We start from the raw sequence: 72,089 nt of genomic DNA, 5'->3' as shown, positions 1-72,089 counted from the left end.
GAGCGTGTGTCACTGCTATTTTAATGGGCTATTGATTGCAGTGCAGCAGTTGAGACAAATGGCATCTGGTTTCAGCTGTGATTGACAGTGCGTGGCAGGGTTAAGGGCTTGATGGATGGGTGGAGACACACAGGGAGCGATGGATTACACCACTGCAGGGTGGGAGTGGGGGGTTGCGGCCACTTCCTGGATTTTGCACGGAGGCTTGGTGGTAAAGTATAGCTTAAAACTAATCCCTAGGGATGGGATGATGAAGATGGTTAAACCAACCCCGAACCCCATCATTCCCCCTTCATCTCCCCCTACCCAGATGCCAGCGGTCATGACACTCTCCGCAGTATCCAATAACTGGCGAGCTTAGCATAGTCTTCAAACTGAATGACACCAACCTTCCTAACGTTCTCTAGAGTTGAGCAGCACTGAGGATAGACTCTGCTGCTTGTTTATGTTTGTGTACTCCATTAGGCCAAACTTGTACTGAAGTTTATGACCAGCCTTGTGTAATGAATGGGCTCTGACAGGTTTTCCAACGCAAACAGCAAGGCATCTTACATTGCTTAATTTGAAATATGGCTACATCACTATTTATGATGTGGATCTGGCTGTTGTAAATTTCACGGGAGCAGTGCAATTTATGGATTGTACAATATTTGTGAGAATTATTAATTACCCTGGATGCTGCCAACCAGCATTACATCAAGCAAACATTGTAAAACAGCATGTTAGCAAAGGCATATTGACATTGCTCAAATGTTTTACAACTGATCAGAGAGTGCGTTTACATGCAAACAATAAACAGATAACTGAGTATAATCAGGTAACTGGCAATAATCTGATTTCCGCGTTTACATGCACTTAGTAAATAGCAGGAACTCACCTCAAAGTGCGTCAATGGACATTGACGGTAATGAATAAACCTGATGACTCAGCAGTAACCTAGGTGTGTTTATCGCTTTTCTCATAAACTGATAACGGCCTTTATCTGATAAAGGATGCTGTTTACATGACACTTTAATAATCAGGTAACTCTAGAAATCTGCTAATAAACAGTTTATTTGTGTGCATGTAAACGCACTCAGTGTCGTGCCTGACCCATACTCATTAAATGTCCTTATTTACTCTGATATAGATGAGGGCCTGTGGGATATCCTGATCAAGGACATCCCCAAGGAAGTGACATCACACACATTCAACATGGATATACTAAAGCAAGGGGTCAGTTATGACTTCCGCGTCATTGGCGTGAACGACTACGGCTATGGCACTCCGAGTCTTCCCTCTCCTTCTATATCTGGTGAGCTGTCATGTATTTGTTGAAACATAATGAAATACCAGTACACTCGCTTGGAATTAAATTAGCCAGAATCAATTTAATTAACCAAAGTCATTTAGACACAGCAGAAAATATGACGAAGATATGTTGAGTTTTTCAGACATGATGAATTTGTTGTCCAACCAATGTTCTGTTCCTCCTCCAGCCCAAAAGGTGGCGCCTTTCTATGAGGAGTGGTGGTTCCTGGTGGTGGTGGCTCTGGTGGGCCTCATCTTCATCCTGCTGCTGGTTTTCATCCTCATTATTAGAGGACAGAGTAAGAAGTATGCCAAGAAGTCTGAATCAGGTGGGTGTAAACAAATGGAGCCGTGTAGCTTTTGCAGAAGCCACCCTACCTTGCGTCTAACACAGTGGTGTCCAATCATGTACCGTTCAGGGCCAAATAGTCTGCAGCTTTTCCTTCAACCAAAGCTGATTTCAGGGATTAACACACGAGCACACACAGGGGGCATCTAATTAGTGAAATCACCCGCTGTAGTGATTGTTTGGAAGGAAAAGCAGCATACTCTTGGTCCTCCTTGGCACATGGTGGCCAGCACTGATCTAATACTGTACAGTATGTTAGTATTGCAGGAGAGCAATTGTGCAGCGAGCATGTAAAACAATGGGAACTCTGCTATGCCTATATCTGTAGACTAGAATACTGTAAATACACTAAAGAGGGATTTGAAGGTACAGTAAAGATATACATACATTTCATTCAAAGATGAGACATCCGTTTGAAAAAAAATTATAACTGCCTTTAAGATTCAAGATTCACTTTAATAGCCACAGTAAGTAATCAGATTACAAACAAGGAATTTGACTTAGTGCAAGTATGCAGCGCAGTGGTCACATCAATAGTAGAAGACAAAGCAATACAGAAAAACAATCACAAATTTTAAAGTGCAAAATATAAAGTCCTAGTGACATATGGTGGTGGGGGGGGGGGAGGGATAGGGGGGAATAATGTCAGTTGGGGGACCACAGCCCGTTACTCAGCTGGCTGCGCTCAAGGGACATCGGGGGAGTGATAAAGTCCTTATTTGTGGTGGCTTTTGTGTCAGAAGCTGTCCCTGTGATGAGAGGTTCTGGTACCGCCAGACCTCAGCCTTCTGCCATGGGGGAGAGCCTCAAAGAGTTTATGACCTGGGTGGGAGGAGTCGGGCCATGATTCAGCATCCTGGCAGTGTGTAGGTCCTGAAGGGATGGCAGGCTGCATCCAACCATCTTTTCAGCACGGTGGACAATGTGCTGTAGACTGGAGATGTCCTTGACACCAAGACAATTTCCTAGTATGTGAAAACATACATTGGCAAATAAAAGAATTCTGATTCTGATTCTGATTCTGAGGGCAGCATCGGCATACCAGACGGTGATGGAGGAGGTGAGGATGGACAATATTATCGACGGAGCTGACGAGCGTAACTTTTCGACCTTTGGCTATAAAATAGTGTGATTTAAGCGAATATAATGAATATGCTGACAGTGGCAGTGCCAGAGATGTTTTCTTGCTGGTGCTACAGTGTGACTGAATTATTCAGTGGTGGTGTGTAGGGAGGTACTGTATGGTAATACGTATTCGCAAGGCCAGACGTGTGACATTCAAAACTCAGTTTCAAACATTATGTGCCACTATAAATACCTCTGTTGAATCACAAGCACACGCAATTGATGGTTCTAATATCGAAGTGAACTGTGACAACGTCAACAGCATCAGAAACAACCCGGGCTACACAGAGCATAAACAAACAAACCAACAGAACTTCTGACCCACAGCATACTTAATAGAAATCACCAGGTACGCCCCAATCCCGCAATCAGGGTTGTTTGCTTTTCAACCGAAACGCAACACTAACCTCCAATGTCCTCTGTTATTCACATTGCATAGACAGGCAATGCCAAAATATTGTTGTTATTATTAAAGTCAAATAAGGCAAGCCACTGATGCAAGGCTTTACCAGGAGTTGAACAAATTGTACTCTGACCATGCCTCAATACTTAAATTAAAAACTACTGAATTTACAACCAAAATCAACAGAATCGCCACGTAGGAGTCCAAGCAAAAGCAGCAGATTCAACAGGAAAAAATATATATATTTTTGGATTTGCATGAAACTTTTATCCACCATAAAATCATTATAATCAGCTCTCAGGAGCTTGAAAAGTTGGAATATTATCCTCCGTGTTCTGTAGCCTATAGAAAATAAATATTGCATGAGTGAGAGTGAGTGACATCACTAGCTTAAGTCGCATCACTAGGTTCTACCACTGATCTGAGGACAGAAATGGCAACATGGCGACATTGACAATGAACTGACAGCAAATTGAAAGCAGAAGTGTAGAGTGGATTTTACCTTAGATCAGCACATAGTTAGCAACTTTAGGGTGAGGGTACCATGGGGGCGCTGTCTGACTAGATCAACTGGAGAAACAAGCTGTATTCAAATGTATATAGAAAGAGCAACTGTAATTTCTATGTCAAACGTCAGTTGATTTCTTGGTGGTGCTATGTTGGAGTGAATCAGATTACTGACTGAGCAGCAGAGGCAGGAAGAGAAAGACAGAAGGAGAGAGGAGGGGGCATGGGGGAGTAGGGGGCATACTTGTCCATTCTGCTCAGCTCTGACATCAGCGGGTATTTCCCTCTGCTCAGCACTTCTGCCAGGGCTGTTGTTGCTGCCAGGCAGGGGAGGGGGGGGGGGGGGGGGGCAGGCTGGGGGTCACTGAGGAGAGGGCCAGCCTGGGGGGGTCACTGAGGAGAGGGCCAGCCTGGGGGTCACTGAGGGGAGGGCCAGCATGGGGGTCACTGAGGGGAGGGCAAGCCTGGGGGGGTCACTGAGGAGAGGGCCAGCCTGGGGGTCACTGAGGGGAGGGCCAGCCTGGGGGGGTCACTGAGGAGAGGGCCAGCCTGGGGGTCACTGAGGGGAGGGCCAGCCTGGGGGTCACTGAGGGGAGGGCCTGCCTGGGGGGGTCACTGAGGGGAGGGCCAGCCTGGGGGTGTCACTGCCCATCTTTTTGACGGACAGAGGAAAAACAAGAGGCTCCTTCTCACTCCAACACAAAGACACTCTCATAGCCTCCACATCCCCCCTCCTCTAGGAGTCTGGACTGGGCCAATGGTGCTACCCATTGCTTTCTCTTTTTCTGTCTGTTTGCATAACCACCACTTGACCTCAAATAGCCCTGGCTCGCAATGTTCCTTCATAATTCTTAGGATAGTTGAAAGTGTTCTTAACCTGTAACATAGCAACCAATGGCCCATCCAAACATGAATCTCTTAGAAAGCGGCATGGCAGGGAAAGCCATTTGGGAGTTGAGGTGAAAAGGTTGTGTTATTGTCCATTCAAGTATGATCCACAGTCAGTGTTTACATAGAGGTTCACACAGGGGCGGCTGTGGCTCAGGAGGTAGAGCGCGTCATCCACTAACCAGGTAGAGCGCGTCGTCCACTAACCAGAAGGTTGGTGGTTCGATCCCCGGCTCCTCCAGTCCGCATGTCGAAGTGTCCTTGGGCAAGACACTGAACCCCAAATTGCTCCCGATGGCTGTGCTAGCACCCTGCGTGGCAGCTAGCTGCCTTCGGTGTGTGAATGGGTGAATGTAAGCACATTGTAAAGCGCTTTGGATAAAAGCGCTATATAAATGCAGTCCATTTACCATTTACCACTGTGATGAATGTCACATGGGCCAGTAGGGACTGTGTACACGTAATAGAGATATGGATCTGTACATTTATTCATTAATGTATTAATTCATTCATTCATCCATCAATTATTTTCTTAAAATCCTTAAATTTTTATCCGTCCATGATTTTTTTCATGTATCGGTTTTTGTCTATTAATCAATTCAGTCATTCATTGATAAACCCTCACTCACTCATTCAGTCACTCATTGACTACGGAGATAGTCTGGCAACTGAGACTACTCATGGTTCAATGCCATTCATTCTTCCATCTGCTAATTGGTGTGCCTGTCCCTGTGGCCTGTGGTCACACAGTGTCTCCCTCTCTGTGTGCCCAGGTAACAACTGTAACGCCCTGACTCACGGCGACCTGGTCAGTCTGGACGAGGGCCGTTTCCCCGCCCTGGAGCTCAACAACAGGCGCCTGTCTGTGAAAAACTCCTTCTGCCGCAAGAACGGAGTCTACACCAGGTCAGTGCTCTGCACACACACAAAACAGCTTACGAGCCAAATAATTCATTTTCTCCCCATTGTTTATGCAGGAAACAAAAGCTTTAATATGCTCATGTTGTTTATGCAAGGAATCGCTTCATTTGAAATGTAAATCAAATAACAATCTGGGTAGAGAATTGGGTTTGCAGGGGGAACTTTACCTCCCGTCTGCTCGTCCCGACAGCGTGGACAGCCTTATTAGATCCCGTGTTGCCACTGTAAAAGCACTATATAAAGAGAATGCCTCTTGCCTAATGAGCTTCTGGACTGCAGCCAGCCCCCAGCTGGAAGAGGTGTGGCGCGTTCAGGTCCTGACCCTGTCTGCAGTCAATCACTGTGACTGGCACCTGCTGGGCTGCGCTGGGACTGCGGCTGGCACAGCACTGCAGCCACTGACTCGTATACAGATCCTTTCCAAAAAACTTGAATATCATGGAAATACCATGGATGACCGTGGGCTTCAGCAGATTGTCAAGCAAAGACGATTAAAACATTTGGCGGAGATTCAGAGGGAGTGGACTGAGGCTGGAGTCAGCCGTAACTGAGAAGTAACTGCTGATTTTCTTCACACTATTCTAATTTCTTGAAATACTGTTTTGGGGGTTTTCTGGAGCTGTAGGCCAAAATTATGAAAAATGAAACAAATAAAGGCTAGAAATATTTCACTTTGTGTATAATGAATCTATAATCTATGAAAGTTTCACTTTTTGGAAGGAATTATGGAAAAAAACTAACTTTTCCATGATATTCAATTTTTTTTGGAAAGGATCTGTATATGAAGTCACATTTAGGATCCTATTCCTTCCATTGGATCACCTGCTTATGTAAGAGGTAGGCTTAGAAAGCTGCAGTCATTAAGTGTGGAAAAAGTGTGCCGGGTTGTCATCATCAGCGTAGCATTAATGTATATCATATTGATGTACTCATTGTGCATAGTGGCACTGACTGGGTGATATAAAGGGCCTTTTTCACAGCTGCCATTTTGTGTCTAAAAGGAAGGGTAAACACAGGTGCAACCAACTTATTAATTAGGGCCCCATCACTGGAAATGGACTGGAAGTTGGAAGCCCTAATTTATGTTTTGGTGCACCTGTGTTACTTCCTGTCTTTTAGACACAAATGGCTGCTGTCAGAAAGGGCTATTACAGCAGGCGGAGGCAGGTGCACTCTGGTGCTTTGCACCCTAAATGAATTAGACCCCTCTGTGTGTATTTGTGTGGGTGTGTATAAATATTGTTTGTGACAAGTATTTTATATTCTATTTTATGTGTGTATATGTGTACGTACATGTGGATCTGTGTGTGTGAAATGTAGTTTTATGTGTCCATGCATGCGTTTGTGTGTGTCTGTGTGTGTCTGTGTGAGTGTGTGACCTTGGGGAAGGATCAAAGATGGTCTGGGTCTTTGAGGAGCTTCCAGACAGCTTCTCGTTAGGTCTCTGGCTTGAAGGGGAGGCAGGGAGTGAAAGAATGCACAGATGTAGCTTCTGGATCGGCGCTCTTTGAACTGGGCCCATGTAGAGGTGTAGGGATCCCAACACCTGAGCCTCAGATTATAGATTAATGCCCTATCATGTTCACTGGTCTCAGAATACAAAAGACAGCCTGACAACAGCTTCAGAATAGCTTAATGACATTCTTCTAATTCTATTCAGAGTTTGCTGGTAAGCTGGTGTGCGTCAGATAGCAAATACAACATTTATGGTTGGTTTTAGAGGTCAGATGGACAGGTCTTTGAAATTAATTACCTGCGCCACGGACCCCAACAAAGAGTTGGCTGGAGGTTATGTTTTCGACCCTGTTTGTCAGCAGGATATCTCAAAAAGTTATCAATGGATTTGCATGAAACGTGGCAGAAAGGTTGGTCATGGGCCAACTTAGGAGTGATTAGCTTTCCACGCCCACTGGCCAAAAGGGGGCGTGGTAATGGGCAATCACAACAAGGTGCCTAACTTCCAAACAGATTCACGCTCCGTGGCGAAGGGATGTACTCTACCGAGTGCGCTTGCATTTGGTGATTGAATTGTCAGTATGCAGGAAACTCCACCCCTCTGGTACAAGCAGGTAAAAAAAAAAAAAGTATTTGCCGACAAGTCGAGTAGTAACTAATTACAAACGCTCTTGCTGCAGTACTTGAAGGTTACTTGTTTGGACTCATTTTAAAAGGCTGCAGTTCATTCAAATAGTCGCGCTAACGCTAAAATCAAATGTTCCAGCTCTCCAGCACTGGCTCAGTTGTAAATGTTGAAACAGACAGTCTGGGTATTATGTGCTCCTACTGATGACGTAAGACATGAGCAAGCCAGGGCCAGTGTGACCTTCTGCCTGGAATTACACACAAAGCATCCAAATGAGTTTTGTGGCTGAAGTTCAAGATCCAACAGATCCATGTTTTATTGCTGTTATGGTGAAGAGAGGAGGATTAGCCGTAGCAGCTCCTATTACTTTGGAGCCTTGCTTTGCACTAATGTGCAGTCCACTTTGTTTTCAACCTATTCACCATATGTAGCCCCGCCCACTTGACCCATTGTGTCACGACTTCCTGTTCAAATCGCCGGCTGTTTTACCTGCTCAAACCTAGTCTGACTCACCTGCTCAAACCTAGTCTGACTCACCTGGTCAAACCTAGTTTGACTCACATATGAGTCAGACTAGGTTTATGAGTCACAGGAAGTGTAAACACAATCCGAACTTCCGATTGTGTTTACACTTCCTGTTAGTCTCTCATGCCAGACTGTCTCTTCTACATAAGGTGAATACTGTATTTAGACCAGACATTGGTTTTGGGTTTGTGGATGTCTCAGTGAAGTAGGCTGGGTAAGCCTTCAACGTGACGTCACAGGCTATGCCTGTAGCGTAAGTTTCTTCGTGACTGATAGTACATAGAGGTCACGTGGAGGCTGGGTTTACCCAGGCTATCACTGAAGGACATGCAGTAGATGAACATGGTTTGAAACACTCGGACTGACAAAGCTGTTGAATGCTGCAGACATGTTAATGAGTCCCTACAGGCGATTGTGGGGAGAAGACCAGAGAAAGGGGCAGATATGATTTCACCCCCTGCCTCTCATTACCTACCCCCTGGATTTAGCTATGAGGGGATTAAAATGGACCCCCTCCCCATTCATGCAAGAGAGCTGATAAATTATTTACGCCTTGCTCAACAGTGTATGCGAGTCAAGGAGAAGGGAGAAAGTGGGGGGTTACCGCTGTTGAGCTGGGCTTCCTCTGTATTTTTAAACAGGCAGTTTATCATAATCTCCCAGTGGGCTCACAATAGCATTTCTTCACATTGGCCCCAGCTCTTTGTTTGGCTGTGGTAGAAAGAGGCTTTCTGCAATGGCCGCTAAGGAATGCAACTTATTAGTAAAGGTTACAGTGGTGTGTGGAGCGTGTAGATTTGTTGGACTGTATCTTAGAAAAATTTAATTATTAACATCTCTGGGGGGAAATTCACCTGGCCATTACTTGAAGGCCATATCTACTAAAAATATGTATGCTCAACCATGAATTGTTGGAACATGAATGGTAGAAGGTAGTTGGAAGATGTTGATATTTATCAAAGAGTACTTGTAAGGTGGTATCTGAGTAGTGTTGGTGAAAGCGCTCGCCTACCACCGCGGAGACCCGTGTTCAATTCCCGGCAGTGGTACTTCTGGCATGATCAGATGTTCCTACAGAAACAATTGGCCGTGTCTGTGGGTGGGAAGCCGGTGGGGTATGAGTCCTGATCGCTGCACTAGTGCCTTCTCTGGTCAGTTAAGGGCGCCTGTTCGGGGGGAGGGGAACTGGGGGGAATAGCATTATCCCCCAAAGCGCTAGGTCCTGCCGGGGAAACTCCTCACTGTCAGGTGAAAAGAAGCAGCTGGTGAGTTCACATCTCCCCAGATCGACAGATGAAGTGGAGCAACGACCGGGACAACAGGGGGAATTGGCCAAATACAATTGGGGAGAGAAATGGGAGGAAAAAAGGAAAAACTATAAAAAAAAAAAGTATAAAAGAGTATAGTTGTAAATGCTTTTCATGATCAAAGCAAATAATTCAAACCAATTTTACATAGATTTCTTTGATATATACAACTAACCTTGATGCTACACTACAGTATGTAATTTGTCTCTGATGCATCAAACCCAGCCGTGCTCCATGCATGTTAAAACAAGACATATTGGCAAATACTATTTGATGTGTGGGATGTGTAACAGCAGGAGGTACTGATGGCAAACAGAAAGACTGGAGGCTGCTCAGCATGAGAGCGTGTTTTGCCCTCAGTACTGAGGGAATCAAAGGGCTGCGTCTCTTATCAAAGTCTGCTGTCCTTCATCAGTAATGGAGTGTCCTCATCTTAAATTGGCAACAAGGTCAGATAATACATGTAAGTCCACACAGACAGAGGCACTCAAGCTGCCCTCGGCCTCTATCTATCACACACACACTCATGCAAACACACACACATACACACACACACACACACACACACACACACACACACACACACACACACACACACACACACACACACACACACACACATACACATACACACACACACACACACACACACACACTCCATACAAATGATGCAAATTCAAATACATTGTACATTAATAGCTCTCCATTGTCCACATTTCACTCGTCGACTCAGGTGAAGTGAATTCATGCTAGTCTACTTTAATAGAACTCATCCAACCTAATTGAATTGCAGCTTGCTTCCTGATTTCCCAGTAGGGTTGAGCAGCCAGTAGGGTTGAGGGTTTGCGTTTGGTCGACAACACACTCAAAACACCCCATAGTAAAACTGTTGAAATATACCCACTATACCCCCCATATACCCAATGCTTTCAAAATATATTTATTTGGAAAATACTTATGCAAATGTCTGTTTTTTTTTTTAGCTGTGAAGCGGCTGTCTGTGCAGCAGCTGGAGGCTGAGGCCTGGTATGTCCCAGAGCAATGGGCCAAACCAGCAGCAATCAGCAGAAACACATGGCTGTTTGTGTAGCAGGACTGGGGACAGTATGGAGGGGCTTAGGCACCCAGAGCCTTCTCTCTCTCTCTCTCTCTCACATTGACTTTAAAGAGCCCCTGAATGGAGCTCACCATTATGGGGCATGTTTTGTCCAGTATTTTCCTCTTTCTCTGACCTCATTTTTGCCTCATGTCCCCTTTCTTTCAGCTGGCGTAGGTATACACTCAACACCTCCCCTCCATCCTATTCTGATCCCACACTGCCTTCAAGGATCCGCCCTTCCCTCAGTACCTCATTATTACCTCTTTTATACCCTGGAAACTTACGCCACTGATTGTTGGAGCATGCCAGCGATAGTATAACTCCACACGGTGATTCACGACACGTCGGCTGTGATAAGCTTTGCCAGAGCAAAGCCTAAAGCTGGCACCTGTTTGATGATGCCTCCTTGAGCACCACAAGAGTTAATTTATAATTTAGTCACAAGGGCCCAGTGCTTTGACATTCCACAGCCCACAGCCAGGACTGAATCAGAGAGAATTATTCTATTATTATACTGGCTGTAGGCAGCTCATGGCTGTCCCATGATTCTCATCAGGTCGCCCTCACACAAACACACACACACACACACACACACACACACACACACACACACACACACACACACACACACACACACACACACACACACACACACACACACACACACACATACACAGAGGAATACACATGCACATGTGAACTTGAAAACAAACAGTGTAGTGTACACTGGGAACTGAGCAGTAGTTTTCCCCTGTCTCAAAGTGTTATCGTGCCTGGAATGGAGTGGTTGCTCGACTTAATTTGATTATCAGCATGTTTATCTGCTGAGAGACGGGGATTGGATTTTATTGTGCAAAGTCTTTGAAGCAAGAAGAAGGGTGTTTGAACTTCAAAAGGGTTTTCTGTGGGCAGATCGGCAATGCAACATCAGTGATGTCAGATATAGTTTGTATGACTTTCCCCCAAAATTGCTTAATTTTCGGACAGCTCCAGAGGCAATGAAATAAAGTAAAAGTCTAGACTACATTTACTACATAAATCAGGATTATTGTTGTCAAAACGATGTAACAGGTAGGGAGTAATGTATGTACGCATAATCCATTTATATTGTAGCAGCTTGAATCTGGTATTGATAGTCTGGGTTTGTGCATCATAGCAAACTGTCTCCCAGTCATCTTCAGAAATCTCTACCCCGATGTCAGTGGACTGCGGGCTTTCTGAACTGCAATTTTGCGCGATCTGTGTGTGAAAGAGCCTACTGTTCTTGAATCAGCTGAATGAGTTTGATCCTTGTGTCCCCAGGTCTCCTCCCAGGCCCAGTCCAGGCAGCCTGCACTATTCAGACGAGGACGTCAGCACCACCAAGTACAATGACCTGATCCCCGCCGAGAGCAGCAGCCTGACGGAGAAACCCTCTGAGATCTCAGACTCACAGGTGCAACACCTACACTATTGTCTCATATACTCTGTCGATATATAAATGTTCAGCACCTGTCTGTATAAAATGTCTATTTGTCATCGTACATCATACGTCCTCCGTCCATACGATTTACCCTGTCCACATGGTGTAATCTGTATGCCATTCACATTAACTCATTGAGTGCCAGCCACTTTTGGAGAACGGACGCTCCCAGTGCCAGAGTTTTCAGAGCGTTTTCAGTGATTTCTCGAGGCCCACAGAATATTGTGTGATATTACTATGTAAACACCGAACACGCACAAAGAACGAGCTGGCTCTATTGTATCATCAGCAAAAAAAAGTTTATTGATACCATTTTCCGTTCTTTAGTTATGAGCCGGAGAAGATAGGTCGTTTTGAGCAAATACAGGCGTTTCAAATTATTAGTTGAGATATTCCGCCTTTTGTGAAATGCAGCATTTCAAGCAAATTCACTGAGTCTGAAGATAATATTTTCTGATGTAGTGACGTGGTGTAGTTGTGTGATGCCCTGCGTGCCCCACCCCCTCTCCCCCCCTCCCCCCCTCAGCTGCAAACTCCTCCCCACACTACACAGCCTCACGCACCCACTCTATTTTCGGAGTGCTCCGTTTGTGTGTGCCGGGCGGCTCCCAGCGCGACAGGGAAGAGCCAAACCGGACTGCTGAATGGTTTGGCGTCGGGTGCTGCTTTTCTGGTGGCTAATCGTGTGGAGAAACTATACAGACAGACAGACAGAGACAGAGGGGCTCAGTTGTGGGCGCGGATTGACTCCTGTTCGCAGCCAACGTCAGCTCCAGACAGAGCAATCTATATGGCTCTGGCTGCAGCATGCATCGGTTTCTCTTTGATCACGGCTTTTTCCTCCTGTTTCTCCGGACCTGTCTCTAATCTGGAGAGCACTGTCGCCACCTAATGAGTCCGTAAAATAGGTTATACACCTTCAATAGCTCCCATATTTGTACAGGAGATGCCTGAGGCTTTCATCCACGTCCCACCGTCAAAAAACGCATTTGACGTCGATCGACGTCCGTGGCACTCTACGTCACTATTTACTTTGACGTCGATCGACGTCCGTGGCACTCAATGAGTTAATGCATATGGCCTGCAGCGTTGGTAAGATCTAGCTACAGCAGGGCACAGGGCCGCGGGAAGTACGGGTGCTGCAGGTGCTGCAGCACCCCCTAGTGTTGCAGGTGCTGCAGCACCCCCTAGTGGCGAGATGATTTTTTCATTTTTTTCATTTTACAAATGTAATTACAAATATTTTGCAGTGCAGTATGTTCCTTTCTTGTTTGGGAATGTTTCGGGAAATGATTGCATTATTGATATACTGAGAATGTAGCCTATTCAAATAGAATTATCAACAATAACAATCAAGGAAGTTATGTGCTTGTAGGCTAGAGAAGAAGAAGAAGCACGCATGCGCGCACATGTTGTGTTGAACCAACCAACAACCAATACGAATTGTTTAATCTGGCAATAAAGAAATGTGAACTTGACATGCTACTTTAATAGCCTACTCAAAAATGCACCTCCCACTAAACAGCAAAGAGAGGAGTCAATGTTTCTTGATATAATCATTGCATTCAGATCAGAATAATTAGTCTAGTCATTAAGTTTGCTGATAATATTTCTATCATGTTAACTCTGTGTCATGTTAACTGGTGTATTCAGAGCAAATAGGGAGATATAGAGCATTATCATCATGCTATATATCTCCCTCTTTGCTCTGAATGAGTGAGAAAAGGAGAAAATACTGAATAATTACATCACAACAGTATAATCCTAATGTTAATTTAAAATGAGATATTCCTCTAAATATGGCTAAAAAATGAGAGTCCCTTCCTCCCAGCACCCCCTGCTTAAAGTGACTTCCAGCGGCCCTGGCAGGGCAGGTGGAGAGATGAGAGATTAACATGTTACTGTGCAGGTTAAGATGTTAACATCCTAACATGTTATTGTGCAGGTTAAGATGTTTACATCCTAACATGTTACTGTGCAGGTTAAGATGTTAACATCCTAACATGTTACTGTGCAGGTTAAGATGTTAACATCCTAACATGTTACTGTGCAGGTTAAGATGTTAACATTCTAACATGTTACTGTGCAGGTTAAGATGTTAACATCCTAACATGTTACTGTGCAGGTTAAGATGTTTACATCCTAACATGTTACTGTGCAGGTTAAGATGTTTACATCCTAACATGTTACTGTGCAGGTTAAGATGTTTACATCTTAACATGTTACTGTGCAGGTTAAGATGTTAACATCCTAACATGTTACTGTGCAGGTTATGATGTTAACATCCTAACATGTTACTGTGCAGGTTAAGATGTTTACATCCTAACATGTTACTGTGCAGGTTAAGATGTTTACATCTTAACATGTTACTGTGCAGGTTAAGATGTTAACATCCTAACATGTTACTGTGCAGGTTAAGATATTAAAGGATGGCTTTACCGATAATCAACCCACTTTGTATCATATATAATCTCAGTAATATAAGTACATGGGCAGTGTTTACCTTCTCTCTCTGTTTACCTCACGGAGAAAAATCCTCCTGCAGAAACTCTGGCCGACCAGCTGCAAGTCATTAAGGCTCATTAAGGCTTTTGATGTGATTCTCCGTGGAAGTGCACATACTTAAAAAATAGAAATAAACAATAACAGCCGCCCTCGGAGCAGATTCTGACTCTCCAGCAGAACTTCCGCAGCTCCGTTGTGACGTAAAACGCGTCACAACGGAGCGCTTTGCCAGAGGAGGAAATGAGAGATCTCCGTGAGCAAAACAGAGAGAGAAGGTAAACACTGCTCATGTGCTTATATTACCAAGATTATGAATCATACAAAGTGGGTTGATTATGGGTAAAGCCATCCTTTAATCACTTGTGTCTGTGAAGCGGCGTTTAGGTCAGGCGGTGACCTGTGGAGAGACGGTCATATACTGTATCCACCTCTGATCCTGTGGAGAGAATGTCATATACTGTATCCACCTCTGATCCTGTGGAGAGAAGGTCATATACTGTATCCACCTCTGATCCTGTGGAGAGACGGTCATATACTGTATCCACCTCTGATCCTGTGGAGAGAAGGTCATATACTGTATCCACCTCTGATCCTGTGGAGAGAATGTCATATACTGTATCCACCTCTGATCCAGGCCACTGCATTCACTGAACCACGGCTCTCATTATGTAAGACAGTGAGGGCTGATGCACTCTGCCAGCTTTTATTTTGGGACTATTAAAGTTGGCCTTCCAGCCAAACTTTCAGCAAAAGTCAGCCAAAGTCAGTGGAAACTGTGAGGGAAATGTAGGATCTGGGTGCTCCACCTGCTCTGTTCCTGGGTTGGACAGACTGTTTGCAGCAGTATGTAGTCCAAAATCTAGCTTTGCACGGAAGCTTCAGAAGGTTTAAGGTGTCGTGCTCATTCAAGCCAAGCACACACTGGCATGACTGATAGATGGTGGCCTAAAGGGATCCAGTACCTCCACTATTCCCTTCTCCTTTGACAGCCATTACTCAATGCCTTTGACCAGTGGCCTCTGTCTGCTGTGCTGCATGTGCTGCACCACAAAGATCTGACCCTGTGTGACTGTAATCAATGAGCTGTACCCCCCTCCCCCCTCTCTCTCTCTCCCCCCTCCCCCCCCCCCCCCCCCCCCTCTCACTCTTGCTCCTTCCATTGATCGCCCTGTTGGCCACCCACGTCTCTAATTTCTGAACTTTTTTCTTCCTTTTTCATGTTTTTTTCACCCCCTTTTTTCTTTTATCTGCCATTTCCTTCCCGATGTCTTTGCGTGTTGTTGCTGTTTGTGTTGATGTCGCCTCTTCCTCCCCGGCACTCTGTGGTTTTGCTGCAAAGCAGGCTTATGGTCCGCAGTCTGGTTTTGATCCCAGTCAGATGAAAGAGTCATGGGGGGAAGTGGTCCTGAATTCCCCGGGTTCCAGGCTTCCTTCAGTGTTTTCTTTCATCTTGGAATTCGTTATTCCGGGCCTCCCGAATGATCCGGGAATATCTCTCAGCTAAATGTGTCCCTACTGTGAATTCCACAGCCAGAAATCTCTCCCCACCTGGCCTTATCAGGACCTAAGCCCCTTTCCCAGATCAAATGAAAATCTCCCTACAATGAGTCACTATGGACAGCTTCTTTCCCAGCGTGACAACATCCTCCCAAATGAAGCATTTTGACGTTTCGTCGGCCGCCTGACATATCTAGCGTTCACACTTGCGTATTGTCAAACATGGCCCTGATGCGGCGTCTGCGCCCTCAGCCCGAGATGACACACTGCAGATTTGGGGGGCTGGCGTGGGCTTTGATGGGCTAAAGGACACAGAGCAGTGCCTGTTCCCCCGGGGTTCCACTGCCATGCCCCTGACAGGACACCATATCAACACCCAGTGGTGCCTTTGAAAAACCCAAGAATGTCCTTTGAAGTTTTATTGAGTAGATAACTCTGAGCTATCAGTGTGACTTTGTGCCGGCTGTCTTCTTGAACCCCCGGAGGCTCCACCGGCAGGTAGAAGTTGACTATTGTCCTCCTCCTCAAGAGGGGATTTGGAAGCCAATATGGGCTTGGCAAAGCAATGAGGCCACCGTTAACGCACCGCTGCCTCGCTGCAGGCACAGACTTTACTGCCTTTTATAAACCTTCTCATCTCCCAAGGTTGTGTCTGTAGCACCCCCTTTGTATGATCTCATCTCTGAGTCTGAGTCACATCTCTGAGATATCGACTGTAGATACTGCTCTGTCTGTACACAATGCTATTCTGTGGGAGAGGAAGAAAAATGTCTGCTTTCTCTCTCTCACACACACGCCCTCTCTCTCTCTCTGTCTCTCTCTCTCTCCACCCTCCCTTGTCTTGCTGGCTACTGTAGCTCTTTTGGCTGAGGCTCAACAGAGAACTGTAATGTTTAGATTGTCTCTAGTGACAACGCGCCACTTTGTTTTGACTGGCCCGGTCTGCAGCATGATGTCACAGCCCCGAATAGAAGAAGAAATATGAGACTGTGGATAAACTAGATTATTTTCTTTTTTTATATAATTTGATGGCGTCTGTGTTTTATGAGACAGATGATAGCACTATATTCCTATCGAGAATTAAACTGACAATGGATCGCAGTGATAAGACTGTAAAACCTTTTTTGCTTGAGAATAATGTCTGCCAGACCGGGGACATCAGACAACAGGACAGTGAAACATCTAATGTTGTTCTCATGAAGCGAAAACACACTGGTGCTGGACTGGTGGAAGGGATACATCCCTGTCTGTTATGATGATATACAGCTGGACTCAGACGCAGCAGGCATCTCAGTGTGCTTCCACGTGCATGTTTACATCCCCCTCATTTCCACTTTGTTCTCCTCTCTCCTCTTAGTCTATCCATAATTTAACACAGACACAAACGCATGTACTGTAGTGTAAACATGTCAGGACTTCCTAATCTGCAGTTAGGGGATGTCATCGTGATTAAAGCCTCTAGCACGCACACACACACACACACACACACACACACACACACACACACTCCAAAGCCCCTCCCACCTCTGCATACGTTGTCCTTGTCTTTGTCTCTGGGGACCCCCGCTGTATTCACGACATCAATGAGGGAAATAGCACAGCCCCCCTTTTCTCCCCCTCCCCCCTGTAATAATCCATAACTGAAGGACAAAGGACTGGCCCCACTGTCTGGTATCGGGGTATGCATGTACCACGGTGGGGAGGAGGGGGGGATGGGGATGGGGGGTATGCATGTACCACGGTGGGGAGGAGGGGGGGATGGGGATGGGGGCCCAGCTAGCCATGAGTAGGTTGTCTCTGTCTCACGTCATCTCATATAAAGCCCAGTCAAATCAAAGCCAGATGAAGTCACAAAGCTGAAGTAGACATGCTCATCTCAAGGTGCTTTGCAGAACAACATGAATGCAGTTGCAAGAAAGAGAGAGCACGTTCACACTTGAGAAGATGTGAGGCCATAGCTTGTGTTCCATCACAGATGACAGCTTCTGCCATCTGGGCTCAACTCTCACCACAGAGGTCAAAGGTTGACATTCTTCAAATGAGTTTGCGTCTGACTCACTGTGCCTCCACACCCGTCTTCTCTGCTTCTGTACGCAAGCGCAAATGTATCATCGTAATGAGCAATGTATCTCCGACAAAACAGGTCAAGTAATTGTGACTTGTATTTGACGTACTTCCCTTTGGATGATTTGTTTTTGTTTTCCAGTGTTTTTCCCCCCACATTGTTCTCCCATTCAAGCGGTTAGCACCACTGTAGACAAGAAAAGACAGGAGAACTTTAGCACGCTGCTACAGACACCAACTGCTGCTGTCAACATGAAAGCCTTGCTGCAGACACCCTGAATATCAGCTGGAAACATACTGTCAAGAGGTCTCAGTAATTAATCCCACTGTCTCTGTGTGTAAGTTAAAGTCCTAGTGATGAAAATAAATATTTACTATTTGACCTCAGTTGGCCTGTGTGTGTGTGTGTGTGTGTGTGTGTGTGTGTGTGTGTGTGTGTGTGTGTGTGTGTGTGTGTGTGTGTCTCGCCTTTATCCTCGCTAAGGGCGGGGCTTCCCTTGGGGCTTAGTGCAGAGCTGCATTCATCTCTACTAATTAGCTTGTAATGTCTTGAAGTGTGGAGCTGTTTCACAGGCTGTAAAGGCATTTTTTCCCCTTTACCAGTGTATAGGTCCTCAGTAGGACCCTTTACCAGTGTATAGGTCCTCAGTAGGACCATTTACCAGTGTATAGGTCCTCAGTAGGACCCTTTACCAGTGCATATGTCCTCAGTAGGACCCTTTACCAGTGTATAGGTCCTCAGTAGGACCCTTTACCAGTGTATAGGTCCTCAGTAGGACCCTTTACCAGTGCATATGTCCTCAGTAGGACCCTTTACCAGTGCATATGTCCTCAGTAGGACCCTTTACCAGTGTATAGGTCCTCAGTAGGACCCTTTACCAGTGTATAGGTCCTCAGTAGGACCCTTTACCAGTGTATATGTCCTCAGTAGGACCCTTTACCAGTGTATAGGTCCTCAGTAGGACCCTTTACCAGTGTATAGGTCCTCAGTAGGACCCTTTACCAGTGTATAGGTCCTCAGTACGACCCTTTACCAGTGTATAGGTCCTCAGTAGGACCCTTTACCAGTGTATAGGTCCTCAGTAGGACCCTTTACCAGTGTATAGGTCCTCAGTAGGACCCTTTACCAATGTATAGGTCCTCAGTAGGACCCTGCAGTTCTTTCTGACAAGAACTGGCAGTGGACCAGGAGTAATGTGGGAGGCCGCATTGGAGTGGTGTGTACTTGTCGCTAGAACGTCTCAAGAGACGCAACATGTGTTTGACACACTCCAGTCCACGGCTGAGCTGGTCTGGGCCGGAGTAGCATGCAATCCACTGTGTCAACACTTAGGACTGCATGGTCCGCTCTTTCCCACTGCCACACATGTGCAGCACAGCACACACACACGCGCGCACACACACACACACACACACACACACACACACACACACACACGTGCACACACACACACAGGGCCGCTGGAAGTCACTTTAAGGAGGGGGTGCTGGGAAAATTTGACGTTTTATTTTTTTTTATTTTTGCCATATTTAGAGGAATATCTCATTTTAAATTAAGATTAGGATACTGTTGTGATGTAATTATTCAGTATTTTCTCCTTTTCTCACTCATTCAGAGCAAAGAGGGAGATATATAGCATGATGATAAGTAAGGGATAATGTATATTGAGGCGGTGATTACGGGGGAAATAATGACCGACAGGTGGATTGAGCCCGACGCGCCAGCGGAGGGCTTAATCGTTCACCTGAAGGTCATTATTTCCCAGTAATCACCGCCTCAATATACATTATCCCGCTTAGAACACGGCCTACAACTAAATCATTCAATAATCTGACAAAAATAATTATTCAAATAGATTTTTTAATAGCGTTTTCAACTACAAAGTGGTTTCATTCGTAATTGGCACACAAGACACCACAGCTGCAACTGGTTGGCCTAATTAGTAGTGTCTTGCTGACAAAAAGCTCTTATCAACTGATTAATCCAGGTGTGGCAGAGCAGCGGTCGGTTGTCGAGAAATAATGACCGGTGAATATTGTTGATTGACCAATCAGAATCGAGTATTCAAGAGAGCCGTGTTCTAATGCTCTATATCTCCCTATTTGCTCTGAATACACCAGTTAACATGACACAGACTTAACATGATAGAAATATTATCAGCAAACTTAATGACTAGACTAATTATTCTGATGTGAATGGCAATGATTATATCAAGAAACATTGACTCCTCTCTTTGCTGTATAGTGGGAGGTGCATTTTTGAGTAGGCTATTAAAATAGCATGTCAAGTTCACATTTCTTTATTGCCAGATTAAACAATTCGTATTGGTTGTTGGTTGGTTCAACACAACATGTGCGCGCATGCACGCTTCTTCTTCTTCTCTAGCCTACAAGCACGTAACTTCCTTGATTGTTATTGTTGATAATTCTATTTAAATAGGCTACATTTTCAGTATATCAATAATGCAATCATTTCCCGAAACATTTCCAAACAAGAAAGGAACATAGTGCACTGCAAAATATTTTTAATTACATTTGTTAAAAAAAATATATATATATATATATATATATATATTCTTTTTTTTCTCTCTTTTTTTTTGGGGGGGGGGGGGGTCATCTCGCCACTAGGGGGTGCTGCAGCACCTGCAGCACCCGTACTTCCCGCGGCCCTGCACACACACATGTGCGTGCACAGCACACACACACACACACGCGTGCACACACACAGACACACGTGTGCACAAACACACATGTGCACGCACAGGGCTGGGCTGGTGCGGCATCTCTGGAAGCAGTATCGATGCCTTCAGAGTGAGATAATGCCACTTGAAGTGGCTCAGAATGTCTTGTTGGACCACAGTGAGTGCTTCTTGTTATTCTCTTGTTGTGTTGCTGAATGCATTGGCATGACTGGAATGCCTTTCAACACTGGTAGGTCTCAAGTGCTCACAATGGGGGCAACAATAACGCACGCACACACACACACACACACACACACACACACACACACACACACACACACACACACACACACACACACGCATGCACACACACACACACACACACACACACACACACACACACACCCCCCTCACAGTCTGAAGTGCCTTTGGGAGGAACACTTCAGAGAAACATATCATTTTAAAGAATGATCATCTCCATGACAGTTATTGCCAAGCAACTTAAATCAAGTTCAGAATGTGGAGGGCCAAATTGGCATTGGGATGCCTTTGCACAATGTCTGCTTTTGATTCATTGATGGGGCAGGAAGAGAGAGAGGGGGGGGGGATGCTTTTCCTTTGGTTAGGAATCAGCCAGAATCAAAGAAGCGTGACCTATCTTTCCCATAATTCATCAGGAGCATTGTCTACTTTGACATGTGTTAACTCTCCTGACATATGTTTAAAAAAACAAGCTCATATAGGGGTTTGGCATAGGGAACACAGTGCATGCTCAGAGCTGGGAGGGAGGAGAGAGGGGACTCTGACCCTATAGCCATATGCAGCACATATGTGCTGTGCAATAGCCAGGAAGAGAGTGGCTTTGTGGAGTGTGTCAGTCTACACTACAGGGCAGCACCCATAGCCCCGTGTGAAGAGAAGGGACGTGATCATATATGGGGGGTGAGGGAGAAAAGAACCTTGAAACAGTGAAAATGATCAGCACCATCTCTGTGGTGTACCTGGAAACCAACACTGCCCTGAAAAGAATGGGCCTTTGTGTCTTTGTTAATGCACATTGGAAGCTGCTTCTTTGCATTAGGACTGGCTGTCTTAGTTTGTGGTGGCCAGGTCATTAATCAGAGGCTGTGATTGGTCAATTGGCAGCTTCCTTTCATGGCAATTAGATGGCCATAAGCAATCCCCACTGAGTGTTAAACGATGAAGCTGCTAATTGTGTGACAGCTGGAATGTTGCAGGACATGAGTACAAAGAGAGTATCTAACCCAGCCAGCAGCAAGGTGGAGGGTCAGTATCTAACCCAGCCAGCAGGAAGGTGGAGGGTCAGTATGTAACCCAGCCAGCAGCAAGGTGGAGGGTCAGTATGTAACCCAGCCAGCAGGAAGGTGGAGGGTCAGTATGTAACCCAGCCAGCAGCAAGGTGGAGGGTCAGTATGTAACCCAGCCAGCAGGAAGGTGGAGGGTCAGTATGTAACCCAGCCAGCAGCAAGGTGGAGGGTCAGTACGTAACCCAGCCAGCAGCAAGGTGGAGGGTCAGTATGTAACCCAGCCAGCAGCAAGGTGGAGGGTCAGTATGTAACCCAGCCAGCAGCAAGGTGGAGGGTCAGTATCTAACCCAGCCAGCAGCAAGGTGGAGGGTCAGTACGTAACCCAGCCAGCAGCAAGGTGGAGGGTCAGTATGTAACCCAGCCAGCAGCAAGGTGGAGGGTCAGTATGTAACCCAGCCAGCAGCAAGGTGGAGGGTCAGTATGTAACCCAGCCAGCAGCAAGGTGGAGGGTCAGTATGTAACCCAGCCAGCAGCAAGGTGGAGGGTCAGTATGTAACCCAGCCAGCAGCAAGGTGGAGGGTCAGTATGTAACCCAGCCAGCAGCAAGGTGGAGGGTCAGTATGTAACCCAGCCAGCAGCAAGGTGGAGGGTCAGTATGTAACCCAGCCAGCAGCAAGGTGGAGGGTCAGTATGTAACCCGGCCAGCAGGAAGGTGGAGGGTCAGTATGTAACCCAGCCAGCAGGAAGGTGGAGGGTCAGTATGTAACCCAGCCAGCAGCAAGGTGGAGGGTCAGTATGTAACCCAGCCAGCAGCAAGGTGGAGGGTCAGTATGTAACCCAGCCAGCAGCAAGGTGGAGGGTCAGTATGTAACCCAGCCAGCAGCAAGGTGGAGGGTCAGTATGTAACCCAGCCAGCAGCAAGGTGGAGGGTCAGTATGTAACCCAGCCAGCAGCAAGGTGGAGGGTCAGTATGTAACCCAGCCAGCAGCAAGGTGGAGGGTCAGTATGTAACCCAGCCAGCAGCAAGGTGGAGGGTCAGTATGTAACCCAGCCAGCAGCAAGGTGGAGGGTCAGTATGTAACCCGGCCAGCAGGAAGGTGGAGGGTCAGTATGTAACCCAGCCAGCAGGAAGGTGGAGGGTCAGTATGTAACCCAGCCAGCAGCAAGGTGGAGGGTCAGTATGTAACCCAGCCAGCAGCAAGGTGGAGGGTCAGTATGTAACCCAGCCAGCAGCAAGGTGGAGGGTCAGTATGTAACCCAGCCAGCAACAAGGTGGAGGGTCAGTATGTAACCCAGCCAGCAACAAGGTGGAGGTATGTAACCCAGCCAGCAACAAGGTGGAGGGTCAGTATGTAACCCAGCCAGCAGCAAGGTGGAGGGTCAGTATGTAACCCAGCCAGCAACAAGGTGGAGGGTCAGTATGTAACACGGCCAGCAACAAGGTGGAGGGTCAGTATGTAACCCACCCAGCAACAAGGTGGAGGGTCAGTATGTAACACGGCCAGCAACAAGGTGGAGGCTCACTTACTAGAATGTGCTGAGGAGGATTGTCATTTCTTTCCAGACGGCTTGGAGGGAATTCAAACTTGTGCAATAAGGCATGAAAGGAAATGTGGTCCCCGTTACAGCAGGTCCTTTCAATATCATTGGATCCGATGCAGGATCCAAAAAATATATATGTATACATATATATAAAATATATGTATATATATTTACAGTATCATCATCACTGTGGCTCATTGGGATCATTGCAGTCATATCTCTTTTATGGTGCTTTAAACCGCATTGTTTTGTTCACCCTTAGGAGGCGCTGGTGTTTTCGTATGGGACAGGTGGCCTACGTACACTTCCACTGCATTTGGTGAGGTTCTTGTGGCTGCCTGCTTGAGTGTTTGTAGCCAGATATATCAGGGGCTGGTTCCTACTGCTAGTCCCCCATCCAGTCCTCTCCCCCACAATTCCTATTGTAGGTCCTTGTGGCATACTGCGGCCTACAACACCCTACCCCGTCTTGCTGGTGTGTTGTGTATAGTGGTTACATAGATCCTCCATCCAGAACCTAGAGCTGGATCCACTGACTGATTGGTAGATTAAGTCGAAGACCCGAAGACAAATTGTGTTGTGTTGATGGTCCGTTTACAATGCACGCTCCAGTAACACGTCATTTTATAATCATGCTCTAACCATCTCGTCATGTTTTTTGTTTTGTTTTTGGTGTCCATGTGTGTTCATGTGCTGTGCTGTGAAGGTGTGTGAGTTTGTGTAGGCGCGCGTGCATGTGTGCGCCTGTGTGTGGTGTTCATACAGGGGTGAGGGCGAATTACGTTTTGGTGACTTTGCTCTGAAACCCTACAATAACTCAATAACCTCGTGTCCATTTGCATTTTAAAAAGCCCCTCCGCATCTCTAACCGCCCCACCCAATCGCGCCACAGAATCGAACCCACGCTAACTAACTCTCCGCACACGTGTGTCTCTTCTCTCCGTCTCCACAGGGCAGCGACAGCGAGTACGAGGTGGACCCCAACCGGCAGAAGACCCACTCCTTCGTCAACCACTACATAAGCGACCCCACGTACTACAACTCCTGGCGCCGGCAGCAGAAGGGCATATCCCGGGCGCAGGCCTACAGCTACACCGAGTCCGAGTCAGGCGAGCCAGAGCACTGCGCCCCGCCGCCCCTGCCCCCTCTGCCCCCACTGCCGCCCCAGCTCAGCTCGCCCAGCCCCCAGCCCCAGCAGCCCCAGGGTCAGCCCCAGGGTCAGCCCCTGGGCCAAGGCAGTCTGTTCAGGCCCAAAGGTAGCCGGACTCCCACCCCCTGCCAGCAGAGCTCCAACCCCCCCAGCCAGCACAGCACCCTGTACAGGCCCCCCAGCAGCCTAGCCCCCGGCTCACGAGCCCCCATCGCTGGCTTCTCTTCCTTTGTGTGAAAATGCTGAGAAGGACTTCGAAATTTGTGAAAATATTTACCCAAAACTTGTTGAAGGAGAAAGTGGCATTACATAACATACCGTCAACCCAAACAAGTCAGTTGATTCTTTCTTTCTTTCTTTATTTCTCTTTCTTTCTTTCTTTCTTTCTTTCTTTCTTTCTTTCTTTCTTTCTTTCTTTCCATGTTGTTGTTTTCATTTTTTCTCAAGGTTTTTTCTTTCGTTATTATTGTTGTTGTTTTTTACGTCTGCATGGTTTGTTTTAGGTCACTCTGTGTAAATCCACTATGAAAGTATGATACTTTTTGTTGTGCTTCTTTTCCTGTGTGTATGTGTGCGCGCGCCTGTGTAGACTTTTAACGTCTCTGTTACTGAGATAAGCATCCACGGCATCTTTCACTTTTGTGTTGCCTTCTGATCGATTTGCATGACTTCTTTTTTTATTGTTGATTTCTTCTTCTTTTTTCTTTGTTATACTTACACACATTCAAAATGTTACGAATCTCTTTGATTCTGTACAAAGTCACAAGAATCTTTGAAAACACATTATATATATATCTCTATATATATACCTAGAGGACAAAATGGCGCTGATCCAGACTGGGATCTCCAGTGATTGCATCGATGGAGATTGATATAACTATATGAAGGAGCCATATTGTGGATGTGAAAGGACAAGTGTTGGGCTGATGGATGGCTAGATCAACTGGATGTACAAAGGAAGTCGTGAAGGACGGACATGGCGGCGGCGAAATTCAGGCCAAATCCCGGAGACATTTCGGGGGACATTGGAGAAACAATCATTCTTTTCCATGGAAACGGCTCACTGGCCAATAGCACACAAACAGCGTTTGGGCACAGCGGGGTCAAATGCCTCTGTGCTGGAGGAGACATGAAACAAAGTGTATATCTGTGAAAGTGTTTACGTCCTTGTGAGTGTGGTACAGTGAATCAGAGATGCCTTGAGAGAGGAACATATATTTATCAAACCCGGCGCGGTTTATGACAGAACTGCTGATGCTGTCCGTGACTATGGCATCATAACGCTGGCCTGGCGCTAAGAGAGCCTCCTTTTAATCTTGACAGCTATGGGCTGTCAATTCATTTGCATATACCACCCGTATTTTTTCCACCCTTTGCTGTATCCAATACACACACACACACACACACACGCACGGACGGACGGACACACACATCCCTCTCACTCTGCACTTGCCGACTGCATCGGTGATGTTGCGCTTTGAAATCCAACTCGAGAGTGGAAGTCAAAACAGGCTGCGTCTGAAGTGGTCTGGGGCTGTCGCAAGCGGGCACAGCTTCTGGTTCTGCTCCAACTGTATGGAGGTGCCCCTTTTGATAAGAAACAGAGAAAAGACACCCTCCCCCCCCCCTCCTCCTGGTGGTACAACCCTTCTACCGAGTACCGTCACGGGGCAGCGTTGAGCCAGCGCCAAGAAGAGATGATGTCATGGAATTGCCTCACCTCTCCCCTCGTGTGATGAACCACTCTCTACAACGCAGGTGTAACTTGTGTGATGAACCACTCTCTACAACGCAGGTGTAACTTGTGTGATGAACCACTCTCTACAACGCAGGTGTAACTTGTGTGATGAACCACTCTCTACAACGCAGGCGTAACTGTGCTTTCCCCAAAACAGGACTAGTAGAATGCGAGCGAGCGCGTGCGTGTGTGTGTGTGATTACACGTCCTTCTTTCGTCAGCTTTACAGAGCATTCACTGTGTCTGGATTTGAAGAGACTGTCCTGCCGCTACTGTAAACTGCCTGGAAAAAAACGCTGCAGCAGGTTGGCACTGTGCTGCCCCACTGCAAGGCACAGTCATAATGCTATAGTGAAGACTCTGTGCTGTATTCCCACTTTTCATAGTTGGAAAAAAAAAATCTCATCTGCTTTTTCTCTGTGGGTGATTTCACTGTACGCAAAAAAAAAGCTTATCATGCAGAATCTGAATATATGATCACAGTACATTTCCAAAATAAATTATTTTTCAATGGCGGCGCTGCTGGTACTCAATGGCAAACTGTACAGAAGGGGAAGGGGAGGGGAGGTGGGGAGAGTGGTGGGGGGGTAAGAGGAGCGAGGGAGGTGCTGAGAGGAGAGGAGTGGGGGTTGGGGAGGGGTGTTGAATGCTGAATGTCCTTGAAATTGAATTCATGTGACCATGGTAACCTTTGGTGTTTACAGTAAACAGTAAACAGTGAATGTGTAAGATACACAGGGAATCCCACACGTCAATTGAAAACACATGTGCTTTTTGGACACATGCTGGTTTCCTATGTAAACTTGTGAAATTGGCCAGGTGAACATGACATTTTCACATGTGAATGGTCTCTTTATTTGTGAAAGTAGTATGTTCACCTGTAAAACAAAATAATTCAAATAATAGTACAATTTTATAAATAATAATGGGGGGAGGGGGGGTTGAGAGAAAAGACTTTTCACCCTTGAATTGAAATATTCACATGTGATGTGAAGACCTGTCACCGTGTCACGTGATGTCAGAATAGAACATGGAAAGCTCACATAATATGAGAATCAGAATGTGTCTAAAAGCATGTGCTTTGAACTGATGTGCACATGACGTTTTTCTAAGGGATGTCACATTAAAAATTGTTTTTTTCTGAACCTTCTGGTGAAATTGCACCAGAACCAAATGGGCACAAAAAGCCCTATACTTTTATAAACATAATATGTAATATAAATTATAAGAACAAAACACGAAAAAGGACAAAGTTATTGTGTGACTGTTGCTAAGGAAATTATTTGTTGTTGGTGGCGGTGGTGGTTGTGTGTGTGTGTGTGTGTGTGTGTGTGTGTCTGTGTGTGTGTGTGTGTGTGTGTGTGTGTGTGTGTGTGTGTGTGTGTGTGTGTTGCATGTTCATCCATGCGTGTGTGTGTGTGTGTTTTGATGGCCCATATAGGTGGTGGAGTTCCACCTAACCTGGTGTCCATCAGCTTTCCCATCAGTGTTAATGGGCAACAATAAAGGGCTCAGTGCGGAGCTGTGAAATCCTGTTATCTGGCTGCAGCTGTCCCCTCCTGACCTTTTGATCGTCCTCTCTGCTTCTGGACAGACATCTACTCCATCAAAGTGAAGGCACACGGAACATTGCACCCCCCTTATTTTGCAGCCAAGGTGTTCTCGGTGGTGATGGGGAAAAATAATTATGTCCTTTGTTTCTCGTTTCTTCAGCGCGCACTCTCTCTTCCTGCTCACACATTTTTCTCTTCGTCAACCAAGGCCAAACGAAGAACCACAGACTGCCTACCTACCATAGGCTGGCCTGGGCTCCGCCCCTCCTACAGTTTTGATTGTGTAGAGGAGGGATTATCACGGTGCTCATTGTTAAAAAAAAAATGTTGACACAGACATGAATCATTCAATAGCTCATAATTTGTTTCCGTGGTCTTTTAAAACTCACCATTCTCTTACATGCTATCTGTATGTAAGGGCCAGGGGGGGGTTATATTATTATTTTATATTATTTATAGTTTTGGGCATGATTGACAGGTCGCCTGTCCAGTGATCAAGCCGCTTGCCCATCATGGACCAATAGCAGGCGGTGCTGTGGCTCTGGGAAACCCCTGGTTTCATGCCATCTCGTGTGAACCAAGATGGTGACGGCCACACTAGGCTTCAAAAGGGGAGTCCAAAAACCAGTGGGTGATGTCACACTCACTCTGTCCATCTCTTTTTACAGCCTGTGGTTCTAACATATAGTATTTACACTCAGCCTGTGGTCCTAACATACAGTATTTACACTCAGCCCGTGGTCCTAACATACAGTATTTACACTCAGCCTGTGGTCCTAACATACAGTATTTACACTCAGCCCGTGGTCCTAACATACAGTATTTACACTCAGCCTGTGGTCCTAACATATAATATTTACACTCAGCCCGTGGTCCTAACATACAGTATTTACACTCAGCCTGTGGTCCTAACATATAATATTTACACTCAGCCCGTGGTCCTAACATACAGTATTTACACTCAGCCTGTGGTCCTAGCATATAATATTTACACTCAGCCCGTGGTCCTAATATACAGTATTTACACTCAGCCTGTGGTCCTAGCATATAATATTTACACTCAGCCCGTGGTCCTAACATACAGTATTTACACTCAGCCTGTGGTCCTAACATATAATATTTACACTCAGCCCGTGGTCCTAACATACAGTATTTACACTCAGCCTGTGGTCCTAACATATAGTATTTACACTCAGCCCGTGGTCCTAACATACAGTATTTACACTCAGCCTGTGGTCCTAACATATAATATTTACACTCAGCCCGTGGTCCTAACATACAGTATTTACGCTCAGCCTGTGGTCCTAACATATAGTATTTACACTCAGCCTGTGGTCCTAACATACAGTATTTACACTCAGCCTGTGGTCCTAACATACAGTATTTACACTCAGCCCGTGGTCCTAACATACAGTATTTACACTCAGCCTGTGGTCCTAACATATAATATTTACACTCAGGCTGTGGTCCTAACATACAGTATTTACACTCAGCCTGTGGTTCTAACATAATATTTACACTCAGCCCGTGGTCCTAACATACAGTATTTACACTCAGCCTGTGGTCCTAACATACAGTATTTACACTCAGCCTGTGGTTCTAACATATAATATTTACACTCGGCCCGTGGTCCTAACATATAGTATTTACACTCAGCCTGTGGTCCTAACATATAGTATTTACACTCAGCCTGTGGTTCTAACATACAGTATTTACACTCAGCCTGTGGTCCTAACATAGAGTATTTACACTCAGCCTGTGGTCCTAACATATAGTATTTACACTCAGGCTGTGGTCCTAACATACAGTATTTACACTCAGCCCGTGGTCCTAACATACAGTATTTACACTCAGCCTGTGGTCCTAACATACAGTATTTACACTCAGCCTGTGGTCCTAACATACAGTATTTACACTCAGCCTGTGGTCCTAACATACAGTATTTACACTCAGCCTGTGGTCCTAACATACAGTATTTACACTCAGCCTGTGGTCCTAACATACAGTATTTACACTCAGCCTGTGGTCCTAACATACAGTATTTACACTCAGCCTGTGGTCCTAACATACAGTATTTACGCTCAGCCTGTGGTCCTTACAGTATTTACACTCAGCCTGTGGTCCTAACATAGAGTATTTACACTCAGCCTGTGGTCCTAACATACAGTATTTACACTCAGGCACAACGTTGTTCAGACACGTACGGTATCAGATGGTGTTAGATGCTAATTGGATCACACTCAACCTGATCCAGGGCTAACCTACTAAACAGACAGGCAGACGTGAGGGGAGGGAAGTGATTGGATTGCATAGGACGGGACAGGGAATTAAAACAAGTCCACCCATTGCGCTAATCGCTTTCTTGAAAACACAGGGGAAATTTCCCTCTGACAATCACAGAAGGCTTTTCAATTGTTCAAATCTCTCTTGTCTCTCTCCCCCTCTCTCTCTCCCTCTCTCTCTGTCTCTCTCTCTCTCTCTGTCTCTCTCTGTCTCTCTCTCTCCCCCTCTCTGTCTCTGTCTCTGTCTCTGTCTCTCTCTCTCTCTCTCTGTCTCTCTCTGTCTCTCTCTCTCCCCCTCTCTGTCTCTGTCTCTGTCTCTCTCTCTCTCTCTCTCTCTCTCTCTGTCTCTCTCTCTCTCTCTCTCTCTCTCTCTGTCTCTCTCTGTCTCTCTCTCTCTCTCTCTCTCTCTCTCTGTCTGTCTGTCTCTCTCTCTCTCTCTCTCTCTCTCTCTCTCTCTCTCTCTCTCTCTCTCTCTCTCTGAGGAAGAAGAGACTGGCAGAGTAAAGAGGGGGCCCAAGGTGCTAAAATGGCCTCAGTGAGCTCTGAGGTTCGAACATAAAAAGATCCCGACAGAAGGTGCAGTTCAAAGGGCTTTGAAAGCCTGCATTTAATTGGCTCATTTGGTTGGTGGTGGGCCTCACTAGGGGCGGTTTGGGGATGTGAAGAGGATGCTGGCAGCTGGAAAAAGGAAACTTTCAAGATAGGGACCGTTCCCTGTGTGCAGTTCATCAATGCATTATGCCATTTAGAGGCGTTTTGGTGGGAGCTCAAACTGGCTTTGTCTGTCTAGCCATGAGTAACCAGTTTGGTAAGGCGTTTTTACCCCAGCCAGCTTTGCCCCTCTCCGCGCCAACGCCATGATGGGGCCTCAGCCCTCTTGGCGGCCGAGTTTGGACGGACACTAGTTTCCAGGGTGTGTGTGGTACAAGCTGCACTATTCAAGTGAGCTGAATCATTGGGGCATACAGTATACCTGTAAGTCACCGAAATAATTGAATGAAGGCATATTTAGTTATATTCAATATGGTCTTTTTGAAGTGGCAGTTGTCCATATAGTCCAATTATGTTGCAATTTGAGAAAGAGTGGCCTCTCCGCCCCCATTCTTTCCATGTCTCTGTATCACGACACAAGCTATGGGCATTATATAACAACTGGTACAAAGGCACACAAGGAAGTCATCATTTAACAAGGGGCCTGCCTGCCTGCAGGCTAATGTGCTGTCAAGGTTTTGTATTCCTATATGGCCTCAATGAAGTTCTGAAGGACCCAAAAATGAGCTGGCCATAAAATCCGGTGCCCCTAATTGATCCATTATATAATGTCTCGGACCCTGATGACATTTTCAGGTGGGCGAGTCAGGCTGTAACAGACAGGTGGGCGAGTCAGGCTGTAACAGACAGGTGGGCGAGTCAGGCTGTAACAGACAGGTGGGCGAGTCAGGCTGTAACAGACAGGTGGGCGAGTCAGGCTGTAACAGACAGGTGGGCGAGTCAGGCTGTAACAGACAGGTGGGCGAGTCAGGCTGTAACAGACAGGTGGGCGAGTCAGGCTGTAACAGACAGGTGGGCGAGTCAGGCTGTAACAGACAGGTGGGCGAGTCAGGCTGTAACAGACAGGTGGGCGTCGGTGACATAACAAGTGTTAAAGTTCACATGTGAGGACCAGGTGATCGTGTTGCACTGTAGCTATATTATACCACCACACATGAGCCCATTTCTGATCTGAATGTGTTACGCATCAGAGGTTGTAAATTTATCCCCGATGTCCCTGAAATGAAAAGCCATTATTTAATGTAATCTGGAGGTTGTCAACAGCCATTTGAGTAAAGGGCAGTAAGATCAGCCTAATTAGATTAAAACATTTCATGGATGGCGTGAGTTAGTGATGGCGGGCCCTTAATTATCATAATGAGGGTAGAGTGCAGTGAAAATTACTTCTGACACGACTTCTGGATTTCATGGTATCTGAAGTTCATTCTCAGACCGTGCACATTCCTGATTTTTTTGCCATGGGGGGCCCAAGACAGAATGTGCTGTATCAGGCCGTATAGTGTCAAAGAACATGACATTAAGTTATACTTTCACAATCACAATCAGCTTTATTGGCCAAGTGTGTAAGGAATGATTTGACTCTGGTTTATCTCAAAGTACTCAAAGTATGCAGCAGTATGCACAAATTAAAACAAACAAGGCACGGGGACATTCAAACATTTACAAAATGTTGCATTAACTACTACGTATAATATGTGTGGTGTAAAGTGTCTATTTTAAATATGTATATATGAAAGAATGTATGTACAGTAAACAAAGGCTTATACTATATGTCCAGATACTGCACCGTTATTTCAATGTGAACGAGGCTTTAAGTCAGATTATTGTAGTTATTCCACAGTAAGCGTATTTCCGAATTGTGTGTGTCTGTGCATGTGTGTGTGAGTGTGTATGCGCGCGCGTGCGCGTGTACGTGCGTACGTAGGGGGGTATACATGTACATGGGGGTAGGTGCTACATACTGTCGATGTACAGGTTGCTGCAGTGCACAGGGATATTACTGTTCCTGGTTTCAGCGTGTTTGCACGTGTGTGTGTGTGTGTGTGTGTGTGTGCGTGTGTGTATATATGATTATGATTATGATGGATTATGATTATATGATTATTATGATATTTTCAATAATTAACTTGTATCTTTTTAGCACTAAAATCTAAATTGTAGTCAAATGGAAACCCAAAACTGACCAAAGAAAAACAATTACCATAATAATTTAATGGAAGGAACTTAATATATATTTTTATACAAAATGTGGAAGCATACTGTATTGTAATCAGTTATTCTAGGAAAAATAATGAAAATAAATCTGAGTTTATTGCTTCAAAATATGAAATGGCATCAACAATCCAGTCAAAGTCCAGCAAACTCCATGGTGGTGAAATTCTAAAGAACTCAATTCCTTCTAAATACTGCATATTTTGGACTGATTCATTTGAACATTCATCTTATTCCCCTGCCACCTGTGCTGGGCGATGGCGGACCTACAAAGTGACGCCTTTCTGCTACAGGGCAATAGTGTTTTAGTGCCGTATCGGGTGTATTGTATGTGATCAAAATATCAACATTTTGACCTATATTATTCCTGTCTGTTTCAACCATTCTGCATTTGCACACTGATGAAGGCCGGACGGCCGAAAACGTTTTGTTGCTAAAGAAAATTAAAACGATATTCCTCGAGTGCGGTCCCCATCTTCTCATTTACTTGTGACATTTCTACATTGGACTACGCACCTGTCTGAGCGCAGTGGTTACCTCCTCTACTTTCATTTGACCTATATTATTCACCATATGTGGAGGGGGACACTTGAAGCTGCTCTATCGTGCTTTAGTGGCTCTGGACATGGCATTGAGGCAATCTGATGATGACAAAGATGCTATTTTCAAAAATGAAAATGAATGAAAATGGAAAGAATTGCTCTGTCTTTTCTGTTCTTGTGCCTAAACATAAACCATCTGAACTCGATTCATACACTGTGGAATAGACACACAGCCTGCATCAAGCACTGTCTTTTCCTTTATGGTGGTCAGCGTAGTTGATGCTGATGAGGAGGAGGGTGAAGAAGATGAAGATGAATAGGAGTGAAATGAGCAGTATACTGTATGAAAAGACTAATTTCCTTTTTGTATTTTTGTAATATGTATTTATCCAGAGGAACGTGCATGTTTTTGTTTGGTTGTCATTAGTTAACACAATTAGAGAATCTAGAATGTTTTATAGCTGCTTCACTATACCTACAACAGTGGTTCTAAAACCTTTTCACACCAAGGACCCTAAACTGACACAAATTAGACCACGGACCCCCATTTGATACGATTCTGTCCCAGGGTCCCTCATCTGATAAGATTTTAGCTTTTGTGATGACCCTCCCACTCTCCTGGCCGTGTCTTTCAGGAGCCTGGTGTTGGGGTTGTTAAGCTGATTGGGTGCACTGGTGTACTCACTGGCAGAAGACCTTCAGAATATTCAGTCTCTCTCCCTCCTCACCTACTGTATGCACCTTTTGCTCCATTTGTTTGTTTGTTTGTTTAATTGAGTTTGTGCCTTGACTAGTTATATTCTATAGCAGTCATTTTGTGTCTCAATGCAGGGTAAACACATGGTATAAGTTACCCAATAACCGTTATTGAATAACGGTTTCCAACTTCCATTCCATTTAGGTGTTCCAGTCCCGGGGCCCTCATGTTATTGTTACACTTGTGTTATGGTTGGAATTCTAGTTAAAATAAAGTATTACCCTTTTTGCTGGGGACCCTCTGGAACCCCCTCAAGCCTCAAGGACCCCTGGGGGTCCCCGGACCCCACTTTGAGAACCACTGACCTAGGCTACAATACAAATAAGCCAAAGGAGCCTTTTCACAGCAGCAATTTTGTCTCTCAAGGCAGGTGTAAAAAAACACAGATAGACAGATGTAACCAATAACATTAATAATAGTGTCATTCAATGTAGGTGTGAATGAGTGCCGGGGCCCTCATTCATGTTATTGGTTACCTGTGTGTTTACCTTGCCTTGCCCTTGAGACACAAAATGAAACGGCTGCTGTGAAAAGGGTCGGCTCTGTCCCTTTAAGCCGCGGCAGGAGGAGGTGGTGATCTCACAGGCAGAGGAGGGGAGGGGAAAGGGGGAGGGCCGCTTTGTGAGCCACCGCGCAGCAAACGGCACGCACGGACGCAGCGCAGGAGGACTGCGCACCAACACGGGACCGTCCCAGGCGAGTCTTCTTCTCCGGACCGAAGTTTACCCAAATGAACTGCTAGTGTCTCCGAAGACGGGCTTCACTTCAGCGGCTTTCTCTGTTTTGTCCTGTTCGGGGAACTCGATTGGAATAATATCCTGAAACTTCCCCATCGCAAGGATTAACGTTAACGTTACAGCAAAACAAGGTAACGTTTCTCCATGAAGGATCATTGTTTTTAGACGTTAGACGTATTTAATTATTCAACTATAGGCAACTTTCAGGTGTTATTGTGCCATTTTGTAAAATATCCTACTGTGTGTGAAGTCAGGAAACGGAGAAAAGGGAGTGAAGCCAAGTGGGTAAAATCTGCATCTCATTTGAATGTCAAATGTGCTTGTGGACAATCAGCGCCTGGCAGTCGAGTGAGAACAGCCCGCACGGCACAACAACGACCCCCCATCACCCGGGGGTCCATAAAGAACCAAAAAGACCCGATCATCACCGAAGTTGCTCTGTTATCGCATCAACTGAACTTTGACTTGGGTGAAATGAAAGTGAACGGTAACATTCAAATACTGTATGTATTCACCAACGCGCGTCTTTGTTAAACTTGTTTGGAAATCCCTGTGTTGCCAGATCTCGAGATATGGCCGTTAAAATGTGGAAATTTAATTAACTCGCGATGATTCCTCGTCTTAGGCCAACATTTGGGGGAACTTTACTGTTTGGCCTGCTATGAAAAAGAAACACCATTTTTGAAGCAGTCATCCAAGCTGTTTTATATGGCCCATGAAATAGTGCAGGGAAGATTTCCATAATATGGACTTTCAAATATTAACGCAAGACAAAGACTCCATTTGGTCAGATTTTGTCCAAAGGGTCAGGGAGAGCACCTGAGAAGAGTTACTTTATCCTGTTAGGTAGGAGAGTTAGTATGGAATTGTTATGAGATGTCTCCCCCATTGTGCTAACTTCTATGGAGTGAAACAATAGCCAAGTGAAATTAAACTCTTCCCTATTTTTACTGGGGCGCCCTGGAAGCCTCATTAAGGGCCCCTGGGGGTCCCCAGACCGCTGGTGCCACTAGCTTTTAGAGCACCAGAATGGGGTTCCAGGTTGCAGTGTCCAAAATAAGTGTCCTGAATAACTGTCCTCAGCTATGGGACAGCCTGATGATGTGTTTTAATCAGAGTGGGCCAGATGGGACTTAGAAGCAGTGCCCCACAGAGTTACGTAATGGGGAACAAAAGCACACGTGGTATTTTATTATGTTTGGACTTTTACCAAAAGCTTAACAAACTAATGCTACCTCCCCCCATCCCCCACATTCACTTCATTAACTCATTGTTCCTGTTTGTGTTTACAAACTTGGCTCTTGCGGTCATCATGGCTGATTGACTGTAGCGTTAGCATCTTAGCTAATAGCTCCCCCTCGGCTTCATTCATCACCGTGCTCTAATTGAAGGCCGGAGTGTGCGTTTCACTCCACTGACCAGAGAGTGAAGGCTGTGTTACCCTCACACTCCTCCAAGTGCAGTCATCATCAACCCTCCCCTTCCTGTAAAAACCGTTACTCAGGACAAAAGTGTGTGGACATTTTGACTAATGGGCTTGGCTTTGTCTTTATCTGACTCTTGCCCTCTGACACCATTGGACACACACACACACACACACACACACACACACACACACACACACACACACACACACACACACACGGTCACAGCCAAAGCCCCAAGGTCAGTATTTTGTCTTTTTGCTAGACAAAACATTTTACCCCATGCAGCACTGGTAGTTCTAATAAGATAAGGAAAAAGGATGCAATGAGAACAGAGTGGTATATTTCAGTCAGTGACTAGAGAACAGAGTGGTATATTTCAGTCAGTGACTAGAGAACAGAGTGGTATATTGCAGTCACAGTGACTAGAGAACAGAGTGGAATATTGCAGTCACTAGAGAACAGAGTGGTATATTGCAGTCACAGTGACTAGAGAACAGAGTGGTATATTGCAGTCACAGTGACTAGAGAACAGAGTGGTATATTGCAGTCACAGTGACTAGAAAACAGAGTGGTATATTGCAGTCACAGTGACTAGAGAACATAGTGGTATATTGCAGTCACAGTGACTAGAGAACAGAGTGGTATATTGCAGTCACATTGACTAGAGAACATAGTGGTATATTGCAGTCACATTGACTAGAGAACAGAGTGGTAGCAGACAGTCACAGTGACTAGAGAACAGAGTGATATATTGCAGTCACAGTGACTAGAGAACAGAGTGGTAGCAGACAGTCACAGTGACTAGAGAACAGAGTGGTATATTGCAGTCAGTGACTAGAGAAAAGAGTGGTATATTGCAGTCACAGTGACTAGAGAACAGAGTGGTAGCAGACAGTCACAGTGACTAGAGAACAGAGTGGTATATTGCAGTAGGTGACTAGAGAACAGAGTGGTATATTGCAGTCACAGTGACTAGAGAACAGAGTGGTAGCAGACAGTCACAGTGACTAGAGAACAGAGTGGTATATTGCAGTCACAGTGACTAGAGAACAGAGTGGTAGCAGACAGTCACAGTGACTAGAGAACAGAGTGGTATATTGCAGTCACTATAGAGAACAGAGTGGTAGCAGACAGTCACAGTGACTAGAGAACAGAGTGGTATATTGCAGTCAGTGACTAGAGAACAGAGTGGTATATTGCAGTCACAGTGACTAGAGAACAGAGTGGTAGCAGACAGTCACAGTGACTAGAGAACAGAGTGGTAGCAGACAGTCACAGTGACTAGAGAACAGAGTGGTATATTGCAGTCAGTGACTAGAGAACAGAGTGGTATATTGCAGTCACAGTGACTAGAGAACAGAGTGGTATATTGCAGTCAGTGACTAGAGAACAGAGTGGTATATTGCAGTCACAGTGACTAGAGAACAGAGTGGTATATTGCAGTCAGTGACTAGAGAACAGAGTGGTATATTGCAGTCACTATAGAGAACAGAGTGGTAGCAGACAGTCACACAGTGACTAGAGAGATTTTGTAGGGCAAGGTCAGATTCTGCCTGACCATTAGTATGCCTACCAGCTGGTCTGATGATGTGGGAGTGCATTGACTCTCTCTCTCTCTCTCTCTCTCTCTCTCTCTCTCTCTCTCTCTCTCTCTCTCTCTCTCTCTCTCTGGGGGGAGGTGGGGGGGGGGGTGGGGCGTGTGTCATTTGGGGGCTCACAGCAGATTCCAGCTGCCTCTGGAGGAGCCTGCTGCAGAGTGAACACGCTGGCTACCTGCCCGACTCTCACTGCTCTGAGGTCACTTCCTCAGTCTGCTTCAGAGAGAGGGGAGTGAGGGGGGGAGAGGGGAGCGTGGGGGGGGGGGGAGAGGGGAGCGCGGTGGCGTGAGGGGGGGGGGATTGTTTCTCATAAAAAGCGCTGACTTCAGGCAATTTAGCATGCAGTGAGTTTTCAGTGGAAGGCAATTAACTCCCCGGGGGACCAACAGTGAATCAACATTTTTCTTTGGAGATGCTTTATAACTGAAAGCATGGAGTTTGTGTTTGTGTACGCATGGTGGACAACTGAATGAGTTAACTAGAGTCAGATGAGTCAGACTATATTATGGCTTTTTGATTTGCTCCCATGCTTCAGGAAATGCCTATGGAAATAGTTTGCGGACTTGGCAGTCCACCCACCTTTATCCCTCGGCTCCAAAGGAGACTGATGGAATGATGGGAGAATGTCTTCTTGGCATTGGTCCTCTGAAGGACCTTGTTACTATTACTTGGACCGCAGAAAAGGTCACAGAATTGAGCAAAAGTAACAGCACATGAGAACTCTGTTTCCACCATTGAATGATAAGCTGTTTAGATTTCCCTGCACAGAAGATCAGCCGTAACATAGATAGAGAGAATTTGGGCTCAAAGAGGGTGACAAAGAGGGTGACAAAGAGGGTGACATTGCCCAAAGCTCAAGGCCAGGGTCATGTTTTGGTTGACAGTTAAGATCAAATCTTGATGACATTGGTCACAGTTCAAAATGACAGACAGTCTTTTGGTCATGTATTGTTCTGTCGCAGGAAGTAGTGAATGAGGGCTATATTATTTGTGTGCATATTAATCACTTCACCGGTTGAAGGATGCCTCACTTTTTTCAGCTGTTGATGTTGGACAGAACTGACTCACGTGAACTCCCAGCGGAGGGAGGCGTGTTTTGCCTCGGACAATGTCAGGATCGGCCCCGCCTGGAAAGAAAGCACAGAGCTTTTTGAACTGAAGGACGATCACGCTGAGGAGCTTTCACTTGATTCTCCAAAACCTCTTTGTGTGGAAAAGCAAAAGGCAGCATACCTCACTGTTGTCAGCCTTTTCACAGAAGAAAATTAACTGTCAACTTCAACAAGTAACTTTAAAGTGTTCAAGTCTAAAATGCTATCTATCCATTTCCAAAACAAAATATTACCTGAAGATCATCAATGAATATCTCCTAAAATGTAGATGATCCAATCTGTAAAAGTGCTATAATTTAGTCAACTGCTCCAACTTCCAAGTTCCCTTAGTGTTCTCAGAAAAGTCTCTTAATTAGTTTTCATTCTGTGATATCATTCATGTTCTAAGAGTAGGGGTTTATTTTTATTTTTTTCAAATGGTGAATATGTCATTTTGGGATGAAACGAAGACTTTAGACTTTGTCAGTTGACTTTGTAGCTAATCCTAATGCAAACCATTGACATTCCATGTCCAGTCGTGACTAGGCTGTAACTCTACCCCAACTCAAAGTGAAACCTTAGTGGAGTCTGCTGCAATGGCCCCGCATGCCCTGAACTGTCCCGTTGACACAACTGTATATCATCATGGCTCTTCCCCGAAAAGAGCCGCTTCCCGTAGTCGTCCTTTTTTGAGCCATGCCCTGCACATACCTGCTGCCGTGTAGACCCTTTTCACAGGGGCCATTTTGTGTCAGAAAGGCAGGGTAGACACAGGTGCAAGCAAAATACTAATGAGGGTTTCCAACTTCCATGATTGGATGTTGGAAACCCCCATTACTGTTTTGCTTGCACCTGTGTTTACCCTGCCTTTTCGACACAAAATGGCCCCCGTGAAAAGGGTCTATTTCTCAGAAATGTGCTTGTTTTTGGTGACTGTCAGTCAACCTAGTGTGACCAGTGTAGTGGTAATAACCGGTTCAGCAGGAACTCTCATCTTTCTGTGTGGTGTAACGATGCTCCACTGAAACCTTCTCATCGCCTGCTTGACCAGACCAGTGGCTATTTGAATGACTGCAACATAATGGTGAACCTAAAAAATCAAATAAAAAAACGTTGCTCAGAACAAATAATCACAATCAAAGAGTTAGTGCACACTTAGAGTAATTTGCATTCTCAGCAGCACCCTCCATTGCGTATGACTGCAGGGTATTGTTTAAAGCTGCGAAACCGGTTAAGATACTCTCTTATTATCATGTGGGAGATGAGCCAGCTGGATGGGGGGCGGGGGGGGCAGCTCCGTGGGTTGGTCTCGCATTCCCAAACATCATCGGCGCTTTTCTGTTGGGCCGAAATCCAGCGGCCGGAGGGAACATTCAGCTGACAGCCTGACACACCTCCACTGCCGATCCTGGGGAATCCTCTCTTGTAACCGGAACACAGAGATATTTTGAAACGTGTTTAATAGCTCCTTTGTGATTTCAACATGCCGGTGAGGACTTGGCAGTGTGAGGACAGTGTGAGGACTTGGCAGTGTGCTGACTGACACTCCCTTCTTATAGCCTCACACTTTTGCTTTTATAAGCAGAATAAATTGTCATCTCCCCTTATAATTAAACCAGAGCAAATGCAGCGCTCACCCCATTTCAAAGGAATTGATAACAACCCAGCGGTAGATGTATAATTATGGCAGATTTATTGTCTCAATAGCCTTAACTGTGTAAGTGAAGCATTAATAGGAGTCAGTGGACCTGCTAGGTTTTATTGTAGATTCCTATTGAAATTCAAGTTCAATAGCTTCTGTGTCATGCAGGCGGCTGTGGAAACCATGGTTACGCATTAACCAAGTATGATTGCATTAAGCTCCTCCCCCTCCACCCACAGCCAATGACACATTATGACTTTGACAGCCGGGCCTTGTGGCTTTGCTGCTGGCTTGTGCAACATGTGAGTGAGGGCTGGACACCGGCTGGGGCGTATGTGTTGAGGACACAGATGACCGGCGGGGCGCGGCTGGCCCGCTCGGCTCCGGTCCGCTCGGCTCTGGGCCGCTCGCCTCTGGGCCGCTCGCCTCCGGGCTTTGGCCCGTTCACAGTTCAGCGAGCCCTCATTGTTTCCGCCGCTCTGTGCGCACACAGAAACAGGTGGTCTCTCTCAAGCGGACTGCCGCCCCAGAGACAAAGAGGAGCGACCGCTCCGCTCCGCTCACCTCCGTGCCCGTCAGAGGACGCACTCAAGCTGGGGGAATCTAGTGGTGTTCATGAGATGGGGAAACAGAAAGAGAAACTGAACCATAGCTTGCTGCTATCTTAGCTCTTTGTTTGTTATGCTGGTCCCGTGAGAATCACTGGTTTCTTAATGAATAAAGGCTGGATTGACAGCATCCTGCTCCAGCCTCTGGAGCAGCACACACAGAGCCAGGCCAGCAGGCTAGTGCTGTGAATGGAATATGGTCAAAGGTGACAATACTTAACTTAGATAAAGATCACAGCCTTTTGTCTCTTTGTATTACGTGAATCAGATTGAATAGCGGGTGTCCTTATACCATGTGGGTCAGGTGTGTGTGTGTGTGTGTGTGTGTGTGTGTGTGTGCGTGCGTGTGTAGCTTACCTGTCTTTGCATGTGGTTTGGGTGTGCCTATGGGTTTGGCTCCTATCTTACTTCACATCAGAAGCACTGCTTTGTTTGTTGTTGTTTCCTCCCACATTGTGCTCGTTGTGACACGCAGGTTGCTCAGTTATGGTGACTTTTTGTGTGTGTGTGTGTGTGTGTGTGTGTGTGTGCGTGCGTGTGCGTGCGTGCGTGTGTGTGTGTGTGGTTCTGAACCACATACTCGGGGGACAGGACTGAATCTCCCTGATGGACCTTGAGCCCAAACACGCCTGTGTGTCGGCAACAGGTTTGAGTGAATAACTGTTGATGGACTTTGAGCTCATTGGTCCCTTCACACACACATTGCGTACAAGTAAACACGACCACAACAGATGAAGGCTACCTGCATGCTGCATGCGCTCCCTTTGCAAACATAAGAAAGAAGAAATCTAAGTCGCTCGCTGCTTCAGTGCGGCTGCCAAATAGTGGACCATGACAGGAAGCTGACTTGAGGGAAAGCAAAGGGACGATGCCTGGATGGTGGTAAGATGACACAGACTTTCCTCCGGTCTAAATCAGGCTGTGATGCAACTCTTTGATCCCCGAAAGCTTTCATACATTGAGCAGGGTTATCATGGTGGGCTTGGATCTGGATTCTGATTGGGCAGGGTTATCATCGTGGGCTTGGATCTGGATTCTGATTGGGCAGGGTTATCATGGTGGGCTTGGATCTGGATTCTGATTGAGCAGGCTTATCATGGTGGGCTTGGATCTGGATTCTGATTGGGCAGGGTTATCATGGTGGGCTTGGATCTGGATTCTGATTGAGCAGGGTTATCATGGTGGGCTTGGATCTGGATTCTGATTGAGCAGGCTTATCATGGTGGGCTTGGATCTGGATTCTGATTGAGCAGGGTTATCATGGTGGGCTTGGATCTGGATTCTGGGCAACAGAGCCACAGCTTGTAAAAGAGCTTATATGGTTTAGTCCAGTGGCTCCCAACCTTTTCCCACTCATGGCCCACTTGAATCTCAAAAATGTTCGTGGCCCACATCCAACCATAAACAAACAGGACAGAGGCCAAATAATGAGTTCTCAGGGCACTTTTTTTTATTTTAACGATAAAAGGAGCTGTCCATCAGCACCACACAGAAATCAGGAACTCAAAGTGAGGGTCTGTCTGCAGTAGGCTAATTAACGACTAATTGATTAGAAATTAAATAACTATCAATGGAGAAATATATTCCCATACAATTGTTTTGTATGAGAATATATATATATGTTTTTACAAATTTGTAAAACATTACAAAGATTGTAATGTTTTACAAATTATTTGGCGGTCCACTTGCAATACCTTCACGGCCCACAGGTTGGGAATGGCTGGTTTAGTCTCATCGTGAGTCTGAGATGATCTGCTTTCCATGCTTTTCTTAATATCAGTTAGAGCTCATTTGCATGCTGCTACCCTGAAGACTTCCATAAAAGTCTGCTCATGCTTATGTTTGGCCTACATTACATTATAGCACATAATACTGATCGACTTGGCTGGGACAATGCTGGGAATCATTTTGAGGTACCACTTATATCCAATTACACACAGGCGCCCCTCCCGCCAAACGTCCCGTGTCCACTCTGTGTCTCTCTGGGCGAGGTGACGTCCCGTGTCCACTCTGTGTCTCTCTGGGCGAGGTGACGTCCCGTGTCCACTCTGTGTCTCTCTGGGCGAGGTGACGTCCCGTGTCCACTCTGTGTCTCTCTGGGCGAGGTGACGTCCCGTGTCCACTCTGTGTCTCTCTGGGCGAGGTGACGTCCCGTCTCCACTCTGTGTCCCTCTGGGCGAGGTGACGTCCCGTGTCCACTCTGTGTCCCTCTGGGCGAGGTGACGTCCCGTGTCCACTCTGTGTCTCTCTGGGCGAGGTGACGTCCCGTGTCCACTCTGTGTCTCTCTGGGCGAGGTGACGTCCCGTGTCCACTCTGTGTCTCTCTGGGCGAGGTGACGTCCCGTGTCCACTCTGTGTCTCTCTGGGCGAGGTGACGTCCCGTCTCCACTCTGTGTCTCTCTGGGCGAGGTGACAGCCTGCTGCTGTGTCTCTCTGGGCGAGGTGCCAGCCTGCTGCCGCCTGTGTCTGTAGGTGAGCTGTACATGTAACTGATCCTTGTCTGCTTAGCTGGACATTCCCCTTGAGTCAGTGCGGAGAGGCCATCACAGTGTCTTCCTCACACCAACCCAGCTCTTAGCAGACCTCTATAGTGGACGCAGGTACATTTAGCGAGGGCACAATGACGTAAACAGTGTGTGTTACGGAGATGGGAGCTGTGTAGCCTACGCCTGTTGGCTTTTATCGCTGCCCTGTTTTCTCAGCGACTAGTGCGAGTTTGGATTATAGGGTTGAAGTGGTCATGTTGCTCTTTGTTAGACGGCGGATCTTTTGTCTGTGAGTGTTTTGTTGACTGCCGTTTGTGTCGTTAACGTTAGCACCATGGGGTTTATGATCTCATCTTGTCAGTGAGGCCTCAGTACCCCGGCCTTTATAGTGACTCTTGAGTGTTGGGCTTCAGTGGAACGACTGATAAGAAGCAGCCAGGGAAGGAGCTGTTGAGACGTTGACACACAGCAGAAACGCTCCACACAGACGCTTAGCCTATCTTCCAGTCGCAGTGAAAAGCCTCCAACTGATTTCACCACAGCGTGCGTGCGTGCGTGTGTGTGTGCGTGCGCGTGTGTGCGTGCGTGCGCGCACGCGTGTGTGTGTGTGTGTGTGTGTGTGTGCATGCGCGTGTGTGCGGTACCTTCAGGTTGCATGTGCGCATGAGTGTTTGAGTGGCATAACGGCTGTGTTAGCTCCTCCCTGTTTTCATATGGCTGTGTCCCCCCCCTCCCCCTCCCCCCCCCCAAGGCCTCATTCTGACCCACTTGTGAGCGTTCTCCACGGGCCCGCCTCTCACTCCCTCTTTTGGAGGGAAAACCAACAAGCATTATGCTAAATGAACTCCTAGGATCAGGCACATTTTCTACACTGTCATCCTATGTGGGCATCTCTCATCCATGTGTTTTGCACCCACTCTCTTATTTCATGCAATCCTCAATAGAAACTGTGCTTTGCTCAACTGTCCAGCAGCTGTTGGAGTGTTGATTGAACTTCTTGGCTCAGAATCTGCTCTTTGATAGCAGGCGAGACGAGAGAGCTGTCTGGTCCTCAGAGGCTGATGGAGAGAGGGCTTCAGCGAGTAATCAGACATGCACTCACGCGTCGCACGCCCCCACACACACACACACACACACACACACACACACACACACACACACACACACACACAGACGTCACGGTACAGTGCCCCCTCTGTCCTTACTCCGTACGCCTGGTGGGACTTTGGGTAAATTTCATGCAGCAGGACTCTGTGAAAGAACTTCTGTCACCGCCTTGGCATGAATAACCAGGGAGCGAGTCCAATGCGGTGCCACCCTCCAGCACTCCTCTGAGGGCGTGTTTCTCTTCAGTACCCCCATCTGTGCTTCTCCTTCTCACAAGTCCCTGTGGTAATGTCGCTCCACAAGCGAAAAGGTTGTGCCTCTCCCTCCCTGGCACGGCTCCAGGTTCCTCTCTATCGCCCTCTAAGGGGAAGGAGGCGCCACAACATTTTCACACAGGATATTATTCATAGATGGAGCGAGGGGAGGGCGAGCTCTCAGGAGGCTTGTCATGTGCCAAGGCAGATTCAACAAGTAAGAGACATGTTCATCATCCGTCTAATTGCTTCTTGGCCAGGATTCCTCTCCTCCCTCCCGGGCTGAAGCGCAGCATGGCAGCCCACCCGGTATCGGACCACACGCTGTTTGTCCAACCATGCAGGAGTAACGTCTTCATGAAGGGCCAGCATGACGACAGGCTGGAAACGGTGTCGGTTGGAAGCCTCTCCTCTGCTGGGGGAGGTTAGGATTTGTAAAGATGAAACAACATGGGTCCACATGATCATGTGGTGAGTTTGTTACGTAGCTGTTACAGGGTCAGCAGTGCTGTTACAGGTCAGCAGCTGTGCTGTTACAGGTCAGCAGCAGTGCTGTTACAGGTCAGCAGTGCTGTTACAGGTCAGCAGCAGTGCTGTTACAGGTCAGCAGTGCTGTTACAGGTTAGCAGTGCTGTTACAGGTCAGCAGCAGTGCTGTTACAGGTCAGCAGTGCTGTTACAGGGTCAGCAGCTGTGCTGTTACAGGTCAGCAGCAGTGCTGTTACAGGTCAGCAGTGCTGTTACAGGGTCAGCAGTGCTGTTACAGCAGTGCTGTTACAGGTCAGCAGTGCTGTTACAGGGTCAGCAGTGCTGTTACAGCAGTGCTGTTACAGGTCAGCAGTGCTGTTACAGGTCAGCAGCAGTGCTGTTACAGGGTCAGCAGCTGTGCTGTTACAGGTCAGCAGTGCTGTTACAGGTCAGCAGCAGTGCTGTTACAGGTCAGCAGTGCTGTTACAGGGTCAGCAGCTGTGCTGTTGCAGGTCAGCAGCAGTGCTGTTACAGGTCAGCAGTGCTGTTACAGGGTCAGCAGTGCTGTTACAGCAGTGCTGTTACAGGTCAGCAGTGCTGTTACAGGTCAGCAGCAGTGCTGTTACAGGGTCAGCAGCTGTGCTGTTACAGGTCAGCAGTGCTGTTACAGGTCAGCAGCAGTGCTGTTACAGGGTCAGCAGTGCTGTTACAGGTCAGCAGTGCTGTTACAGGGTCAGCAATGCTGTTACAGGTCAGCAGCAGTGCTGTTACAGGTCAGCAGTGCTGTTACAGGTCAGCAGTGCTGTTACAGGTCAGCAGTGCTGTTACAGGTCAGCAGCAGTGCTGTTACAGGTCAGCAGTGGCAAAGCTAACAGGCTTGTGCAAGCAAGGCATCAGTGGAATATAAGATGGATTTGACCCATGACAGAGGAGGGATGGATGAGTGGTGGGGGTTAGGGGTTGTTTGTGTTGTTGGGGAGGGGGGGGGGGGTGGTGTTGGCTGTCCTGAGCTCACACAGTGTGTGGAGGCTGGTTCAGGTGGTCCTGAGCTCACACAGTGTGTGGAGGCTGGTTCAGGTGGTCCTGAGCTCACACAGTGTGGAGGCTGGTTCAGGTGGTCCTGAGCTCACACAGTGTGTGGAGGCTGGTTCAGGTGGTCCTGAGCTCACACAGTGTGTGGAGGCTGGTTCAGGTGGTCCTGAGCTCACACAGTGTCTGGAGGCTGGTTCAGGTGGTCCTGAGCTCACACAGTGTGGAGGCTGGTTCAGGTGGTCCTGAGCTCACACAGTGTGGAGGCTGGTTCAGGTGGTCCTGAGCTCACACAGTGTGGAGGCTGGTTCAGGTGGTCCTGAGCTCACAGTGTGGAGGCTGGTTCAGGTGGTCCTGAGCTCACACAGTGTGTGGAGGCTGGTTCAGGTGGTCCTGAGCTCACACAGTGTGGAGGCTGGTTCAGGTGGTCCTGAGCTCACACAGTGTGGAGGCTGGTTCAGGTGGTCCTGATCACACAGTGTCTGGAGGCTGGTTCAGGTGGTCCTGAGCTCACACAGTGTGGAGGCTGGTTCAGGTGGTCCTGAGCTCACACAGTGTGGAGGCTGGTTCAGGTGGTCCTGAGCTCACACAGTGTGGAGGCTGGTTCAGGTGGTCCTGAGCTCACAGTGTGTGGAGGCTGGTTCAGGTGGTCCTGGGCTCACACAGTGTGGAGGCTGGTTCAGGTGGTCCTGAGCTCACACAGTGTGGAGGCTGGTTCAGGTGGTCCTGAGCTCAGTGTGTGGAGGCTGGTTCAGGTGGTCCTGGGCTCACACAGTGTGGAGGCTGGTTCAGGTGGTCCTGAGCTCACACAGTGTGGAGGCTGGTTCAGGTGGTCCTGAGCTCACACAGTGTGGAGGCTGGTTCAGGCACGCCGGCTCTATTTGTTCACGTCAAACACGTTGCCCTTAATCCCCCTGTGGTTTACTTTCTGCCTGTGCGGCATTGGGGCCCTGGAGGTCGGTTCACTCCAGTTTACACACACACACACACACACACACACACACACACACACACACACACACACACACACACACACACACACACACACACACACACACAGACACACAGAGGGCCTACTGTAGTACTCCGGCAGCAGTCCTGCTGAGGTTGGTATATTTTCCCAGCTCAGCTGTCCCAACTTGTCTGCAGATGCCTTTTTAGGTGAACATGATGAGTGTTCACCATGTTGTCAAACTCTTCTGAGGATAACGTACTCACTACACAGACCAGAGTCCTGATAGCTTCTGAGGATAACGTACTCACTACACAGACCAGAGTCCTGATAGCTTCTGAGGATAATGTACTCACTACACAGACCAGAGTCCTGATAGCTTCTGAGGATAACGTACTCACTACACAGACCAGAGTCCTGATGGCTTCTGAGGATAACGTACTCACTACACAGACCAGAGTCCTGATAGCTTCTGAGGATAACGTACTCACTACACAGACCAGAGTCCTGATAGCTTCTGAGGATAACGTACTCACTACACAGACCAGAGTCCTGATGGCTTCTGAGGATAACGTACTCACTACACAGACCAGAGTCCTGATGGCACCCCCTGAGGATGACGTACTCACTACACAGACCAGAGTCCTGATAGCTTCTGAGGATAATGTACTCACTACACAGACCAGAGTCCTGATAGCTTCTGAGGATAACGTACTCACTACACAGACCAGAGTCCTGATAGCTTCTGAGGATAACGTACTCACTACACAGACCAGAGTCCTGATAGCTTCTGAGGATAACGTACTCACTACACAGACCAGAGTCCTGATAGCTTCTGAGGATAATGTACTCACTACACAGACCAGAGTCCTGATAGCTTCTGAGGATAATGTACTCACTACACAGACCAGAGTCCTGATAGCTTCTGAGGATAATGTACTCACTACACAGACCAGAGTCCTGATAGCTTCTGAGGATAATGTACTCACTACACAGACCAGAGTCCTGATAGCTTCTCAGGATAACGTACTCACTACACAGACCAGAGTCCTGATAGCTTCTGAGGATAATGTACTCACTACACAGACCAGAGTCCTGATAGCTTCTGAGGATAACGTACTCACTACATAGACCAGAGTCCTGATAGCTTCTGAGGATAACGTACTCACTACACAGACCAGAGTCCTGATAGCTTCTGAGGATAACGTACTCACTACACAGACCAGAGTCCTGATAGCTTCTGAGGATAACGTACGCACTACACAGACCAGAGTCCTGATAGCTTCTGAGGATAATGTACTCACTACACAGACCAGAGTCCTGATAGCTTCTGAGGATAACGTACTCACTACACAGACCAGAGTCCTGATAGCTTCTGAGGATAACATACTCACTACACAGACCAGAGTCCTGATAGCTTCTGAGGATAATGCACTCACTACACAGACCAGAGTCCTGATAGCTTCTGAGGATAATGTACTCACTACACAGACCAGAGTCCTGATAGCTTCTGAGGATAATGTACTCACTACACAGACCAGAGTCCTGATAGCTTCTGAGGATAATGTACTCACTACACAGACCTGATAGCACCCCCTGAGGATAATGTACTCACTACACAGACCAGAGTCCTGATAGCACCCCCTGAGGATAATGTACTCACTACACAGACCAGAGTCCTGATAGCACCCACTGAGGATAATGTACTCACTACACAGACCAGAGTCCTGATAGCTTCTGAGGATAACGTACTCACTACACAGACCAGAGTCCTGATAGCTTCTGAGGATAATGTACTCACTACACAGACCAGAGTCCTGATAGCACACCCTGAGGATAATGTACTCACTACACAGACCAGAGTCCTGATAGCACACCCTGAGGATAATGTACTCACTACACAGACCAGAGTCCTGATAGCACCCCACTCATGACCTCCGTTCACTTCCCACCCACCATGTGGCGTGACAGTCAGGTAACTTCATGCTGTGACCTCCATCTGTAAACCTCTTGCATATTTGCACATCTGGAGCCATTTCTATCCACATTCTAATGTACACATGATCATGTGAATAGTTAGCACACTTAGTGTAAATCTGTTAACGTCTCTGATGGCGAAACATTGGGTAGCTCCAGTGCCTCTAGTTAATTCATATGTGTGTTCATATGTGTTATTCTGGACATTTTCGATTGAAATGATTGCCTTCAGCACATTCTCTGTCTCATTCTTATCTCAAAGCATTCAAGTTTCATATCATCTGAGCCGATTGTCTTTGGTCGGCCACATCAAGTCAATATAGGAAGTGCTACAGTCCATAGTCCAATCATTGCTAATCTTGACGCTGTGGTGGCAGTGTTGCGTAAGTAACTTTAGAACACGGCTCTCTCGAATACTCGATTCTGATTGGTCAATCAACAATATTCACCGGTCATTATTTCTCGACAACCGACCGCTGCTCTGCCACACCTGGATTAATCAGTTGGTAAGAGCATTTTGTCCGCAGACGCTACTAATTAGGCCAACCAGTTGCAGCTGTGGTGTCTTGTGTGCCAATTACGAATGAAACCGCTTTGTGTTGAAAATGCTATTAAAAAATCTATTTGAATAATTATTTTTGTCAGATTATTGAATGATTTAGTTGTAGGGCGTGTTCTAAGTGGGATAATGTATACTGAGCTGGTGATTACTGGAAATAATGACCTTCAGGTGAATATTAAGCCCTCCGCTGCGCGTCGGGCTAAATCATTCACCTGTCGGTCATTATTTCCACAGTAATCACCGGCTCAGTATACATTATCCCTTACATAACCCCCCCCCCAAAAAAACTGCATGGTGCGCGGGGGGGGGGGGGGGGGGGTCATGCAGCATGGGCCATGCAGCAGTTACTCTTCCCCTCCCTCGGTGTTTACATGCACTGGGTCTGTTTACTGAGGGATCATATTTGCTGATAGCAGAGTAACACCTGTGCCCCAACGGCTGTGTTCCCGGACGCGCGGGCCATGAGGCCATGCACCATGTGCTTCTTTCACCTTCTTTTGTCTGATCTTCAAGATATTTCTGACATTTGTCATGCAAGGGCTAGTCTAGCAGGTATGAAGTTAAACCGGAAAAACTGGTTATATTTGTAGCAGGTAGTAAATCATAGAGAACAATGGAGAGTTTAGAAAATGACAATGACAATGACGGTACACAGTTCCAGGGTATTAATTATGTCATATTACTTTCATTGTCCTACCTGCTACCAGGGCTTTCACAGACTAGTCGATTATCAAAACCACTAGTCGACACTGTGCATCATATTTGACTAATCGTTCATCTGTGGTTTAGGAATAAACATTCTAAATAAATAAATTAAACATAGATTTGTTTGAACAAGGATTTTCTACATGATGCCATGTTAAATCAACAGAATTGAAGGTATTTAGAGACACAAAGACTCTCGTCTGTGTTGTTACTGCAGTCAAACAGTCGCTAGGTAATGTTTCATCTGTCATATCGTTTTCCTTTTCTCTCTCTTGCTACAGTGTATTACTGTATCAAGTGGAGTGTCATTCATTCATTGTAACTTGCATCTTGGTATCTTGTTTTGTATTGTTTTCTAGCTGGACATAATATCAATTCGGGCGTGTTTTATCAGGTTTTCTTCTGCTCTGGCTGGCTACTTTCTTTCATTATGGTTGTCCCGGAGAATAGAAGAGAGCCATCAGTGCATTAACACGTTGAGTGCCATGGACGAGATATCTCGTCTTACATAATCCAACCGTTGAGTGCCAAAGACGAGATATCTCGTCTTACATAAACATTTTTTTTTTTTGACGGTGGGACATCAATCAACCCCTTTTACGTCTTCTATATCAATATTGGAGGAAGAGAATGTGTATAATCTATTTTACCGACCACTAAGTGGCGACAGTTCTCTCCAGACAGAGAGAAAGCCACAGCCACGGGTCCGCTGGAGAAAGCCAGTCTAATTTTCAAGGAAATAGCTGGGCGAAAACTCTTTCGATTTCACACACACACACACGCGCGCGCGCGCGCACACACACACACTCGAGTACCTTTGCGCATAAATAAGACCAGAATCGCAAAAGCTTCTTCAAAGCTCTCAGCCGACACCTCAAGAAACGAACGAGCCAGTTTTACAGTCCAGACTGCCCGAGAGCGGCCGCGGAGCCTCCTCCCTCCGCAGCACAGACGGAGGGAGGAGTTTGGAGACACACACACACACACACACACACACACACACACACACACACACACACACACACACACACACACACACACACACACACACAATACAGTATACAGACTTGCCCAAGGGCACCCATAATCACAGGCACGTGAGGTGGTTCTAAAAATCCATTTATCTCTAAACTCTCTGAAAATCTCTGAAACCATGCTGTACTCAACGGCTAATATCTACATAACTACTAACTCTGCAAACTAACTCTTTTAGACAGAGAAAGCACACATTCTATTAGTTCTTTTTAGATGATTGGTGTTCACGAAGTCTTAACAGAAAAGAATCCTCGGCTCTTGTAAAATGAGCCAGAATCCTCAAAAAAAAACCTGGCACAACTTACCTACAGGATTGAAAAAACGGCTGGCACTCAATGTGTTAATAGCCTACTTATCAGCGTTTTGATTGGCTGCTGCATGAAACTAGTTTCACAAAGCTGAGAGTTTGGCAACTGTTGCAGCTGAGTTTCAGACACGTTTCAAGTGCGTTGCAGAGGGCTTTAAACCATGCAAATCATTTGCAACTTAGTTTCACCTCATGTTTCATCCAACTAAAGTTGCGTGAAAGTTTCACCGTGTAAAGCCAGCCTTACGGGTTTGCCTCCGCAACTCATTTCATAATGATACATCCTAAACAATGGCTCATGCATAACTTGGAGACATGTTGTTGTTTAATTGTGTTTTTCTTCAGGATACTGAGGGACATATTGAGCCGTCTACATTGTTATTTCAATGCTCTTGTGCCTCTCAGCCCGTGGGAAGCAGGTTTTTGGGCTCAGGGTCATGGTCCTCCCAAAGTGGTGGCAAATTAAGTTTGCCGAGTTCCTTTGTCAGACTTGAGAACTTTCCATTCTTGTGCAGCTCCATTGATTAATTGATTAGAAATCATATTGATGCCGTAACTCCTAATTTCATTTGCACCTCAGTGTTGCCAACAATAGATCAGCCCAGGCCTATTGTTGAGGCCGGGGACAATGGAGGGATTGTAGCCTGTTGAAGGTTAAACAAAGCGGAGGTTTTCTTATTGCTCAGACAGAGGAGCCTGTGTGCAACATGATATCTTTGGATAAATGAACTACTGAGGATTTCAAGCTGCACTATAGGCAAGATTTGTATGTAAAAATACAACCATCCTATCAGTGGTTCTCAAAGTGGGGTCCAGGGACCCCCAGGGGTCCTTGAGGGAGTTCCAGGGGTCCCCAGCACAAAGGGGAATAATTTATTTTCACGTATTTTCAAGTATATGAAGCCATCATGAATCTGAACAACTCTCGTACAGCTGGTGTGGACGGAATCTGCAGTAAAATCTTGATTGCCGTAGCTGCTATTATAGCAAAACCACTTGCATATTGCATGAATTTATCTTTACTTTCTGTCGTGGTGCCAAGGATGACCAAAATTGCAAGAGTAATACCAATTTTCAAATCGGGTGATAAAAATAGTATCACCAACTATCGTCCAATATCAGTCTTGCCTGTTATTTCAAAGATTTATGAGAGAGTTGTGTTTAAAAGACTCAGCAAATATCTTGATAAGCTCAATATACTCACTACCTCTCAGTACAGTTTCAGGAAAAAGAATACAACTTGTATGGCAATATTAGACCTAATAGAAAAAATAAATTATGCTGTTGATCAGGGGAACTGTGGAGTGGGTGTATTTCGGGACCTTTCAAAGGCCTTTGATACTATTGATTTTGACATCTTGTTGGGGAAGCTGCACCATTCTGGTGTCAGAGGACTGGCTCTTGAATGGTTTCGCGATTATCTGCATTGTAGATACCAGTATGTTGACTTACATGATTTTCATTCTCAGAAAATGGATGTTAAATATGGGGTCCCCCAAGGTTCACTTTTGGGGCCTTTGCTCTTCATTCTTTACATCAACGATTTTGTCAATTCTTCTAAATTATTGCATAAAGTGATATTTGCTGATGATACAAACGTATTCCTGTCCTATAACAATTCATATGAGCTTCAAGATCTACTCAATGTTGAACTCCAACAAGTGGATTCTTGGTTCAAATGTAATAAATTATCGCTGAACATCAGCAAAACTAACTTCATTGTATTCCACTCTAACAAAAAATCAGTGGATCATATCTACCTCAAAATAGATGGAAGGGAGTTGACAAGAGTAAAGTCAACTAAATTCTTGGGGGTCCTCATAGACGAATCACTCAACTTCAAATGTCACATTGATCATCTGTTAACAAAACTGTCTAAATATGTTGGTCTATTCTTCAAACTCCGTTATTTTTCTTCCTTTATCTGCTCTCCTGATCTTGTACAAAACCTTGTTTGAGCCACACATTAATTACTGTAACATTATATGGTGCAACACCTTCCCCAGTTACTTGAAGAAATTAGAAAGCTTACAAAAGAAAATAATACGAGCCATATCCTGGTCTGATTTTAACGCACCCACACGTTCCCTCTTCCATAGCTTTAATCTCCTGAGGCTTGCTGAGTTCAATATTCATCAAAACGCAATCATGATGTACCAAGTTGTCCATAACTTAAATCCAAGACTCTCCAAGCTCATCCCAGTCAACCGCCCTGTTCATACTTTTAATACCAGAAATACACATCTTATTTATGGTAAGAAAAGACGACTGAAATGCACCAGTCTAAGTATAACCAATAGGGGGCCGCGGATTTGGAATGGGCTTGATGAGAGCCTGAAAACATCTCTATCCAGTATCCATCTCTGTTTTTAAGAAAAAAATGAAAGAACAACTGCTTAATTCGTATGTATAATTTATACTTAATCCATTGATCTGGGATTGTTTTGTTTGTTTTGTTGTCTGCTGACTGTCCTGTTGTGTTTTTATGCTGTATGCAGTAACTTGTATTCAAGTTTTGTACTAAGTCTTCCTGCTCAGGCTCCCGCCATAAGCTTTAAGTAGCTTCTTGGGAGACCTGGCACTCCACACAATTGTGTTCTTGATGTTGATCCACATGTCGACTGTTTGTGTGTGTGGGGGGGGCGAAATAAAAAAATCTGAAATCTAAAAAAAATCTGAACCCTGGGACAAAATCTTAATTTGTCTAATTTGTGTCAATTTAGGGGTCCTTGATGTGAAAAGGTTTGACAGCCACTGACTAAATCACTAAATGTTGCTGCAGTAGAGAACCACAGGAATGAGTCCGGAAGTATACTTCCGGGTTGGTAAGAGGAAAAGTGAATGGGGTTTTAGAATGGGGATTTCACTTAAATGCATAAAATAAGGTCTCAAAAGTTTATGGGAACTCGAATTTGGGTTCAGCAGCATAATCTTCACAAACGTGAATAACTTTTATGACTTTTGGAACGTAAATGCGCTTTTTTTATATGTTTTTAGAAAACGCTTCAAAAGGCATAAAAGAGATTAACGTTCATGAAGATTATCCTGCTGAACCCAAATGTGCGTTCCCATAAACCTTTGTTAACCACAGACCTTATTTTATGCAGAAATCCCCATTTTAAAACCCCATAGACTTTTTTCCTGATGAACCAAAATGGCTGCGATTTCTGGTTAAGCCTACAAAAATACGTCATCCCTGCGCCTACTCTATAGAGAAGAGCATCCCATTCACCCTAATTGGGCCCTAGATGTGCCCTACTTGAGCCCAAACGAAGTTTGAAGTTCTGGTGTTGGCATGGAAACTTCTCTGCCCACAGGAAATGATGAAATCATAACTTAAGAGTAGAATACGCACAAACAGCAGCAAGCCAGCGCTCTGCTGAGAGAAAGCTGAGCTCACCAACATTACATCATTATTTTGCGCCTCACATCTCTTTGGTGTCCTTTGCCTGATCACAGACCAGCCGGGTTGGTAAACATGAGCATAAGTGTGTGCGGTTTACTGACTTACATTACATTATTTCTAGGTGTGGAATTCTTGTTGGAATGACCAATGTGCAAAGTTGCCCAGTGGAGCTTAAATTATTAAAGAGATAGTGCAGTTGGGGTTGTTTTGATGATGAAATAACAGAAACGCTTACAAGGAGCTCTAACTTAAGGCCAAACAGCTTATTAATAGTAAATTAGGAAGTATATTTTTCTTACAAATTAAATTCAAACTAGGTTCTAAAAGGCAGCAATACAACCCACTACACAATTGCTATATATTTTCTTCCAACTGTTGTGTAACTGGCTCCATATTATACGTTGCATGGTAGCTTCTCCCTTTTGAATAAATGATAGTATTCCTCTGTCTTTCTGTTGAAAAATTAAAATTGCATCTAAAATAAAACCTGTGTGTGTGTGTGTGTGTGTGTGTGTGTGTGTGTGTGTGTGTGTGTGTCTGTCTGTCTCCATCTGCTGGAAGGAGAGAGAGAAATTAGCGTGGGATATTGGAGGTTGCGTGGCGACCCGTGGGATTACACGGGTGAGAGTGAGCGTTGGCGAGCTTGGCGCTTGTTGTGATGTCATCTTGTTGTGATGTCATTCTGTGGGAATTGGAGACTAGGGGGCGACATAAGATGCTTTTAATCATTCATGGCCTTGTTGCCACTTGTCTCACTTTGAGCCGGTGTCATGTGACACTTCCACTGCTCGCTTACATAAAGCCATTGTCACTGGCTGGCCTGTTTGCTGAAGCAAAAAGTCAAACTTTCCAACAAACGTGAGATAGCACTCATTGCTTCTACCTGTGTATAAGTCCAAGTGTAACACCAACATGTCTGACTATGCGTGTGTTTTCCTCTGGGTTTGGATAGCTGTGGATCTATGGCCCGTCCAGCTCTGTGAACTCGTGAGTGCTGAGATGGAATTTTGCCTCCAGCTGTGTACTGAGAGCCTGTTATCGGCCGTGCAAGTGAGGCTGGAGCCCCTGGTGGCCACTTTGACTTGGGCACGGTGTCTATATGGGCCATACAGGTGGGACTAGAGCCCCTGGTGGCCACTTTGACTTGGGCACGGTGTCAAGTAAAAGGCAAATGGCAGAGGTTTGATTGTGTGTTTTGGTAGCTGTCTAGACGCTGAAGTAAAACAGCGCTGGACACATTTTGATGTGTCTTGGCTCAAGAGTGGACCTCTTTAAACATTGCGTCGGTGGAATGTTGTTTTGAAAGTGTAGAATGTACTTGACACGGCCATTCGTCATGATTTGTGTCTTAGAAAAAGGAAGGTTGGAACTGAATATGAAGCATTGCCTGCGGGCCATTCTTCTTCTTTTGTAATGCACACAATAATGGGGTCTTGATGGTCCTGGAGGGTTTGAAACTATTCCTCATCAAACACCAAGGGGGGCCGTAAAGAACTGAAATGGGCCATTTCCTAGAATGAGCCAAGGTGTGAGGTTTGCACCTTTTGATATTTGAGCACCCACTGCTATCTTTTATGCTGAAGCTGAATGTTTTCTATTATGACTAAGCACATCAAAAGCATTCCCCTGCTACCATGGCATTGTGCTGATTGTCTTGTCGCCCTCCATGTGGCCAGGAGGAGGAAGGGTTAATCCATCTGAATGAGGTGATCTCACCCTAGGCGGGGATAAAGGAGACTCTCTCTCCGGCTTAGAGACAGGAAGTGTGCTGGGCAGCCAGTGGTGTGTTGAGACAGTGGGCAGCCAGTGGTGTGTTGAGACAGTGGGTAGCCAGTGGTGTGTTGAGACAGTGGGTATCCAGTGGTGTGTTGAGACAGTGGGTAACCAGTGGTGTGTTGAGACAGTGGGCAGCCAGTGGTGTGTTGAGACAGTGGGTAGACAGTGGTGTGTTGAGACAGTGGGTAACCAGTGGTGTGTTGAGACAGTGGGCAGCCAGTGGTGTGTTGAGACAGTGGGTAACCAGTGGTGTGTTGAGACAGTGGGTAGACAGTGGTGTGTTGAGACAGTGGGTAGACAGTGGTGTGTTGAGACAGTGGGTAGACAGTGGTGTGTTGAGACAGTGGTGTGTTGAGACAGTGGGTAGCCAGTGGTGTGTTGAGACAGTGGGTAGACAGTGGTGTGTTGAGACAGTGGGTAGCCAGTGGTGTGTTGAGACAGTGGTGTGTTGAGACAGTGGGCAGCCAGTGGTGTGTTGAGACAGTGGGTAGCCAGTGGTGTGTTGAGACAGTGGGCAGCCAGTGGTGTGTTGAGACAGTGGGTAGCCAGTGGTGTGTTGAGACAGTGGGTAGCCAGTGGTGTGTTGAGACAGTGGGTAGACAGTGGTGTGTTGAGACAGTGGGCAGCCAGTGGTGTGTTGAGACAGTGGGTAGCCAGTGGTGTGTTGAGACAGTGGGTAGACAGTGGTGTGTTGAGACAGTGGGTAGACAGTGGTGTGTTGAGACAGTGGGTAGACAGTGGTGTGTTGAGACAGTGGGTAGACAGTGGTGTGTTGAGCCAGTGGGTAGCCAGTGGTGTGTTGAGACAGTGGTGTGTTGAGACAGTGGGTAGCCAGTGGTGTGTTGAGACAGTGGGCAGCCAGTGGTGTGTTGAGACAGTGGGTAGCCAGTGGTGTGTTGAGACAGTGGGTAACCAGTGGTGTGTTGAGACAGTGGGTAACCAGTGGTGTGTTGAGACAGTGGGTAGACAGTGGTGTGTTGAGACAGTGGGCAGCCAGTGGTGTGTTGAGACAGTGGGCAGCCAGTGGTGTGTTGAGACAGTGGGTATCCAGTGGTGTGTTGAGACAGTGGGTAGCCAGTGGTGTGTTGAGACAGTGGGTAGCCAGTGGTGTGTTGAGACAGTGGGTAGCCAGTGGTGTGTTGAGACAGTGGTGTGTTGAGACAGTGGTGTGTTGAGACAGTGGGTAGCCAGTGGTGTGTTGAGACAGTGGTGTGTTGAGACAGTGGGTAGCCAGTGGTGTGTTGAGACAGTGGGTAGCCAGTGGTGTGTTGAGACAGTGGGTAGCCAGTGGTGTGTTGAGACAGTGGGTAACCAGTGGTGTGTTGAGACAGTGGGCAGCCAGTGGTGTGTTGAGACAGTGGGTAACCAGTAGGGGTGGGGAAAAAAATCGATTCACCTAAGTATCGCGATTTTTAATGTCACGATTTTTTGGATCGATCTTTTATTCCAGAATCGATAATCGCAAAAAAAAAAAAAAAAAAAAATTTTTTTTTTTTTTGTGCTTGCAGTCAGGCCACTCACTGAACAGCAGGCCAGGCGCCGCCTACTGGTTTACTAGTGGTTTTATTACTTTATTAGTTAGTCTGAAGTAATAATTACACTTCAGGGTTAAAGTGGGTGCATCTCATTGTAAAATTGGACTTCAAACGGCCCAAATCTGGCTTCAAACGGCCCAAATTTCACGCGCGTTGGCCCATATCGGCCTGGCCTGCTTGGTATCTAATGCCCGGCCTGAATTATGATCCCAGTCCGCCCCTGTTTTTAACTATATCGCCCAGCCCTACTCATGATATATAATATACAGTCTCTAGTGTATGATTCAACTTTTCCCATGTTCTAATCTAGTGTAAAAAAGCAAACAAACTGAAAAAAGAAAAGAAAAAAATAAACAAAAATCGCAATAAATCGTAATATCGAATCGCAATAATCGTAGAATCGCAATACTTAAGAATCGCAATATAAATCGAATCGGCACCCAAGAATCGTGATAGTATCGAATCGGGAGATAAGTGAATCGCCACAGCCCTAGTAACCAGTGGTGTGTTGAGACAGTGGGTAACCAGTGGTGTGTTGAGACAGTGGGTAACCAGTGGTGTGTTGAGACAGTGGGTAACCAGTGGTGTGTTGAGACAGTGGGTAACCAGTGGTGTGTTGAGACAGTGGGCAGCCAGTGGTGTGTTGAGACAGTGGGTAGACAGTGGTGTGTTGAGACAGTGGGTAGACAGTGGTGTGTTCTGTGTTGCCATAGAGAAATCAAGAGCTAGCAGCAGCGAGGAACATAAGAGTCATCTCAGCTGGCCAGAGCAGTGACTCAACCTTTTTCGTATCAGGGAGGGACCCCTAATTTAGTCCATTAGAGCCATGAACACCCATTTGATGAGATGATGTGTTGTCTCTCGGACCCAAATCTGTGAATATATTCATTGGTAGATAGATATGATTTTGTCCAGAATTCCATGACTATCTCTATTGTAGAGAGATAACAGTGAAACTATGGTCAAACTAGTCATTCGTATACATTCTGTAATTGTGTTAACTTCTTCTCAAATGAAATAATGCTTAAAGTTTAACATTTCATTGGTTTGCTGGGGACCCCCAGGAACCCCCTCAAGGACCCCTGGTGGTCTCCGGACCCCCTTTTGAGAACCACACTGATGTAGACAAAAGGCTGACAAATCTACTCCCACATTCATTGTGAACGGGTGCTACAAATGGTATATTTACTTTAATTAGGCTAACTGCATTACTGCCAATATATCACTTAACATATTGAATCTGATTGAAAAGGATGATGATGATGATGATGATGATACAATACAGATTTGACCATTGAGTTCTGTGTGAAAGCTGGTTATGTTAGCCAAGGACAAAGGTGACACATTGTATTGGAAGCTAGCATATTCATTGAAGGTGCCAGAATTGTACTGATTGTAATGCCGAGCAAAGGGAGTTGTGTGATTATGGGTTTGGCTAATGTTAGCTAATGAAAAATCACCCAGTATTAATCTAAACACATTGTCTACTTAGGGGGATAACAATCCTCGATAAGTGTTTGCTCTAAGCTATAATGACACAATTTGCTGCCAGTTGCCTGCTTCTATTAAGTGCTTTTGTAACAGATAGCCCTCTCCAGTGATTGTGGGCCTGGGTGTAAACTTGAATCCTTAATAGCTCCTGTTAAAATAGTATTGTTATTGCATTTACTCTATGTTAGGTCTTCTTTTATGTAAATAGTCTTTTTTTTGTTGAGGGCCAACGCAAGTCCTCCATTAGGTCAGCCAGAAACACTGAAGACAGCTCGTATGAAATTGCTGAACAAAGCAGATAAAAGCGTGGTGATGGAGAGAGTCCAGTTCTCTACAGGGATGATCCGTCTTTTGAAAGAAGATTAAAAAAACAGCTTTAGCTTATCATCAAAAGCCCCTCTGTGCTCTCTGCTGCTACAGTTGCCTCTCCATTTGAATGGGCTCTTGTCAGCGATGCAAATGTTTTCACGAGTGACGTTTCTTTGGAATATTGTTGCCCGAAGCCTCATTCATTCAGGGGGCACCGGGCACGCATACAGGCCTGGAGCGTGGGCTTCAGCTCCAGTTTGAAACCACTGACAATGATGGGATAGCTGTCTGGCTGCAACAATTGAAAGCCTTGTTGACGTCATTTACACACATGCTGGCCTACTCGTGGGTGTTTAAACTGCTTGTCCACGCTACTCTGTCTTGGGATCATGTTTCAAGGCCGGCGCCGGTGGCTTGAGGACAGTTGGGCCCCAGCTGAACTGACCCATATCATCATCTTACCTTAGTGAGTCAGAGATCAGCTGAACTGACCCATATCATCATCTTAGTGAGTCAGAGATCAGCTGAACTGACCCATATCATCATCTTAGTGAGTCAGAGATCAGCTGAACTGACCCATATCATTGGCTTAGTGAGTCAGATCAGCTGAACTGACCCATATCATCATCTTAGTGAGTCAGAGATCAGCTGAACTGACCCATATCATTGGCTTAGTGAGTCAGAGATCAGCTGAACTGACCCATATCATTGGCTTAGTGAGTCAGATCAGCTAAACTGACCCATATCATTGGCTTAGTGAGTCAGAGATCAGCTGAACTGACCCATATCATCAACTTAGTGAGTCAGATCAGCTAAACTGACCCATATCATCGGCTTAGTGAGTCAGATCAGCTGAACTGACCCATATCATCGGCTTAGTGAGTCAGATCAGCTGAACTGACCCATATCATCGGCTTAGTGAGTCAGAGATCAGCTGAACTGACCCATATCATGGGCTTAGTGAGTCAGAGATCATTGCGGCAGGTTGGAGATCATGGTGACGTGGGTGAAATCAAGATCAGTCATGCTGCAGTAAATCAGGGACACCTAGTGTAGCGTTATCACTGGTTTCCACACATTAAGCAGCCTCACGCTGCAATCTGTCACTGTGAGCTGAGGACCAACTGTATGGGGAGTTACCCATGAATGTGTGTTCAATAGAAAAAATATATAATGAGATAGAACAAGAGATTGTCTTGTAGGAGTGGGACAAAATATCAAAGTAGATGGCACTCGGGAGAGTGCATAACTCCGCCGCACGCAGCGTGGTGTTAGGTGAATCCGTTTTGAACTTGGATGCCTTTTTGTGATTGGCTACCCGCATTGCCACGCTTCCTTTTGGCCAGTGGGCGTGGAAAGTTAATCAGTTTGTCATTGGCCCCTGACCAACCTTTCCACAAAGTTTTGTGGTGTTACGTGAATCCGTGTGGAAGTTAAGCAGCTTTTTGTGATTGAACATGCCCATTGCCACGCCCCCTTTTGGCCAGTGGGCGTGGAAGGTTAATCATTTCTAAGTTGGCCCATGACCTGCTTCTCTGCCGAGTTTCGTGCAGATCCGTTCAAAACCTTTAGAGATATCCTGCCCAAAGACAGACAGACAAACAGGGGCAAAAAAACAACAACAAAACCTGCAGCCAACTCTGTTGCAGCATCCAGCACAGCAGAGAAAGGGAGGCGGAGCAGCTGGTGCTGAAACTGAGGCTATGTGTTGGATTATATTCATTACTATCTATTCATATTTTTTTCCACATTATACAAAACGGGGGGGTCAAAATGGATATCACGATGGTCCGATGTAGAAGGCTCAGAGGTCGATGGGGGGTGGCCCATCGACGATGGTTGATGCCATGGACCATCGCGTGCCAACCCTATGTATCGTAGATGAAATTGCTTGCAGTGTCGATTATCACAGAATCGCTGTATCGTGATACCATCGTTATTGAGGGCCAAGTATCGTGATCGTATTGTTATCGTGAGTTACCCTGCGATTCCCACCCCTATTCTCTTGGATACTTTTAAACATTGCCTTCGAGGCTGAAGAGATGAAGGCATACATGGAGAGAAACTAGGTAGCGCTAGCTATAGCTGTAGAGACAGGTGATCTGTTGATGATAGAAGGTTTAGAGCAGAATGCAGACTGGACTTCTAAGCAGTGCTGTAAGTTGATCCAAGCAGGAGAAATGCTGTAACCACTTCATTATTTTCTCGTCATTCTTTTATTCCTCACAGCTTTAACTGCCTGGGCTCACAGTATCCTGTGTTTCGCTGCTTATATAACAGCCGGGGGCCCAAATGGGAACTGAAGCACAGCAGTGTGACAGCAGACGCTGCAGCCCCTCCAAAACCAGAGCACACTAAACAGGCTATCAGCACTTTTAGGAAGAGTTAAAAAATGTATCAGAAGTGCTACTGGACCAAAACATCTGAATGGTTTATGTATTGCAGTGTATGAATGGTATGATGTATTGGGTTATTATTAGTGGGTTGAAGTAAACTGAAAGTGCTGTCAACTTTATCCCAGAAAGCTTTCCTACACCATTACGTAAGACGCTTACAGACTTCAGAATATCACATCTATTGCTAGACTAGAGTTTGGTAGGCGCTCAAGTGAGGCTTAGTTTCAAAGCCCTGGCAACAAAAGTTTCCATAGTTGATGCAGATGGGGACAGGAGAGAGAGGGATGAGAAGTGAAGAGCTATAGCTCACTGGAGAAGCTGTTAAAGTGCTTGTTACAACTCCTGTGGAATAATTGAGCACATCAGATATCCTGTCTGATGTTATTAGTTTTTAGTTTCCACATTGCCTGCCAAGTTCCAGTGTGGGGCTTGGTTTATATAATGATGTGGCATAAATTCTCTCAATTCTTCTCCTCCACAGGCTGATCCAACAGTGAGCTGGAAGCGGAGCCTGGTGCTGTTCTGGAGGACCATAATGGCTGCACACATCAAACACCTGGAATTATACTTGCTTTGACAAGATCCCGCACTGTTTCTACTCTGGAAGGAACTCAACTGAACTCTCAGTGCATCACCTTGTGAACCAGTTTCATTTCTGTCTGTGGAATACAAGTAAGAGACTGCCATCATGCCTATCCTGAAGCAGCTGGTGTCCAACTCTAACCAATCTAAGCGGCGGTCTCGGGCCGACCTGACTGCAGAGATGATCAGCGCTCCATTGGGGGACTTCCGCCACACCATGCACGTGGGGCGGGGGGGAGACGCCTTTGGGGACACTTCTTTTCTCAGCACCCGGTCAGGAGAACCTCCCAGAGAGCCGGAAACTAAGGAGAGCTCCCCGGGACCCAAACCAGGGCTGCTGTCCCGCACCTTCAGAAGCAGCAAACGCTCCCACTCTGTCAACCGGGGGGACAAGTATGACACCAATATGATAGGGCCCCCTGGTGGCTCGTCCAACTATGTGAAAAATGCCATATCCCTCCCTTACCTAAACGATGACGACGGTAACAGGAGCAACCAGCTACCGAAGAGTGTCTCCTCCACCCCGATGAAGAAGCTGTCAGAGATTGACAGCAAGCCGGTAAATGGAGCAGCAGCTATGGCGACTCTGGATGTGGAGTTTGAGGAGCATAACTTTGGCGAGCTGACAGATTTGCCGCCATCGATGCTCCATCGAAGCGGCATGAAGCACGCAGAGTCGATCATGTCCTTCCACATTGACTTGGGGCCCTCCATGCTGGGGGACATCCTGAGTGTGATGGAAAAGAAAGGCTGGGAGGAGGATGATCTAGGCTATGAAGAGGGCAAGGGCAGTGAGGGCCGCGGGTCGCCCTCCCACAGTCCCCCCATGGAGGATGAGGAGCAGGCCCCCGCGAGGCCCCCTCGCAGCATGTACCAGCAGAAGGCCATGGTCGATCCCTATACCCCAGAGCTGCGCACCAGGAGCAACCATCACCACCTGGACAGCTGCTCAGTGTCCAGCTCCGGCTCTGCCACCCTGGAGGACAAGCCTCACAACCATCTGCATGACGGGGACACGGACAGTGCAAAGTACAGCTCGCCACGGGGGGAGGAGGACAGGGATTTCTCCTTCATGGATGAGGATGATGATGAGATTCGAGTGTAACCTGGTATCACTACCATGAACAGTCTTGGAGGACACCGAGGGAGGCAACTAGTGTCTGTTGGAAAGCGATCACAAGCTGGGAAGGGGAGGGACAGGATTTGGAGGCGGGGTGAAACGGGAGGGCCACATCCCCCATTACACTACTTATGGAGCTATCTCAATCTCTTCGCACTTTGTTCAACTATACCTACTGCATCAGAAATCAAATCCTGCAATGAAGCCTTGTCCACCCTACCGTGGCCAGGAGTTGTCCCATGAGTCCATTTATTCAAGCCCGTAACAGAATTCCAGTGTTGAGCACTGAGAGAAGCTGAGAGTTGGACAGAAGACTTGAATTACTGGCTCATTCAAATTGACACTCCTAAAACTCTTGGTTTTACCGCATTTCTTTTGGGGAATGTTATGTCAGACTAACTCATATACTTGCCTCCATGTTCAAATCCTGGCCTTCTGAACGGAGGAGGGAAAAACCAGCAAGCCACTGGTTCATATGAGCGTCCCCTTCTTTAGAAATAGAAGCACGAGGTGATCATGGGGTCAGAGAACTGGACCACTACTGTCAATCACATGAGATCATCGGAGAGTGTGATGCGTAAGGTGAGGGGCAGGAGGACATGTGAGGTCACAGTGTGATGCGTAAGGTGAGGGGCAGGAGGACGTGAGGTCACAGTGTGATGCGTAAGGTGAGGAGCAGGAGGTCACACACTAAACTGGATGTTTACTACAGATTCTGAGGAAGGAAGAGGGAAAGGAAAATAAGTGAAACAGAGTTAGAATTGAATCCCAGTGTGTGGGAGTAGTGACCATGGAGCTTCATTTGCCATTGACAAAGTTTTGGCATAGACACTAAATAGATAAGATAGGTATTAAGTTTGTCCATTTCTGCTTTTATGGGGTAATTTCTTCTATTTTTACTATTAATTTGTGTACATAACACTAGTGGGGTTGGTGTACAGTGGCCCATTCTATTTGAAATTGGCTAGTTTATAATTTTCTGGCAGGGTCACTCATTCATTCTTTACATTCACAGATAGCTCATAACCCTATGACCTTTATTTGTTAGTTTTCATAGGGGGCAGATCATACTTAATGTATGCGCACTGTTATGTATGCACAGTTTTTGATTGGATGATTCTTTTGATATGGTTAATATGATAATTAGTTAAGGTACTACTTAGTAGGCCAGCTTTTTTGCTTAGGTACCTTGAATTGGCTACATGGCACTTGACTCAAATAGACACAATGCTTGTATGAAGTCACATCACTCCTGCTAGCACTGTTATATAGTGTGGCTGTATTAGTTACCAACAACTCCAAATTACTGTCTCAGCTACAAAATCACTCACTGTTAGTCAATGCTTTTTAATGTACTTGTGTACACAAATGTGAATTATTGGGAAAAAAGAGGCCTTTTGTATTATATGTGTTCCATGTCTTATACCTTTTTTAACTAAAGTTTTTAAAAGTGACTTGGGGGCAGTTTGTGATTGTGGCTAAACATGACTGTACAACTGATGTGTTTCTCTGTGTTGTCACATCTCATTGCACATCATTACTGAAGTGAGTAGGATGAGCAGGTTACCAGAGGCAGAAGGTCTAGCATATAACAGTAGTTTTATGTCTCTATGCGAAAACATCTCTCTAGACGCCTGTGTGCACGCTCAAAGGAATGGGCAAGAATGTACAAACCTGGAGTAGGTGGGATTAGCATACACCCATAGGCTATGCCTCTTTTAGCTGGACTTCAAAGATGTCCCGGGGCTATGAGAGCGGAGGACGCTTCTTCAGCAGGCCCCATGAGTGATAATGTGCATCGGCCGGCACCCCCTCTTCATGACCCACATCATCACCCTGTAAGAAGACATGATTAAATCAACCAATCATCTGGCCTCTCCCACACTTCTTCTTCATTACATTTCCTGGCTGATTGGCCTGTAACCAGCTGGAACTATTCCATGAGCGGCAGGGTTAGGAGCGGGAACAGGCAGCTGGGCTGTTTCTCTGTGGCTGTTTTGTGTTCAGTTGGTTTTACAATGCAGAGAGCTCCCACTGACTCATTTACTAGGCTCCTCCAGACCTGCTATCAGTGATATTGTTAGACGGAAAGACTTTCACTCTCCTGTCTGGATCCTTGATTAATGTATGGCCTTTTTCTTTAGTGTGCAAATATGATATTTGCCATATATGTGACACACAGGAGCGTTGAATTAGTTTGCTGTTTTGGCACTGATGCAGGGGGAGGGAACATTGCTCAGTGTGGTGGGGCATGGCACTAGGGTGTGATGTCATTCAGCCTTGCGTTAATGCAGTGTTCCCAGTCTAATTTACATGAACAGCAGGTGGCAAGAAAGATCAGTTTAGAAATCTAAAAGACTGGTGGAAATTGCCAAGTATGTTACAACCATATTGGGTAACATGAGCAGGATATTGGATCTGTGTTTATTTTTTACTTTTATTTTTCATGTAAATGGGCCAAATTTGATGTGTGTGTCGACTCCTTTGCTCCAGTGTAAAACATGTCAGTGGATTGTGGATTGTTTGGGCAGCTGCAATCCCTCAGTCTCATGTTCATCACCAAGAAATGGACACTTAAAAAAGAACAAGAACACTCCTATCTGCCGTTGTTTTAATCAAGTTATGTAAATATAATTTGTGCCATCCTTGAATACAGTGAACAATCTTTGTTATTATGTCTTAGTGGAGCCTAGTGCAAGAGCCACGAGCAGGTTAGCGGCTTTCACACTAAGTAACACACTTTGGTCAAGTCGCATTTGAAAGTAATTCTTAGCATTTTGTTTCCATCCTTGTGGGATATGCCAGGTGGGTGGAGTTTATGGCATCCGGACAATTTACATAGTCAGGAAAGTTGGCAGTCATAGAAAAGTATACTAAATAGACTTTGAAATACTTTCTTGTGTTTGTCTAAAGTTTCTGGTGCTCATTGTGTTGCTGTGTGGGAAACTCCACCCTAAGTAGGCCAAAATAAACCATTTAAAGCAATTTGCAAGTACTATTTGCCCCGGTCTGCTCAAACGTTTTCAGTGCCCGACGCCTGTGGCTGGGTGAGTTGTAAAAAAAGATAAGTCTTGGGAAAAACAACTCAAAGTTCAGCCGTCGAATGTTTTTTTCTCTGTACGTGCTATTTTCTTTTCTTTCTCTTCTTTCTCTGGGTTTACTGTATATTAATATATATTTACCTCCCTCTCTTTCCTTTCTTTGAAATAACAGCTATATTTTTCAATAAAAGAGAAAGCTGGTAATCTTTAATTGTGTCTGTGCTGTGTTTTTATTTCATCTCCACAGTGTGTGTTAAGTCTGTCACTACAGGAGGTGCCTCATTGACAAAGCACTTCCACAAGTTCATTCACTTACTATTTCCAAAAAGAAGGCAGGTTTACACACACACACACACACACACGTTACCTCGAGTCACCCCCAAGTATTTTCTTTTCTGAATGAAATAGCTGTTGAAAGAGATCCACAGATCCACAGCTTGTCAGTAATCAACATCCACTTGGATTGCTATTCTAATAAACCTCAAATGAAAATCAAAACCTTGTTAGTTTTGACACATTCCTCATCATTGGCAAGATGTGTCTTGTGAGGCCTCAATATATATACAGACTATTGTCTATTGTGACTAACTTTGTATCTTTTAACTTTTGTTTTTGTTGGATTTTAAAACCATTTAAATTAGTTACATAAACAATTAGCTGTAGATCATCGGAAGATCATCAAGGACACGAACCACCCGCACAACAGCCTGTTCTCCCTGTTGCCCTCAGGGAGAAGATACAGGGTCCCGAAAGCACGCACAAATGAGTAATGATTCAGTAGTCATAAACTACTGAGTAGTTTATCTACCTATGTTCTATGTGTGTTTTTATTATGTTCTACGTTTTACGCTCTATGTTTTTTGTGTTTTATGTTTTATGGGGACAACGGATGGAAATTAGCCTCGTGCTAAATCCGGCAATTTTTACACTTTTACTATGTTCCAGGTTTTACTATCTGTTATGTGGTTTCTGTGTTCATTAATTTTGCACTGTCCCTTCCAAATAAACGAATAAATAAATAAATAAATAAATGAGTATGATGCACCACTTTACATTAGGGTACACAAAAAGAGTAACTAATGGTCAGGTAATAAATAAGTAATGATTCAGTATTCATTAACTACTCAGTATCAGAGTAACTGATGACCAGGTAATAATTAAGTACCGTAATGATTCAGTACCCATTAAACCAGCGTTGGGGAAGCTACTTTGAAAGCATAGCTTAGGAAGCTACCAACTACTTCACCATTGAAGTAGTTGAAACGACAGCAAAGCTACCCTGGGAGAAATGTAGTTTAGGAAACTACAAGCTACGCAGAAAAAGTAGTTCAAACTACTTTGTAAAATAAAGCATTAAATTGAAAATGTACATGTATGATATTATGAAATAAAATATAATAGCCTACAAAAAAGTGCAATGCCAGCTAAAATATGCCTCTTAATTGAGTTATTGACACAACAGTATGAAAACTTGGAGAAATCCAATGCTAACACCCACACTGAGGAACAGCTCAGCGGGATGAGCAGCTGTTTCTCTGTCTCTGCATGAAGGGCTGAGTGTCAGTTCCCGATGGAGGAGAAATGTTCTGCAAACCGGTCTCCCATCTCTTTAACATGGCTGGAAACACACTGGCTGACAGAGCGCCTCCTACAGACAGTCAGCCCACCCCTCAGTCACTTTTGAATGGCAACAGCCAGAGGAAAGAGTGAAAACCACTGAGAAAACCAGTCTTAAGAGGTCTGACCTGGTGGCACAGAGGGTTAGCTTGCTGCCAGAGTTGGGGTCCGTTACTCAAAAAAGTAATGTATTACACATTACACATTACTTTCAAAAAAGTAATGCCTTACTTTACTTGATTACTCCCTGGAGAAAGTAATTTGTTACACTACTCGTTACATTACTTTTGCGTTATTTCGTAACATCGCCTGAGATGCATTGTCACGTAATTTGCCAGTTAACAATACACCATTAAACCTTACATATGCCCATATATTAGCACAAATCTCTATCGTAATAAGGTAGGTTGCAAAACTTTTCCTGTCTGATGGTGGCTGTCCGTTCCCTGCCATCTGTATTTTGCTCAATATGTTTCTGAAAAATGGCGATCCTACTGTTGAAACTGGCAACATTTCCTCTACCATGTACGAGGCAACAAGCCTGTCCATCTCTGATTTTTATGTTACCTGGTGAAAAGCAAGCTTTTGCTGCTTGCTTGGGGTCGAGGTAATGTCTCAAAGGATGTTGTAGACTAGAGGATGGCGAAGCGGGTGGTGGTGGTGGTGGTGGTACTGCTGCAGGTGGTGGTATTGCTGTGTGTTTTTTGGCAGATTGCAATCCAATTATTAAGGAGCATACTGCCACTGGCCCACTTAAGAAAGTATTTGCGAGGGGTAATTATAGACCCCATCGTTGTATGTGGGTTTCTCTTATGGTTTACATTTCATTTAACTTAATTTTGTCCAATAGCCTATTAAAATATTCCAGAATTGCATGTTGTGTTAAAAATAAATATTATTTATATCTAACACTTTTTAGCCTGATTTAATTGTAAAACAGAGTGCAAAAAGTTATGCCTCAAAGCTTTCTGGGAAATGTAACCTGTGGAAGAGGAAAGTGGATGGAGTTCCCAGCATGCCCTGGGGTAGTGTGTTCTGTTTGTAGATTTGTTTGTCAATTGTTTGTTTGTCAATGTGTTTTGGAGGTTAAAGTGATTTCTTGTTCTATATGCATGATGTTAGGTATCTGCAAAGTTATGTGTCGACTAATAGTGCTGTTCTGCATGCTAATACAAAGTTGAAATGTTGGCACCATGGGTGATTCTGGTGTGCAGTTAAGTGACCCATCTGATGGGGCACAGGATCTGCTATTAAAACGGAGATCTTTTCTCTCTATACTTATCTTGCTAGTACGCAAGTAATAAGTTAAGTGTTTCATTAGTAACTGTAATGTGATTACTGCACTTAGGGACAGTAGTGCCTTACACTACTCGTTACTGATGAAAGTAATGTGATTACAATACAGTAACGCATTACAGTTACCCCCAACACTGCTTGCTGCCCAGCAGTATTGAGCAATCAATGGATTTTGAGGTTTGGGTTCGAGTCTCAGTCAGTTTTGAATGGACAGCCAGAGGAAAGAGAAGAAAGTGCCCACAGATTAGCTACTTAACTATTTCTAAATTGACTAAAAGCTAAAATATATCCTTTTGACCTATATTCAGGCACTTCAAAAGTCATACAGAGAGAAATACAACATCAGTGGCAGTGCTTTTGTGGTTCACTGTCTATGTCAGCTGCCTTCAGAGAGAGAGAGGTTGTGAGTTCTAACCTGGGATGTGCACAGACTGAACTTTCATCTGTCCTTTTTGAGGCAGGACAAGTTATTTGTATTTTAATAAAAGTGGAAATAGGTGTAACAATCTTCTTTTAGTTTGTATTGCACTTATAATTAGAGTAATAATAATAATAATAATAAATAAATAATATTTTTGACAGTGCAGATAATCAGTTTTTTTTAAATAACACTAAATAATAAATTTAGTTAAATTATATTTACACTAAAGTCAGGTGCTTTCATCACATTCTTTATGTTATTTTCCTTTAACTTGTGCTTTTTTGTCATCCGTCCATAATTTATAAAATATATTTTCAGCCATTGTATACTTTTTTGACAGATGTATGTTGCTTTACAGCTGAAATTGGGTAAGAGAGCTGAAATTGGGTGAGAGACATAGAGAGTGATAAAGAGAGAGAGAGAGGTTTTGCTGAATAGCCCACTGTAAAAAGTTAAACCAGACAGGTCAAACTTTTCATAGTGCACTGTGAAAAGTTCAACCAGCCACACCTGAACAATCACACCCAGGTGGTGCTAATTAAGTTGTCTGAAAGTGGTAATCCACAACAGCTGCGCTGGATTTGGTAATGGAATTGATGAGGGAGAGAAGTCTCCCCTCAGGAAACCTGGGTTACATCATAACCATCCGTTCATCTCAATGCAATCTAAATCCCATAGAGATAGGCACAGTGCTTATCTCTATACCATCTATATCCCATAGAGATAAACACAGTGTTATTCTATAAGGTGTGGCCACTGACTTAAAGATGGATGCAGTCTGATTATTTAAACAATCTTTGAGCAACAGTTGTAC

General features: G+C 45.6%; 2 protein-coding genes across 2 annotated transcripts in view; both read left to right on the top strand.

Annotated features, from left to right (window-relative positions):
* The window catches only part of LOC310775234 (protein sidekick-2-like), a gene marked incomplete at both ends in the record, with an annotated part of 447,718 nt that extends 422,815 nt beyond the window's left edge, over positions 1-24,903 (top strand). Inside the window, 6 exon segments of the mRNA XM_083635352.1 lie at positions 1,130-1,294; positions 1,479-1,623; positions 5,313-5,468; positions 11,800-11,932; positions 23,779-23,835; positions 24,469-24,903. Of these exon segments, the coding sequence (XP_083491478.1) occupies positions 1,130-1,294; positions 1,479-1,623; positions 5,313-5,468; positions 11,800-11,932; positions 23,779-23,835; positions 24,469-24,903 (1,091 nt within the window).
* A 10,133-nt stretch (positions 24,904-35,036) lies between these two features.
* cdc42ep4b (CDC42 effector protein (Rho GTPase binding) 4b) lies at positions 35,037-68,135 on the top strand. Its single transcript, XM_083634472.1, has 2 exons — positions 35,037-35,169; positions 63,680-68,135. Exon 2 carries the CDS (start codon positions 63,887-63,889, stop codon positions 64,883-64,885), a length of 999 nt encoding a protein of 332 aa, XP_083490598.1. The 5' UTR covers positions 35,037-35,169; positions 63,680-63,886; the 3' UTR covers positions 64,886-68,135.
* The last annotated feature ends 3,954 nt before the right edge of the window (positions 68,136-72,089 follow it).

Source organism: Poromitra crassiceps (assembly GCF_964638095.1).
Source record: "Poromitra crassiceps genome assembly, chromosome: 4".
Taxonomy (NCBI): Eukaryota; Metazoa; Chordata; class Actinopteri; order Beryciformes; family Melamphaidae; genus Poromitra; species Poromitra crassiceps.
This window is presented reverse-complemented; position numbering and strand designations above follow the sequence as displayed.

Excerpts from the sequence above, each read along its gene's own strand:
- cdc42ep4b (XM_083634472.1), top strand. The coding sequence starts at position 63,887 with ATGCCTATCCTGAAGCAGCTGGTGTCCAACTCTAACCAATCTAAGCGG.